Source organism: Notolepis coatsorum (genome assembly GCF_963971535.1).
Source record: "Notolepis coatsorum genome assembly, chromosome: 1".
Classification (NCBI taxonomy): domain Eukaryota; kingdom Metazoa; phylum Chordata; class Actinopteri; order Aulopiformes; family Paralepididae; genus Notolepis; species Notolepis coatsorum.
In genome coordinates this window covers 63,784,052-63,856,140 of record NC_140165.1, presented here as the reverse complement: position 1 = coordinate 63,856,140, position 72,089 = coordinate 63,784,052, and positions in this window count along the sequence as shown.

The following is a 72,089-nucleotide window of genomic DNA, read 5'->3' as shown; positions in this document are numbered from 1 at the left end:
AGAACTTTCTACTGCACCCGGTCTGACTCTGCACGATACCAATGTAAAATTATTGATGTATGCAGATGATCTGGTTCTGCTGTCAGCCACTAAAGAGGGTCTACAACAGAACCTAGACATCCTCCACCAGTTCTGCCAGACATGGTCTCTGAACGTAAACATGAAGAAGACTAAAGTCATGATCTTTCAAAGGAGACACGAGTCTCAGAGTTCACATAATACATTTAAATTAGGCACACACATATTAGAAAACACAAAAAACTACCCATATTTGGGATTGAAAATAAATCATAATGGTAACTTCAATATGGCTGTGAATGAACTGAAGGAGAAGGAAAGAAGGGCTTTTTATGCCATCAAAAGGAAAATTCCAATTGACATCCCAATTAGGACCTGGCTCAAAATTCTAAATTCTGTAATAAATCCAATAATATTATATGGCAGTGAAGTGTGGCGTCCATTAACTAACCAAGATTTCCCAAAATGGGAAAAACACCCATTAGAAGTACTGCATGCAGAATTGTGCAAAAACCTACTTACCACAGACACACTGCCAATAATGCATGCAGGGCAGAACTTGGCCAATACCCCCTAATCATTCAAATTCAAAAGCGAGCCATCAAATTTGACACACACCTCCAATCAAGTGACCCCCACTCCTACCACTACAAAGCCCTTCAGAGCCAAGAGATGAACCCAGATAAGAGTCCCCTCTGCCAGCTAGTCAGAAATCTCTGCCCACAAACGCTTCAGGACAGATACCAAGAAATCTGGCCCAACCAAATAATCTCAAAACAAAAAGAAAATTATATAGAATATTGGAACAAATCAACCAAATCTCAAAGTAAATTAGAATTCTATTTGACCCTAAACAGAGAGTACACGGTGGCAGAATACCTGACTACTGTGAATGAGATAAAAATTAAGAAAAACATTGACACGGTACAGACTGAGTGGACATAGTCTAGCCATAGAAACAGGCTGTCACAGGCAAAACTGGCTGCCCAGAGAGGCCAGGCTGTGTTCACTTTGCCATCAGGGGGACATTGAGACAGAACCTCACTTCCTGCTATACTGTGAGAAATACAAGGATCTAAGAGAAGTCTTCTTTGATAAAATAAACAAAATTGATGCACAGTTTATCCATCTCCCTGATCACCAAAAGCTGCTATACATGTGTGGGGAGAAAAGTCAGTGTACAGCATTAGCTGCAAAATATGTAGACGGTTGTAACAAAATAAGAGAACAAGCCCTGTAAATGTATCTGAGTGGCCACACTTGAAAAATGACTACCCGATCGAGTGACTATTTTGTAAATTAATATGTTTCTAGTTGATTGTCCTTACTGTTATTACTAATATTATGATATTTTATTGCTTAATATATGTTATTGTTTGTATGTTGAACTTGCTTTGGCAATAAGTATGTTAATATTTCATGCCAATAAAGCCTATTTGAATTGAATTGAATTGAATTGACAGAGACACACAGAGAGACAGAGACAGAGACACACAGAGACACAGAGACACACAGAGAGACAGAGACACACAGAGAGACAGAGACACACAGAGAGAGAGACACACAGAGACAGAGACACACAGAGACACAGAGAGACAGAGACACACAGAGAGACAGAGACACACAGAGACACAGAGACACACAGAGACACAGAGAGACACACAGAGACACACAGAGACACACAGAGAGACAGAGACACACAGAGACACACAGAGAGACAGAGACACACAGAGACACACAGAGAGACAGAGACACACAGCGACACACAGAGAGACAGAGACACACAGAGACACACAGAGACACACAGAGACACACAGAGAGACAGAGACACACAGAGACACACAGAGACACAGAGAGACAGAGACACACAGAGACACACAGAGACACACAGAGACACACAGAGAGACAGAGACACACAGAGACACACAGAGACACACAGAGAGACACACAGAGAGACACACAGAGACACACAGAGAGACAGAGACACACAGAGACACACAGAGAGACAGAGACACACAGAGAGACAGAGACACACAGAGAGACACAGAGAGACAGAGACACACAACCACAGCAAGGAGGACACGTCACTGCAGGTCATGCAGGTAGAGTCTTTCAGGTCAGGCCAGGTCAAACAGCAACCTCTAGGACTTGCACTTTGTTTAATTCTTTAGTTTTGGTCTGATGTGTGGGTTAGGGTTGTGGGATAGGGGGGGGGGACTACTGCTGGCCACACCTCAGACAAGAGAGGTCTGGAGACATTCACACTCTCATAACTTATTATATAGCTATGCTATGTATATAGTTAATAATAATAATAATAATAATAATAATAATAATAATAATAATAATAATAATAATAATAATAATAATAATAATAATAATCTTTATTTATATAGCACCTTTCATACATAGAATGCAGCTCAAAGTGCTTAACAGAGCAAATAAATAAAAACACAAAATTTGACAATAAAGCAAAAAAAAGTAAAGAAAAGAAAAGCAGGAGTTTAAAACCACAATTGTTTTTGAAAATAGCTAAAAAGCATAATAATGACAACAGGGATTTAAAAGTTATATATATATAAAGGATCATAGACTAAAAGAAAATATATTTATTATATTATAAATAGACATATTATTGTCAGAGACAAACTGACCTCTACACACAGAGAGACAAACTGACCTCTACACACAGAGAGACAAACTGACCTCTACACAGAGAGATAAACTGACCTCTACAGAGAGACAAACTGACCTCTACACAGAGAGAGAGACAAACTGACCTCTACAGAGAGACAAACTGACCTCTACACAGAGAGACAAACTGACCTCTACACAGAGAGACAAACTGACCTCTACACAGAGAGACAAACTGACCTCTACACAGAGAGACAAACTGACCTCTACACACAGAGAGACAAACTGACCTCTACACAGAGAGACAAACTGACCTCTACACACAGAGAGACAAACTGACCTCTACAGAGAGACAAACTGACCTCTACACAGAGAGACAAACTGACCTCTACACAGAGAGACAAACTGACCTCTACACAGAGAGACAAACTGACCTCTACACACAGAGAGACAAACTGACCTCTACACAGAGAGACAAACTGACCTCTACACACAGAGACAAACTGACCTCTACACACAGAGAGACAAACTGACCTCTACACACAGAGAGACAAACTGACCTCTACACACAGAGACAAACTGACCTCTACACAGAGAGACAAACTGACCTCTACACACAGAGAGACAAACTGACCTCTACACACAGAGAGACAAACTGACCTCTACACACAGAGACAAACTGACCTCTACACAGAGACAAACTGACCTCTACACACAGAGAGACAAACTGACCTCTACACACAGAGAGACAAACTGACCTCTACACAGAGAGACAAACTGACCGCTACACAGAGAGACAAACTGACCTCTACACAGAGAGACAAACTGACCTCTACACACAGAGAGACAAACTGACCTCTACACACAGAGACAAACTGACCTCTACACAGAGAGACAAACTGACCTCTACACAGAGAGACAAACTGACCTCTACACACAGAGACAAACTGACCTCTACACACAGAGAGACAAACTGACCTCTACACAGAGAGACAAACTGACCTCTACACAGAGAGACAAACTGACCTCTACACACAGAGAGACAAACTGACCTCTACACACAGAGACAAACTGACCTCTACACAGAGAGACAAACTGACCTCTACACACAGAGAGACAAACTGACCTCTACACAGAGAGACAAACTGACCTCTACACAGAGACAAACTGACCTCTACACACAGAGAGACAAACTGACCTCTACACAGAGAGACAAACTGACCTCTACACAGAGAGACAAACTGACCTCTACACACAGAGAGACAAACTGACCTCTACACAGAGAGACAAACTGACCTCTACACAGAGAGAGACAAACTGACATCTACACACAGAGACAAACTGACCTCTACACACAGAGAGACAAACTGACCTCTACACACAGAGAGACAAACTGACCTCTACACACAGAGAGACAAACTGACCTCTACACACAGAGACAAACTGACCTCTACACAGAGAGACAAACTGACCTCTACACACAGAGAGACAAACTGACCTCTACACACAGAGAGACAAACTGACCTCTACACACAGAGACAAACTGACCTCTACACAGAGACAAACTGACCTCTACACACAGAGAGACAAACTGACCTCTACACACAGAGAGACAAACTGACCTCTACACAGAGAGACAAACTGACCGCTACACAGAGAGACAAACTGACCTCTACACAGAGAGACAAACTGACCTCTACACACAGAGAGACAAACTGACCTCTACACACAGAGACAAACTGACCTCTACACAGAGAGACAAACTGACCTCTACACAGAGAGACAAACTGACCTCTACACACAGAGACAAACTGACCTCTACACACAGAGAGACAAACTGACCTCTACACAGAGAGACAAACTGACCTCTACACAGAGAGACAAACTGACCTCTACACACAGAGAGACAAACTGACCTCTACACACAGAGACAAACTGACCTCTACACAGAGAGACAAACTGACCTCTACACACAGAGAGACAAACTGACCTCTACACAGAGAGACAAACTGACCTCTACACAGAGACAAACTGACCTCTACACACAGAGAGACAAACTGACCTCTACACAGAGAGACAAACTGACCTCTACACAGAGAGACAAACTGACCTCTACACACAGAGAGACAAACTGACCTCTACACAGAGAGACAAACTGACCTCTACACAGAGAGAGACAAACTGACATCTACACACAGAGACAAACTGACCTCTACACACAGAGAGACAAACTGACCTCTACACACAGAGAGACAAACTGACCTCTACACACAGAGAGAAACTGACCTCTACACAGAGAGACAAACTGACCTCTACACACAGAGAGACAAACTGACCTCTACACACAGAGAGACAAACTGACCTCTACACAGAGAGACATACTGACCTCTACACAGAGAGACAAACTGACCTCTACACACAGAGACAAACTGACCTCTACACACACAGAGAGACAAACTGACCTCTACACAGAGAGACAAACTGACCTCTACACAGAGAGACAAACTGACCTCTACACAGAGAGACAAACTGACCTCTACACAGAGAGACAAACTGACCTCTACACAGAGAGACAAACTGACCTCTACACACACAGAGACAAACTGACCTCTACACAGAGAGACAAACTGACCTCTACACAGAGACAAACTGACCTCTACACAGAGAGACAAACTGACCTCTACACAGAGAGACAAACTGACCTCTACACACAGAGAGACAAACTGACCTCTACACACAGAGAGACAAACTGACCTCTACACACAGAGAGACAAACTGACCTCTACACACAGAGAGACAAACTGACCTCTACACACAGAGAGACAAACTGACCTCTACACACAGAGAGACAAACTGACCTCTACACAGAGAGAGACAAACTGACCTCTACACACAGAGACAAACTGACCTCTACACACAGAGACAAACTGACCTCTACAAAGAGAGACAAACTGACCTCTACACACAGAGAGACAAACTGACCTCTACACAGAGAGACAAACTGACCTCTACACAGAGAGAGACAAACTGACCTCTACACAGAGAGACAAACTGACCTCTACACAGAGAGACAAACTGACCTCTACACACAGAGAGACAAACTGACCTCTACACACAGAGATACAAACTGACCTCTACACACAGAGACAAACTGACCTCTACACAGAGAGAGACAAACTGACCTCTACACAGAGAGACAAACTGACCTCTACACAGAGAGAGACAAACTGACCTCTACACAGAGACAAACTGACCTCTACACACAGAGAGACAAACTGACCTCTACAGAGAGACAAACTGACCTCTACACAGAGAGACAAACTGACCTCTACACAGAGAGACAAACTGACCTCTACACACAGAGAGACAAACTGACCTCTACACAGAGAGACAAACTGACCTCTACACAGAGACAAACTGACCTCTACACAGAGAGACAAACTGACCTCTACACACAGAGACAAACTGACCTCTACACACAGAGAGACAAACTGACCTCTACACACACAGAGACAAACTGACCTCTACACACAGAGAGACAAACTGACCTCTACACAGAGAGACAAACTGACCTCTACACAGAGACAAACTGACCTCTACACACAGAGAGACAAACTGACCTCTACACACAGAGAGACAAACTGACCTCTACACACAGAGACAAACTGACCTCTACACAGAGAGACAAACTGACCTCTACACAGAGAGACAAACTGACCTCTACACACAGAGACAAACTGACCTCTACACACAGAGAGACAAACTGACCTCTACACAGAGAGACAAACTGACCTCTACACAGAGAGACAAACTGACCTCTACACACAGAGAGACAAACTGACCTCTACACACAGAGACAAACTGACCTCTACACAGAGAGACAAACTGACCTCTACACACAGAGACAAACTGACCTCTACACAGAGACAAACTGACCTCTACACAGAGAGACAAACTGACCTCTACACACAGAGAGACAAACTGACCTCTACACAGAGAGACAAACTGACCTCTACACACAGAGACAAACTGACCTCTACACAGAGAGAGACAAACTGACCTCTACACAGAGAGACAAACTGACCTCTACACACAGAGAGACAAACTGACCTCTACACACAGAGAGACAAACTGACCTCTACACACAGAGAGACAAACTGACCTCTACACAGAGAGAGACAAACTGACCTCTACACACAGAGACAAACTGACCTCTACACACAGAGACAAACTGACCTCTACAAAGAGAGACAAACTGACCCCTACACACAGAGAGACAAACTGACCTCTACACAGAGAGACAAACTGACCTCTACACAGAGAGAGACAAACTGACCTCTACACACAGAGAGACAAACTGACCTCTACACAGAGAGACAAACTGACCTCTACACAGAGAGACAAACTGACCTCTACACACAGAGAGACAAACTGACCTCTACACACAGAGACAAACTGACCTCTACACAGAGAGAGACAAACTGACCTCTACACAGAGAGACAAACTGACCTCTACACAGAGAGAGACAAACTGACCTCTACACAGAGACAAACTGACCTCTACACACAGAGAGACAAACTGACCTCTACAGAGAGACAAACTGACCTCTACACAGAGAGACAAACTGACCTCTACACAGAGAGACAAACTGACCTCTACACACAGAGAGACAAACTGACCTCTACACAGAGAGACAAACTGACCTCTACACACAGAGAGACAAACTGACCTCTACACAAAGAGACAAACTGACCTCTACACAGAGACAAACTGACCTCTACACAGAGAGACAAACTGACCTCTTCACACAGAGACAAACTGACCTCTACACACAGAGAGACAAACTGACCTCTACACACACAGAGACAAACTGACCTCTACACACAGAGAGACAAACTGACCTCTACACACACAGAGACAAACTGACCTCTACACAGAGAGACAAACTGACCTCTACACAGAGACAAACTGACCTCTACACACAGAGAGACAAACTGACCTCTACACACAGAGACAAACTGACCTCTACACAGAGAGACAAACTGACCTCTACACAGAGAGACAAACTGACCTCTACACACAGAGACAAACTGACCTCTACACACAGAGAGACAAACTGACCTCTACACAGAGAGACAAACTGACCTCTACACAGAGAGACAAACTGACCTCTACACACAGAGAGACAAACTGACCTCTACACACAGAGACAAACTGACCTCTACACAGAGAGACAAACTGACCTCTACACACAGAGACAAACTGACCTCTACACAGAGAGACAAACTGACCTCTACACACAGAGAGACAAACTGACCTCTACACAGAGAGACAAACTGACCTCTACACACAGAGACAAACTGACCTCTACACAGAGAGAGACAAACTGACCTCTACACAGAGAGACAAACTGACCTCTACACAGAGAGAGACAAACTGACCTCTACACAGAGACAAACTGACCTCTACACACAGAGAGACAAACTGACCTCTACACAGAGAGACAAACTGACCTCTACACAGAGAGACAAACTGACCTCTACACAGAGAGACAAACTGACCTCTACACACAGAGAGACAAACTGACCTCTACACAGAGAGACAAACTGACCTCTACACACAGAGAGACAAACTGACCTCTACACAGAGAGACAAACTGACCTCTACACAGAGACAAACTGACCTCTACACAGAGAGACAAACTGACCTCTACACACAGAGACAAACTGACCTCTACACACAGAGAGACAAGCTGACCTCTACACACACAGAGACAAACTGACCTCTACACACAGAGAGACAAACTGACCTCTACACACACAGAGACAAACTGACCTCTACACAGAGAGACAAACTGACCTCTACACAGAGACAAACTGACCTCTACACACAGAGAGACAAACTGACCTCTACACACAGAGAGACAAACTGACCTCTACACACAGATACAAACTGACCTCTACACAGAGAGACAAACTGACCTCTACACAGAGAGACAAACTGACCTCTACACACAGAGACAAACTGACCTCTACACACAGAGAGACAAACTGACCTCTACACAGAGAGACAAACTGACGTCTACACAGAGAGACAAACTGACCTCTACACACAGAGAGACAAACTGACCTCTACACACAGAGACAAACTGACCTCTACACAGAGAGACAAACTGACCTCTACACACAGAGACAAACTGACCTCTACACAGAGAGACAAACTGACCTCTACACACAGAGAGACAAACTGACCTCTACACAGAGAGACAAACTGACCTCTACACACAGAGACAAACTGACCTCTACACACAGAGAGACAAACTGACCTCTACACACAGAGAGACAAACTGACCTCTACACACAGAGACAAACTGACCTCTACACAGAGACAAACTGACCTCTACACACAGAGAGACAAACTGACCTCTACACACAGAGAGACAAACTGACCTCTACACACAGAGAGACAAACTGACCTCTACACAGAGAGACAAACTGACCTCTACACACAGAGAGACAAACTGACCTCTACACACAGAAAGACAAACTGACCTCTACACACAGAGAGACAAACTGACCTCTACACAGAGAGACAAACTGACCTCTACACACAGAGAGACAAACTGACCTCTACACACAGAGAGACAAACTGACCTCTACACAGAGAGACAAACTGACCTCTACACACAGAGAGACAAACTGACCTCTACACAGAGAGACAAACTGACCTCTACACACAGAGAGACAAACTGACCTCTACACACAGAGAGACAAACTGACCTCTACACAGAGAGAGACAAACTGACCTCTACACAGAGAGACAAACTGACCTCTACACACAGAGAGAGACAAACACCTCTACACAGAGACAAACTGACCTCTACACACAGAGAGACAAACTGACCTCTACACACAGAGAGACAAACTGACCTCTACACAGAGAGACAAACTGACCTCTACACAGAGAGACAAACTGACCTCTACACACAGAGAGACAAACTGACCTCTACACACAGAGAGACAAACTGACCTCTACACACAGAGAGACAAACTGACCTCTACACACAGAGAGACAAACTGACCTCTACACACAGAGAGACAAACTGACCTCTACACACAGAGAGACAAACTGACCTCTACACACAGAGAGACAAACTGACCTCTACACACAGAGAGACAAACTGACCTCTGAATAGAGAGACAAACTGACCTCTACACACAGAGACAAACTGACCTCTACACAGAGAGACAAACTGACCTCTAGACACAGAGAGACAAACTGACCTCTACACACAGAGAGACAAACTGACCTCTACACACAGAGAGACAAACTGACCTCTACACACAGAGAGACAAACTGACCTCTACACAGAGAGACAAACTGACCTCTACACAGAGAGACAAACTGACCTCTACACAGAGAGAGACAAACTGACCTCTACACAGAGAGAGACAAACTGACCTCTACACAGAGAGACAAACTGACCTCTACACAGAGAGAGACAAACTGACCTCTACACAGATAGACAAACTGACCTCTACACAGAGAGACAAACTGACCTCTACACAGAGAGACAAACTGACCTCTACACAGAGAGACAAACTGACCTCTACACACAGAGAGACAAACTGACCTCTACACAGAGAGACAAACTGACCTCTACACAAAGAGACAAACTGACCTCTACACACAGAGACAAACTGACCTCTACACAGAGAGAGACAAACTGACCTTTACACAGAGAGAGACAAACTGACCTCTACACAGAGAGACAAACTGACCTCTACACAGAGAGACAAACTGACCTCTACACACAGAGAGACAAACTGACCTCTACACAGAGAGACAAACTGACCTCTACACACAGAGAGACAAACTGACCTCTACACAGAGAGAGACAAACTGACCTCTACACAGAGAGACAAACTGACCTCTACACAGAGAGACAAACTGACCTCTACACAGAGAGACAAACTGACCTCTACACAGAGAGACAAACTGACCTCTACACAGAGAGACAAACTGACCTCTACACAGAGACAAACTGACCTCTACACAGAGAGACAAACTGACCTCTACACACAGAGAGACAAACTGACCTCTACACAGAGAGACAAACTGACCTCTACACACAGAGAGACAAACTGACCTCTACACACAGAGAGACAAACTGACCTCTACACAGAGAGAGACAAACTGACCTCTACACACAGAGAGACAAACTGACCTCTACACACAGAGAGACAAACTGACCTCTACACACAGAGAGACAAACTGACCTCTACACAGAGAGACAAACTGACCTCTACACAAAGAGACAAACTGACCTCTACACACAGAGAGACAAACTGACCTCTACACACAGAGAGACAAACTGACCTCTACACAGAGAGACAAACTGACCTCTAAACAGAGAGACAAACTGACCTCTACACACAGAGAGACAAACTGACCTCTACACAGAGAGACAAACTGACCTCTACACACAGAGAGACAAACTGACCTCTACACACAGAGAGACAAACTGACCTCTACACACAGAGAGACAAACTGACCTCTACACACAGAGAGACAAACTGACCTCTACACACAGAGACAAACTGACCTCTACACAGAGAGAGACAAACTGACCTCTACACAGAGAGACAAACTGACCTCTACACAGAGACAAACTGACCTCTACACACAGAGAGACAAACTGACCTCTACACAGAGAGACAAACTGACCTCTACACACAGAGAGACAAACTGACCTCTACACAGAGAGACAAACTGACCTCTACACACAGAGAGACAAACTGACCTCTACACACAGAGAGACAAACTGACCTCTACACAGAGAGAGACAAACTGACCTCTACACACAGAGAGACAAACTGACCTCTACACAGAGAGACAAACTGACCTCTACACAGAGACAAACTGACCTCTACACACAGAGAGACAAACTGACCTCTACACACAGAGAGACAAACTGACCTCTACACACAGAGAGACAAACTGACCTCTACACACAGAGAGACAAACTGACCTCTACACACAGAGAGACAAACTGACCTCTACACAGAGAGACAAACTGACCTCTACACACAGAGAGACAAGCTGACCTCTACACACAGAGAGACAAACTGACCTCTACACAGAGAGACAAACTGACCTCTACACACAGAGAGACAAACTGACCTCTACACACAGAGAGACAAACTGCCCTCTACACAGAGAGACAAACTGACCTCTACACAGAGAGACAAACTGACCTCTACACACAGAGACAAACTGACCTTTACACAGAGAGAGACAAACTGACCTCTACACACAGAGAGACAAACTGACCTCTACACACAGAGAGACAAACTGACCTCTACACACAGAGAGACAAACTGACCTCTACACACAGAGAGACAAACTGACCTCTACACAGAGAGACACACTGACCTCTACACCCAGAGAGACAAACTGACCTCTACACAGAGAGACAAACTGACCTCTACACAGAGAGACAAACTGACCTCTACACACAGAGAGACAAACTGACCTCTACACAGAGAGACAAACTGACCTCTACACACAGATACAAACTGACCTCTACACACAGAGAGACAAACTGACCTCTACACACAGAGAGACAAACTGACCTCTACACAGAGAGAGACAAACTGATCTCTACACACAGAGAGACAAACTGACCTCTACACACAGAGAGACAAACTGACCTCTACACAGAGAGACAAACTGACCTCTACACACAGAGAGACAAACTGACCTCTACACACAGAGAGACAAACTGACCTCTACACAGAGAGACAAACTGACCTCTACACACAGAGAGACAAACTGACCTCTACACACAGAGAGACAAACTGACCTCTACACACAGAGAGACAAACTGACCTCTACACACAGAGACAAACTGACCTCTACAGAGAGAGACAAACTGACCTCTACACACAGAGAGACAAACTGACCTCTACAGAGCAGTGCATGTGAGCGGATCGGAGCGTGAGCGGCGCGGGGAGCGGAGCGGCCGGTTTTGACGTGAGCGAGGAGTGGGTTTTAAAATGAGTCGGCGCGACGTCCGGAGCGAGAGTTCTCCTCCGCTCCAATCCACTCCAGGCCGCTCACAGTGGTTTAACACTGATGTAATATATACATGCAGTACAATGCCAAAGCAACAGATGGCGATGTACAAACATGAAGGCCATTTTCAACCAATGAGAAGGGTGAACCTGTGATAGGCTGTTCGTTCAGGCTTTGTCACTGTAGAGACGCCCACACTCACTCCAGTTAGAAAAAGTATATCGACGCCATTGTTGTTGACGTTAGCTTACATGCTAACGTTAATGGCAGCGACCATAGCATTGTGGCTCGGCTAGCCTATCATCGCTTAATAGAGATAGTGAATGGATAAACAACGTTATTTAACATTGCAGAATGGCTACAATTACAATGCGGCTCAATACAAACAATTGTTAAGGGGCCCAGGGGGTGTAGACTGTTGTAGTTTGAGCTCATTTACACCATGCTCCAAAAAAAGAAGAAAAAAAACTGCCGAGCGATCTGGCGCGGGGAGCGGGGAGCGCTCGATTCAAGGTGAGCGGGGAGCGAGCGGAGAGCGACTTGGGGGCGGGGTCAACATGAGTGATTAGCGGAGCGGACCAAGCTTTAAAGAGCGAAGAGCGGATTTCTCGGCCGCGCCGATCCGCTCACGTGGACTGCTACAGAGAGACAAACTGACCTCTACACACAGAGACAAACTGACCTCTACACAGAGACAAACTGACCTCTACACACAGAGAGACAAACTGACCTCTACACACAGAGAGAAAAACTGACCTCTACACACAGAGAGACAAACTGACCTCTACACACAGAGAGACAAACTGACCTCTACAGAGAGAGACAAACTGACCTCTACACACAGAGAGACAAACTGACCTCTACACACAGAGAGACAAACTGACCTCTACACAGAGAGACAAACTGACCTCTACACACAGAGACAAACTGACCTCTACACACAGAGAGACAAACTGACCTCTACACAGAGACAAACTGACCTCTACACAGAGAGACAAACTGACCTCTACACAGAGAGACAAACTGACCTCTACACACAGAGAGACAAACTGACCTCTACACAGAGAGACAAACTGACCTCTACACAGAGAGACAAACTGACCTCTACACACAGAGAGACAAACTGACCTCTACACACAGAGACAAACTGACCTCTACACAGAGAGACAAACTGACCTCTACACACAGCGAGACAAACTGACCTCTACACAGAGAGACAAACTGACCTCTACACAGAGACAAACTGACCTCTACACACAGAGAGACAAACTGACCTCTACACAGAGAGACAAACTGACCTCTACACAGAGAGACAAACTGACCTCTACACACAGAGAGACAAACTGACCTCTACACAGAGAGACAAACTGACCTCTACACAGAGAGAGACAAACTGACATCTACACACAGAGACAAACTGACCTCTACACACAGAGAGACAAACTGACCTCTACACACAGAGAGACAAACTGACCTCTACACACAGAGAGAAACTGACCTCTACACAGAGAGACAAACTGACCTCTACACACAGAGAGACAAACTGACCTCTACACACAGAGAGACAAACTGACCTCTACACAGAGAGACATACTGACCTCTACACAGAGAGACAAACTGACCTCTACACACAGAGACAAACTGACCTCTACACACACAGAGAGACAAACTGACCTCTACACAGAGAGACAAACTGACCTCTACACAGAGAGACAAACTGACCTCTACACAGAGAGACAAACTGACCTCTACACAGAGAGACAAACTGACCTCTACACAGAGAGACAAACTGACCTCTACACACACAGAGACAAACTGACCTCTACACAGAGAGACAAACTGACCTCTACACAGAGACAAACTGACCTCTACACAGAGAGACAAACTGACCTCTACACAGAGAGACAAACTGACCTCTACACACAGAGAGACAAACTGACCTCTACACACAGAGAGACAAACTGACCTCTACACACAGAGAGACAAACTGACCTCTACACACAGAGAGACAAACTGACCTCTACACACAGAGAGACAAACTGACCTCTACACACAGAGAGACAAACTGACCTCTACACAGAGAGAGACAAACTGACCTCTACACACAGAGACAAACTGACCTCTACACACAGAGACAAACTGACCTCTACAAAGAGAGACAAACTGACCTCTACACACAGAGAGACAAACTGACCTCTACACAGAGAGACAAACTGACCTCTACACAGAGAGAGACAAACTGACCTCTACACAGAGAGACAAACTGACCTCTACACAGAGAGACAAACTGACCTCTACACACAGAGAGACAAACTGACCTCTACACACAGAGATACAAACTGACCTCTACACACAGAGACAAACTGACCTCTACACAGAGAGAGACAAACTGACCTCTACACAGAGAGACAAACTGACCTCTACACAGAGAGAGACAAACTGACCTCTACACAGAGACAAACTGACCTCTACACACAGAGAGACAAACTGACCTCTACAGAGAGACAAACTGACCTCTACACAGAGAGACAAACTGACCTCTACACAGAGAGACAAACTGACCTCTACACACAGAGAGACAAACTGACCTCTACACAGAGAGACAAACTGACCTCTACACAGAGACAAACTGACCTCTACACAGAGAGACAAACTGACCTCTACACACAGAGACAAACTGACCTCTACACACAGAGAGACAAACTGACCTCTACACACACAGAGACAAACTGACCTCTACACACAGAGAGACAAACTGACCTCTACACAGAGAGACAAACTGACCTCTACACAGAGACAAACTGACCTCTACACACAGAGAGACAAACTGACCTCTACACACAGAGAGACAAACTGACCTCTACACACAGAGACAAACTGACCTCTACACAGAGAGACAAACTGACCTCTACACAGAGAGACAAACTGACCTCTACACACAGAGACAAACTGACCTCTACACACAGAGAGACAAACTGACCTCTACACAGAGAGACAAACTGACCTCTACACAGAGAGACAAACTGACCTCTACACACAGAGAGACAAACTGACCTCTACACACAGAGACAAACTGACCTCTACACAGAGAGACAAACTGACCTCTACACACAGAGACAAACTGACCTCTACACAGAGACAAACTGACCTCTACACAGAGAGACAAACTGACCTCTACACACAGAGAGACAAACTGACCTCTACACAGAGAGAGACAAACTGACCTCTACACACAGAGACAAACTGACCTCTACACAGAGAGAGACAAACTGACCTCTACACAGAGAGACAAACTGACCTCTACACACAGAGAGACAAACTGACCTCTACACACAGAGACAAACTGACCTCTACACAGAGAGAGACAAACTGACCTCTACACAGAGAGACAAACTGACCTCTACACACAGAGAGACAAACTGACCTCTACACACAGAGAGACAAACTGACCTCTACACACAGAGAGACAAACTGACCTCTACACAGAGAGAGACAAACTGACCTCTACACACAGAGACAAACTGACCTCTACACACAGAGACAAACTGACCTCTACAAAGAGAGACAAACTGACCCCTACACACAGAGAGACAAACTGACCTCTACACAGAGAGACAAACTGACCTCTACACAGAGAGAGACAAACTGACCTCTACACACAGAGAGACAAACTGACCTCTACACAGAGAGACAAACTGACCTCTACACAGAGAGACAAACTGACCTCTACACACAGAGACACAAACTGACCTCTACACACAGAGACAAACTGACCTCTACACAGAGAGAGACAAACTGACCTCTACACAGAGAGACAAACTGACCTCTACACAGAGAGAGACAAACTGACCTCTACACAGAGACAAACTGACCTCTACACACAGAGAGACAAACTGACCTCTACAGAGAGACAAACTGACCTCTACACAGAGAGACAAACTGACCTCTACACAGAGAGACAACCTGACCTCTACACACAGAGAGACAAACTGACCTCTACACAGAGAGACAAACTGACCTCTACACACAGAGAGACAAACTGACCTCTACACAAAGAGAAAAACTGACCTCTACACAGAGACAAACTGACCTCTACACAGAGAGACAAACTGACCTCTTCACACAGAGACAAACTGACCTCTACACACAGAGAGACAAACTGACCTCTACACACAGAGAGACAAGCTGACCTCTACACACAGAGACAAACTGACCTCTACACAGAGACAAACTGACCTCTACACACAGAGAGACAAACTGACCTCTACACACAGAGAGAAAAACTGACCTCTACACACAGAGAGACAAACTGACCTCTACACACAGAGAGACAAACTGACCTCTACAGAGAGAGACAAACTGACCTCTACACACAGAGAGACAAACTGACCTCTACACACAGAGAGACAAACTGACCTCTACACAGAGAGACAAACTGACCTCTACGCACAGAGACAAACTGACCTCTACACACAGAGAGACAAACTGACCTCTACACAGAGACAAACTGACCTCTACACAGAGAGACAAACTGACCTCTACACAGAGAGACAAACTGACCTCTACACACAGAGAGACAAACTGACCTCTACACAGAGAGACAAACTGACCTCTACACACAGAGAGACAAACTGACCTCTACACAGAGAGAGACAAACTGACCTCTACACAGAGAGACAAACTGACCTCTACACACAGAGACAAACTGACCTCTACACAGAGAGACAAACTGACCTCTACACACAGAGAGACAAACTGACCTCTACACAGAGAGAGACAAACTGACCTCTACACACAGAGACAAACTGACCTCTACACACAGAGAGACAAACTGACCTCTACACAGAGAGAGACAAACTGACCTCTACGCACAGAGACAAACTGACCTCTACACACAGAGAGACAAACTGACCTCTACACACAGAGAGACAAGCTGACCTCTACACACAGAGAGACAAACTGACCTCTACACAGAGAGACAAACTGACCTCTACACACAGAGAGACAAGCTGACCTCTACACACAGAGAGACAAACTGACCTCTACACACAGAGAGACAAACTGACCTCTACACAGAGAGACAAACTGACCTCTACACAGAGAGAGACAAACTGACCTCTACACAGAGAGACAAACTGACCTCTACACAGAGAGAGACAAACTGACCTCTACACAGAGAGACAAACTGACCTCTACACAGAGAGACAAACTGACCTCTACACAGAGAGACAAACTGACCTCTACACAGAGAGACAAACTGACCTCTACACAGAGAGACAAACTGACCTCTACACACAGAGAGACAAACTGACCTCTACACAGAGAGACAAACTGACCTCTACACACAGAGAGACAAACTGACCTCTACACACAGATACAAACTGACCTCTACACAGAGAGACAAACTGACCTCTACACACAGAGAGACAAACTGACCTCTACACACAGAGACAAACTGACCTCTACACACAGAGACAAACTAACCTCTACACAGAGAGACAAACTCTCTCTACACACAGAGAGACAAACTGACCTCTACACAGAGAGACAAACTGACCTCTACACAGAGAGACAAACTGACCTCTACACACAGAGAGACAAACTGACCTCTACACACAGAGAGACAAACTGACCTCTACACAGAGAGACAAACTGACCTCTACACAGAGAGTCAAACTGACCTCTACACAGAGAGACAAACTGACCTCTACACACAGAGAGACAAACTGACCTCTACACAGAGAGAGACAAACTGACCTCTACACACAGAGAGACAAACTGACCTCTACACAGAGAGACAAACTGACCTCTACACACAGAGAGACAAACTGACCTCTACACAGAGAGACAAACTGACCTCTACACAGAGAGACAAACTGACCTCTACACACAGAGAGACAAACTGACCTCTACACACAGAGACAAACTGACCTCTACACACAGAGACAAACTGACCTCTACACACAGAGAGACAAACTGACCTCTACAGAGAGACAAACTGACCTCTACACACAGAGAGACAAGCTGACCTCTACACACAGAGAGACAAACTGACCTCTACACAGAGAGACAAACTGACCTCTACACACAGAGAGACAAACTGACCTCTACACACAGAGAGACAAACTGACCTCTACACAGAGAGACAAACTGACCTCTACACAGAGAGACAAACTGACCTCTACACACAGAGACAAACTGACCTCTACACAGAGAGAGACAAACTGACCTCTACACACAGAGAGACAAACTGACCTCTACACACAGAGAGACAAACTGACCTCTACACACAGAGAGACAAACTGACCTCTACACACAGAGAGACAAACTGACCTCTACACAGAGAGACACACTGACCTCTACACCCAGAGAGACAAACTGACCTCTACACAGAGAGACAAACTGACCTCTACACAGAGAGACAAACTGACCTCTACACACAGAGAGACAAACTGACCTCTACACAGAGAGACAAACTGACCTCTACACACAGATACAAACTGACCTCTACACACAGAGAGACAAACTGACCTCTACACACAGAGCGACAAACTGACCTCTACACAGAGAGAGACAAACTGATCTCTACACACAGAGAGACAAACTGACCTCTACACACAGAGAGACAAACTGACCTCTACACACAGAGTGACAAACTGACCTCTACACAGAGAGACAAACTGACCTCTACACACAGAGAGACAAACTGACCTCTACACACAGAGAGACAAACTGACCTCTACACAGAGAGACAAACTGACCTCTACACACATAGAGACAAACTGACCTCTACACACAGAGAGACAAACTGACCTCTACACACAGAGAGACAAACTGACCTCTACACACAGAGACAAACTGACCTCTACAGAGAGAGACAAACTGACCTCTACACACAGAGAGACAAACTGACCTCTACAGAGAGACAAACTGACCTCTACACACAGAGACAAACTGACCTCTACACAGAGACAAACTGACCTCTACACACAGAGAGACAAACTGACCTCTACACACAGAGAGAAAAACTGACCTCTACACACAGAGAGACAAACTGACCTCTACACACAGAGAGACAAACTGACCTCTACAGAGAGAGACAAACTGACCTCTACACACAGAGAGACAAACTGACCTCTACACACAGAGAGACAAACTGACCTCTACACAGAGAGACAAACTGACCTCTACACACAGAGACAAACTGACCTCTACACACAGAGAGACAAACTGACCTCTACACAGAGAGACAAACTGACCTCTACACAGAGAGAGACAAACTGACCTCTACACAGAGAGACAAACTGACCTCTACACAGAGAGAGACAAACTGACCTCTACACAGAGAGACAAACTGACCTCTACACAGAGAGACAAACTGACCTCTACACAGAGAGACAAACTGACCTCTACACAGAGAGACAAACTGACCTCTACACAGAGAGACAAACTGACCTCTACACACAGAGAGACAAACTGACCTCTACACAGAGAGACAAACTGACCTCTACACACAGAGAGACAAACTGACCTCTACACACAGATACAAACTGACCTCTACACAGAGAGACAAACTGACCTCTACACACAGAGAGACAAACTGACCTCTACACACAGAGAGACAAACTGACCTCTACACAGAGAGACAAACTGACCTCTACACAGAGAGACAAACTGACCTCTACACACAGAGAGACAAACTGACCTCTACACACAGAGAGACAAACTGACCTCTACACAGAGAGACAAACTGACCTCTACACAGAGAGTCAAACTGACCTCTACACAGAGAGACAAACTGACCTCTACACACAGAGAGACAAACTGACCTCTACACAGAGAGAGACAAACTGACCTCTACACACAGAGAGACAAACTGACCTCTACACAGAGAGACAAACTGACCTCTACACACAGAGAGACAAACTGACCTCTACACAGAGAGACAAACTGACCTCTACACAGAGAGACAAACTGACCTCTACACACAGAGAGACAAACTGACCTCTACACACAGAGACAAACTGACCTCTACACACAGAGACAAACTGACCTCTACACACAGAGAGACAAACTGACCTCTACAGAGAGACAAACTGACCTCTACACACAGAGAGACAAGCTGACCTCTACACACAGAGAGACAAACTGACCTCTACACAGAGAGACAAACTGACCTCTACACACAGAGAGACAAACTGACCTCTACACACAGAGAGACAAACTGACCTCTACACAGAGAGACAAACTGACCTCTACACAGAGAGACAAACTGACCTCTACACACAGAGACAAACTGACCTCTACACAGAGAGAGACAAACTGACCTCTACACACAGAGAGACAAACTGACCTCTACACACAGAGAGACAAACTGACCTCTACACACAGAGAGACAAACTGACCTCTACACACAGAGAGACAAACTGACCTCTACACAGAGAGACACACTGACCTCTACACCCAGAGAGACAAACTGACCTCTACACAGAGAGACAAACTGACCTCTACACAGAGAGACAAACTGACCTCTACACACAGAGAGACAAACTGACCTCTACACAGAGAGACAAACTGACCTCTACACACAGATACAAACTGACCTCTACACACAGAGAGACAAACTGACCTCTACACACAGAGAGACAAACTGACCTCTACACAGAGAGAGACAAACTGATCTCTACACACAGAGAGACAAACTGACCTCTACACACAGAGAGACAAACTGACCTCTACACACAGAGAGACAAACTGACCTCTACACAGAGAGACAAACTGACCTCTACACACAGAGAGACAAACTGACCTCTACACACAGAGAGACAAACTGACCTCTACACAGAGAGACAAACTGACCTCTACACACAGAGAGACAAACTGACCTCTACACACAGAGAGACAAACTGACCTCTACACACAGAGAGACAAACTGACCTCTACACACAGAGACAAACTGACCTCTACAGAGAGAGACAAACTGACCTCTACACACAGAGAGACAAACTGACCTCTACAGAGAGACAAACTGACCTCTACACACAGAGACAAACTGACCTCTACACAGAGACAAACTGACCTCTACACACAGAGAGACAAACTGACCTCTACACACAGAGAGAAAAACTGACCTCTACACACAGAGAGACAAACTGACCTCTACACACAGAGAGACAAACTGACCTCTACAGAGAGAGACAAACTGACGTCTACACACAGAGAGACAAACTGACCTCTACACACAGAGAGACAAACTGACCTCTACACAGAGAGACAAACTGACCTCTACACACAGAGACAAACTGACCTCTACACACAGAGAGACAAACTGACCTCTACACACAGAGAGACAAACTGACCTCTACACAGAGAGACACACTGACCTCTACACCCAGAGAGACAAACTGACCTCTACACAGAGAGACAAACTGACCTCTACACAGAGAGACAAACTGACCTCTACACACAGAGACAAACTGACCTCTACACAGAGAGACAAACTGACCTCTACACACAGAGAGACAAACTGACCTCTACACAGAGAGAGACAAACTGACCTCTACACACAGAGACAAACTGACCTCTACACACAGAGAGACAAACTGACCTCTACACAGAGAGAGACAAACTGACCTCTACGCACAGAGACAAACTGACCTCTACACACAGAGAGACAAACTGACCTCTACACAGAGAGACAAACTGACCTCTACACACAGAGAGACAAGCTGACCTCTACACACAGAGAGACAAACTGACCTCTACACAGAGAGACAAACTGACCTCTACACACAGAGAGACAAGCTGACCTCTACACACAGAGAGACAAACTGACCTCTACACACAGAGAGACAAACTGACCTCTACACAGAGAGACAAACTGACCTCTACACAGAGAGAGACAAACTGACCTCTACACAGAGAGACAAACTGACCTCTACACAGAGAGAGACAAACTGACCTCTACACAGAGAGACAAACTGACCTCTACACAGAGAGACAAACTGACCTCTACACAGAGAGACAAACTGACCTCTACACAGAGAGACAAACTGACCTCTACACAGAGAGACAAACTGACCTCTACACACAGAGAGACAAACTGACCTCTACACAGAGAGACAAACTGACCTCTACACACAGAGAGACAAACTGACCTCTACACACAGATACAAACTGACCTCTACACAGAGAGACAAACTGACCTCTACACACAGAGAGACAAACTGACCTCTACACACAGAGAGACAAACTGACCTCTACACACAGAGACAAACTGACCTCTACACACAGAGACAAACTAACCTCTACACAGAGAGACAAACTGACCTCTACACACAGAGAGACAAACTGACCTCTACACACAGAGAGACAAACTGACCTCTACACAGAGAGACAAACTGACCTCTACACAGAGAGTCAAACTGACCTCTACACAGAGAGACAAACTGACCTCTACACACAGAGAGACAAACTGACCTCTACACAGAGAGAGACAAACTGACCTCTACACACAGAGAGACAAACTGACCTCTACACAGAGAGACAAACTGACCTCTACACACAGAGAGACAAACTGACCTCTACACAGAGAGACAAACTGACCTCTACACAGAGAGACAAACTGACCTCTACACACAGAGAGACAAACTGACCTCTACACACAGAGACAAACTGACCTCTACACACAGAGACAAACTGACCTCTACACACAGAGAGACAAACTGACCTCTACAGAGAGACAAACTGACCTCTACACACAGAGAGACAAGCTGACCTCTACACACAGAGAGACAAACTGACCTCTACACAGAGAGACAAACTGACCTCTACACACAGAGAGACAAACTGACCTCTACACACAGAGAGACAAACTGACCTCTACACAGAGAGACAAACTGACCTCTACACAGAGAGACAAACTGACCTCTACACACAGAGACAAACTGACCTCTACACAGAGAGAGACAAACTGACCTCTACACACAGAGAGACAAACTGACCTCTACACACAGAGAGACAAACTGACCTCTACACACAGAGAGACAAACTGACCTCTACACACAGAGAGACAAACTGACCTCTACACAGAGAGACACACTGACCTCTACACCCAGAGAGACAAACTGACCTCTACACAGAGAGACAAACTGACCTCTACACAGAGAGACAAACTGACCTCTACACACAGAGAGACAAACTGACCTCTACACAGAGAGACAAACTGACCTCTACACACAGATACAAACTGACCTCTACACACAGAGAGACAAACTGACCTCTACACACAGAGAGACAAACTGACCTCTACACAGAGAGAGACAAACTGATCTCTACACACAGAGAGACAAACTGACCTCTACACACAGAGAGACAAACTGACCTCTACACACAGAGAGACAAACTGACCTCTACACAGAGAGACAAACTGACCTCTACACACAGAGAGACAAACTGACCTCTACACACAGAGAGACAAACTGACCTCTACACAGAGAGACAAACTGACCTCTACACACAGAGAGACAAACTGACCTCTACACACAGAGAGACAAACTGACCTCTACACACAGAGAGACAAACTGACCTCTACACACAGAGACAAACTGACCTCTACAGAGAGAGACAAACTGACCTCTACACACAGAGAGACAAACTGACCTCTACAGAGAGACAAACTGACCTCTACACACAGAGACAAACTGACCTCTACACAGAGACAAACTGACCTCTACACACAGAGAGACAAACTGACCTCTACACACAGAGACAAACTGACCTCTACACAGAGACAAACTGACCTCTACACACAGAGAGACAAACTGACCTCTACACACAGAGAGAAAAACTGACCTCTACACACAGAGAGACAAACTGACCTCTACACACAGAGAGACAAACTGACCTCTACAGAGAGAGACAAACTGACCTCTACACACAGAGAGACAAACTGACCTCTACACACAGAGAGACAAACTGACCTCTACACAGAGAGACAAACTGACCTGTACACACAGAGACAAACTGACCTCTACACACAGAGAGACAAACTGACCTCTACACAGAGACAAACTGACCTCTACACAGAGAGACAAACTGACCTCTACACAGAGAGACAAACTGACCTCTACACACAGAGAGACAAACTGACCTCTACACAGAGAGACAAACTGACCTCTACACACAGAGAGACAAACTGACCTCTACACAGAGAGAGACAAACTGACCTCTACACAGAGAGACAAACTGACCTCTACACACAGAGACAAACTGACCTCTACACAGAGAGACAAACTGACCTCTACACACAGAGAGACAAACTGACCTCTACACAGAGAGAGACAAACTGACCTCTACACACAGAGACAAACTGACCTCTACACACAGAGAGACAAACTGACCTCTACACAGAGAGAGACAAACTGACCTCTACGCACAGAGACAAACTGACCTCTACACACAGAGAGACAAACTGACCTCTACACAGAGAGACAAACTGACCTCTACACACAGAGAGACAAGCTGACCTCTACACACAGAGAGACAAACTGACCTCTACACAGAGAGACAAACTGACCTCTACACACAGAGAGACAAGCTGACCTCTACACACAGAGAGACAAACTGACCTCTACACACAGAGAGACAAACTGACCTCTACACAGAGAGACAAACTGACCTCTACACAGAGAGAGACAAACTGACCTCTACACAGAGAGACAAACTGACCTCTACACAGAGAGAGACAAACTGACCTCTACACAGAGAGACAAACTGACCTCTACACAGAGAGACAAACTGACCTCTACACAGAGAGACAAACTGACCTCTACACAGAGAGACAAACTGACCTCTACACAGAGAGACAAACTGACCTCTACACACAGAGAGACAAACTGACCTCTACACAGAGAGACAAACTGACCTCTACACACAGAGAGACAAACTGACCTCTACACACAGATACAAACTGACCTCTACACAGAGAGACAAACTGACCTCTACACACAGAGAGACAAACTGACCTCTACACACAGAGAGACAAACTGACCTCTACACACAGAGACAAACTGACCTCTACACACAGAGACAAACTAACCTCTACACAGAGAGACAAACTGACCTCTACACACAGAGAGACAAACTGACCTCTACACAGAGAGACAAACTGACCTCTACACAGAGAGACAAACTGACCTCTACACACAGAGAGACAAACTGACCTCTACACACAGAGAGACAAACTGACCTCTACACAGAGAGACAAACTGACCTCTACACAGAGAGTCAAACTGACCTCTACACAGAGAGACAAACTGACCTCTACACACAGAGAGACAAACTGACCTCTACACAGAGAGAGACAAACTGACCTCTACACACAGAGAGACAAACTGACCTCTACACAGAGACAAACTGACCTCTACACACAGAGAGACAAACTGACCTCTACACAGAGAGACAAACTGACCTCTACACAGAGAGACAAACTGACCTCTACACACAGAGAGACAAACTGACCTCTACACACAGAGAGACAAACTGACCTCTACAGAGAGACAAACTGACCTCTACACACAGAGACAAACTGACCTCTACACAGAGACAAACTGACCTCTACACACAGAGAGACAAACTGACCTCTACACACAGAGAGAAAAACTGACCTCTACACACAGAGAGACAAACTGACCTCTACACACAGAGAGACAAACTGACCTCTACACAGAGAGACAAACTGACCTCTACACACAGAGACAAACTGACCTCTACACACAGAGAGACAAACTGACCTCTACACAGAGACAAACTGACCTCTACACAGAGAGACAAACTGACCTCTACACAGAGAGACAAACTGACCTCTACACACAGAGACAAACTGACCTCTACACAGAGAGACAAACTGACCTCTACACACAGAGAGACAAACTGACCTCTACACAGAGAGAGACAAACTGACCTCTACACACAGAGACAAACTGACCTCTACACACAGAGAGACAAACTGACCTCTACACAGAGAGAGACAAACTGACCTCTACGCACAGAGACAAACTGACCTCTACACACAGAGAGACAAACTGACCTCTACACAGAGAGACAAACTGACCTCTACACACAGAGAGACAAGCTGACCTCTACACACAGAGAGACAAACTGACCTCTACACAGAGAGACAAACTGACCTCTACACACAGAGAGACAAGCTGACCTCTACACACAGAGAGACAAACTGACCTCTACACACAGAGAGACAAACTGACCTCTACACAGAGAGACAAACTGACCTCTACACAGAGAGAGACAAACTGACCTCTACACAGAGAGACAAACTGACCTCTACACAGAGAGAGACAAACTGACCTCTACACAGAGAGACAAACTGACCTCTACACAGAGAGACAAACTGACCTCTACACAGCGAGACAAACTGACCTCTACACAGAGAGACAAACTGACCTCTACACAGAGAGACAAACTGACCTCTACACACAGAGAGACAAACTGACCTCTACACAGAGAGACAAACTGACCTCTACACACAGAGAGACAAACTGACCTCTACACACAGATACAAACTGACCTCTACACAGAGAGACAAACTGACCTCTACACACAGAGAGACAAACTGACCTCTACACACAGAGAGACAAACTGACCTCTACACACAGAGACAAACTGACCTCTACACACAGAGACAAACTAACCTCTACACAGAGAGACAAACTGACCTCTACACACAGAGAGACAAACTGACCTCTACACAGAGAGACAAACTGACCTCTACACAGAGAGACAAACTGACCTCTACACACAGAGAGACAAACTGACCTCTACACACAGAGAGACAAACTGACCTCTACACAGAGAGACAAACTGACCTCTACACAGAGAGTCAAACTGACCTCTACACAGAGAGACAAACTGACCTCTACACACAGAGAGACAAACTGACCTCTACACAGAGAGAGACAAACTGACCTCTACACACAGAGAGACAAACTGACCTCTACACAGAGAGACAAACTGACCTCTACACACAGAGAGACAAACTGACCTCTACACAGAGAGACAAACTGACCTCTACACAGAGAGACAAACTGACCTCTACACACAGAGAGACAAACTGACCTCTACACACAGAGACAAACTGACCTCTACACACAGAGACAAACTGACCTCTACACACAGAGAGACAAACTGACCTCTACAGAGAGACAAACTGACCTCTACACACAGAGAGACAAGCTGACCTCTACACACAGAGAGACAAACTGACCTCTACACAGAGAGACAAACTGACCTCTACACACAGAGAGACAAACTGACCTCTACACACAGAGAGACAAACTGACCTCTACACAGAGAGACAAACTGACCTCTACACAGAGAGACAAACTGACCTCTACACACAGAGACAAACTGACCTCTACACAGAGAGAGACAAACTGACCTCTACACACAGAGAGACAAACTGACCTCTACACACAGAGAGACAAACTGACCTCTACACACAGAGAGACAAACTGACCTCTACACACAGAGAGACAAACTGACCTCTACACAGAGAGACACACTGACCTCTACACCCAGAGAGACAAACTGACCTCTACACAGAGAGACAAACTGACCTCTACACAGAGAGACAAACTGACCTCTACACACAGAGAGACAAACTGACCTCTACACAGAGAGACAAACTGACCTCTACACACAGATACAAACTGACCTCTACACACAGAGAGACAAACTGACCTCTACACACAGAGAGACAAACTGACCTCTACACAGAGAGACAAACTGACCTCTACACACAGAGAGACAAACTGACCTCTACACAGAGAGAGACAAACTGACCTCTACACAGAGAGACAAACTGACCTCTACACACAGAGACAAACTGACCTCTACACAGAGAGACAAACTGACCTCTACACACAGAGAGACAAACTGACCTCTACACAGAGAGAGACAAACTGACCTCTACACACAGAGACAAACTGACCTCTACACACAGAGAGACAAACTGACCTCTACACAGAGAGAGACAAACTGACCTCTACGCACAGAGACAAACTGACCTCTACACACAGAGAGACAAACTGACCTCTACACAGAGAGACAAACTGACCTCTACACACAGAGAGACAAGCTGACCTCTACACACAGAGAGACAAACTGACCTCTACACAGAGAGACAAACTGACCTCTACACACAGAGAGACAAGCTGACCTCTACACACAGAGAGACAAACTGACCTCTACACACAGAGAGACAAACTGACCTCTACACAGAGATACAAACTGACCTCTACACAGAGAGAGACAAACTGACCTCTACACAGAGAGACAAACTGACCTCTACACAGAGAGAGACAAACTGACCTCTACACAGAGAGACAAACTGACCTCTACACAGAGAGACAAACTGACCTCTACACAGAGAGACAAACTGACCTCTACACAGAGAGACAAACTGACCTCTACACAGAGAGACAAACTGACCTCTACACACAGAGAGACAAACTGACCTCTACACAGAGAGACAAACTGACCTCTACACACAGAGAGACAAACTGACCTCTACACACAGATACAAACTGACCTCTACACAGAGAGACAAACTGACCTCTACACACAGAGAGACAAACTGACCTCTACACACAGAGAGACAAACTGACCTCTACACACAGAGACAAACTGACCTCTACACACAGAGACAAACTAACCTCTACACAGAGAGACAAACTGACCTCTACACACAGAGAGACAAACTGACCTCTACACAGAGAGACAAACTGACCTCTACACAGAGAGACAAACTGACCTCTACACACAGAGAGACAAACTGACCTCTACACACAGAGAGACAAACTGACCTCTACACAGAGAGACAAACTGACCTCTACACAGAGAGTCAAACTGACCTCTACACAGAGAGACAAACTGACCTCTACACACAGAGAGACAAACTGACCTCTACACAGAGAGAGACAAACTGACCTCTACACACAGAGAGACAAACTGACCTCTACACAGAGACAAACTGACCTCTACACACAGAGAGACAAACTGACCTCTACACAGAGAGACAAACTGACCTCTACACAGAGAGACAAACTGACCTCTACACACAGAGAGACAAACTGACCTCTACACAGAGAGAGACAAACTGACCTCTACACACAGAGACAAACTGACCTCTACACAGAGAGACAAACTGACCTCTACACACAGAGACAAACTGACCTCTACACAGAGAGACAAACTGACCTCTACACAGAGAGACAAACTGACCTCTACACACAGAGAGACAAACTGACCTCTACACAGAGAGACAAACTGACCTCTACACAGAGAGACAAACTGACCTCTACACAGAGAGACAAACTGACCTCTACACACAGAGAGACAAACTGACCTCTACACACAGAGAGACAAACTGACCTCTACACACAGAGAGACAAACTGACCTCTACACACAGAGAGACAAACTGACCTCTACACACACAGAGACAAACTGACCTCTACACAGAGAGACAAACTGACCTCTACACAGAGAGAGACAAACTGACCTCTATACACAGAGAGACAAACTGACCTCTACACAGAGACAAACTGACCTCTACACAGAGACAAACTGACCTCTACACAGAGAGACAAACTGACCTCTACACACAGAGAGACAAACTGACCTCTACACACAGAGAGACAAACTGACCTCTACACAGAGACAAACTGACCTCTACACACAGAGAGAAAAACTGACCTCTACACACAGAGAGACAAACTGACCTCTACACACACAGAGACAAACTGACCTCTACACTGAGAGACAAACTGACCTCTACACACAGAGAGACAAACTGACCTCTACACACAGAGAGACAAACTGACCTCTACACAGAGAGACACACTGACCTCTACACAGAGAGACAAACTGACCTCTACACAGAGAGACAAACTGACCTCTACACACAGAGAGACAAACTGACCTCTACACAGAGAGACAAACTGACCTCTACACAGAGACTCTAGTCTGTATCTCTAGACCAGGGGTAGGCAACCCTAGGCACGCGTGCCTGCATAGGCACGCAGGGGCATTTGCATAGGCACAGGGGGCAGCAGTAAAAAAAAAAAAAAAAAAAAAGGATTTTTTTTTGCTCTGAAATATTATAGTGAAATATTTTGCACTGTTGTCGCATTTATCTTGTTGAAATCCTCCCACAGGTTCTTCTTACTACCACATATTTAATTGAGACCCTTTATTTGTTTATTATTTCAATTTAGCTGGAAATACATTGCTACATCATTCAGTAACATTTGCAGAGCCTTATAACAAAAACATTATTACGGTCACCATTGTGACCAGTGGGATTAATCAACAATTTTTATTACTTATTTTTCTATTTCATTGAACATTGCACATGTTAAAAGCCATTTTTTTTACTCAAAATGTGAGTATTACCAAGTCAACTTGTGTTCTTAAAACAATGACAATAAACATAGTTTTATTAGGTTGAAATAATGTGGTTGTGTACTTATTTTTCTGTTAACTTATTATGGATTGAAAACTGAAAACTGAACTCAATATTTTTAAGTTCTGGTAACTTATTATTATAATTTTTTTTACAGTGTAGTCTTGCGATCAATCAAAACGTATTTACACGATATACCTCACATTCACCCTCCATTCACATCCTGGTGTTCTCCTGGTGTTCTCCATTAGGCCTGTAGGTGGAGCTATGACAGCACACGTACAGTACACACACCGATGGTGTGTGATGTGTCCAAAAATGAATGGGCAAATGTGAGTGAAATGGTCGCACTGTATGCAGCTGTTTGTCTGCATTGCATTCCCCCCCCCCCCAACTCAGATTTAGGGTTGATACAACCACCATAATAATATTGTTAATAATAACAATAACAATAATGATGTAATAATGTAAAAATTATCATTAAAAATACCTGATTATCAGAAAAAAAAATTACGATGCATGGAATATTGTTGAGGCACACTAGTTACAACTATATTTCAAACAGGCACTCCATGTCAAAAAGGTTGCTGACCCCTGCTCTAGACGATATACAACTCACTACAGACTAACGCCAGCCCTGCACTGTCCTCAGCAAAACATCAAGCCAGAGAGAGAAAGATAGATTGAAGAGAGAGAGGGAGAGAGGGAGAGGGAGAGAGGGAGAGAGATGGATAGAGAGAGAGAAAGAGAATGAGAAAGAAGAGGGAGAGTTTGGAGACTGAGAGAAAGAGAGAGAGAGAGAAAGAGAATGAGAGAGAGAGGGAGAGTTTGGAGATTGAGAGAAAAAGAGACAGAGAGAGAGAGCGTATGGAGAATGAGTGATAGAGAGAGAGAGAGAGAAATAGAGCATTATGTTAGGGATTAGTAAAGTTGATCTTATCAGTTCATTCAACCCAACAGACCTTTTAACCCTTAACACTCACCTTAAGGGACCCTGATGTAAACAAGATGAAAGTCTTTCTCTGGTCTGCATCCCCTTAACAATTGTGTGTATTGAGCCGTACTGTATTGTAACCATTCTGCAATCTGTTAATTAAAGTTTTCAATCAATCAATCAATTAGCCCTCAGTCTCATCGTGGATCACCTGTTCCCAGGTCAGTTAACCAGAACAATGTGAGACAGTCTCACCACGTATCACCTGTTCCCAGGTCAGTTAACCAGAACAATGTGAGACAGTCTCACAACGTACAGTATCACCTGTTCCCAGGTCAGTTAACCAGAACAATGTGAGACAGTCTCACCACGGATCACCTGTTCCCAGGTCAGTTAACCAGAACAATGTGAGACAGTCTCACCGTGGATCACCTGTTCCCAGGTCAGTTAACCAGAACAATGTGAGACAGTCTCACCACGGATCACCTGTTCCCAGGTCAGTTAACCAGAACAATGTGAGACAATCTCACCGTGGATCACCTGTTCCCAGGTCAGTTAACCAGAACAATGTGAGACAGTCTCACCGTGGATCACCTGTTCCCAGGTCAGTTAACCAGAACAATGTGAGACAGTCTCACCGTGGATCACCTGTTCCCAGGTCAGTTAACCAGAACTATATAAGATTCTTTCCAATCTAGGAAATTATTTATTAATTTCATGGTAGGTAGGATGGAGGAGGGTGGTTGAATGTTAATTTTACAAGCAGCCTGTCAACCACACAGACCGCAAGGGATCACAATTGCGTAAAAATTAAATAAATTAAAGTTCCTTTGAATAAAAAAGTTCCCTTGAATAAAACATCAGAACACATCAACAGAAAAACACGTGACTGACGCAGTCGTATGTAAATAAAAAAGAATAAAAGTTCCAATTTCAGGGTTATTCGACTTTAACAACTTTCAAATAAAAAAGTGCATCTTTTACCCCGAGCCCTTGTAAATGTGAGACCCCCGTCCTGAACCCAAAAACGGGTCACGCGCTTCTAATGCGACTGCCATGTCGGGGTGTGAGAGCAGCTCTCACGAGGCCGCGTCTCCTCAGGGGTAGGGCTTAAATATCTCCTCTAGGAGGCTGTCCCCGAAGCCTCTTTTTGGGATTCGAACTTCGTTAGGGTTTTTGGAACGGACGTTCGAACCTTCGTTTTTAATAAAAAAATATATATATTTAAAAAACTATTATCAAAATAACGTTTATTTTTTAAAATGTATTATAAATATCTTCAAACTAAATCCTCAATTTGAATAAAGTGATTAATCTGATTAAACTTCTTTAATTTAGTCTTTATTTTTTTTATTAAATCAACTTTCTTTAATGAATATAACTCATCAGTTTTAATACTATAATATTAGTGTAGCCTAATCTTTATCTGCAACTATGAAGAAAAACCCCATTGGTTTAAACAGAATGAATAGACACATAAAAAAATATAAAAAAAATACAAAATACAAAATAAAAACATCGAACCTTCGGACCTTCGTTCGTTACGTTGGCATTCGAATTCTAAATCAACATTTTATTTTTTTATTTTTAGTAAAAGAATTAAATGTTTTATTTTTATTTTTAATGTCTATTCATTCTGTTTAAACCAATGGGGTTTTTCTTCACAGTTGCAGATAAAGATTAAGCTACACTAATATTATAGTATTAAAAACTGATGAGTTATATTCATTAAAGAAAGTTTATTTAACTTCGAAAAACCCTGACGAAGTTTGAAGCCCAAAAACAGGCTTCGGGGAAACAGCTCTAGTCTGAGGACAGACCTCCTCCACACTGAGCTGCTCCATGAAGCCTCGTCTCTCTCAGGAGCCACTGAGTTGCTCCATGAAGCCTCGTCTCTCTCAGGAGCCACACTGAGCTGCTTCATGAAGCCTCGTCTCTCTCAGGAGCCACTGAGTTGCTCCATGAAGCCTCGTCTCTCTCAGGAGCCACACTGAGTTGCTTCATGAAGCCTCGTCTCTCTCAGGAGCCACACTGAGCTGCTTCATGAAGCCTTGTCTCTCTCAGGAGCCACTGAGTTGCTCCATGAAGCCTCGTCTCTCTCAGGAGCCACACTGAGCTGCTCCATGAAGCCTCGTCTCTCTCAGGAGCCACACTGAGCTGCTTCATGAAGCCTTGTCTCTCTCCGGAGCCACACTGAGCTGCTCCATGAAGCCTCGTCTCTCTCAGGAGCCACTGAGTTGCTCCATGAAGCCTCGTCTCTCTCAGGAGCCACACTGAGCTGCTCCATGAAGCCTCGTCTCTCTCAGGAGCCACACTGAGCTGCTCCATGAAGCCTCGTCTCTCTCAGGAGCCACACTGAGCTGCTCCATGAAGCCTCGTCTCTCTCAGGAGCCACACTGAGCTGCTTCATGAAGCCTCGTCTCTCTCAGGAGCCACTGAGTTGCTCCATGAAGCCTTGTCTCTCTCAGGAGCCACACTGAGCTGCTCCATGAAGCCTCGTCTCTCTCAGGAGCCACACTGAGCTGCTTCATGAAGCCTTGTCTCTCTCCGGAGCCACACTGAGCTGCTACATGAAGCCTCGTCTCTCTCAGGAGCCACACTGAGCTGCTTCATGAAGCCTTGTCTCTCTCAGGAGCCACACTGAGCTGCTCCATGAAGCCTCGTCTCTCTCAGGAGCCACACTGAGCTGCTTCATGAAGCCTCGTCTCTCTCAGGAGCCACTGAGCTGCTCCATGAAGCCTTGTCTCTCTCAGGAGCCACACTGAGCTGCTTCATGAAGCCTCGTCTCTCTCAGGAGCCACACTGAGTTGCTTCATGAAGCCTCGTCTCTCTCAGGAGCCACACTGAGCTGCTCCATGAAGCCTTGTCTCTCTCAGGAGCCACTGAGTTGCTCCAAGAAGCTTCGTCTCTCTCAGGAGCCACACTGAGCTGCTTCATGAAGCCTCGTCTCTCTCAGGAGCCACACTGAGCTGCTCCATGAAGCCTTGTCTCTCTCAGGAGCCACACTGAGTTGCTTCATGAAGCCTCGTCTCTCTCAGGAGCCACACTGAGCTGCTTCATGAAGCCTCGTCTCTCTCAGGAGCCACTGAGCTGCTTCATGAAGCCTCATCTCTCTCAGGAGCCACTGAGCTGCTTCATGAAGCAATGTCTCTCTCAGGAGCCACACTGAGCTGCTTCATGAAGCCTCGTCTCTCTCAGGAGCCACACTGAGCTGCTTCATGAAGCCTTGTCTCTCTCAGGAGCCACTGAGCTGCTTCATGAAGCAATGTCTCTCTCAGGAGCCACACTGAGCTGCTTCATGAAGCCTTGTCTTTCTCAGGAGCCACACTGAGCTGCTTCATGAAGCCTTGTCTCTCTCAGGAGCCACTGAGCTGCTTCATGAAGCAATGTCTCTCTCAGGAGCCACTGAGCTGCTCCATGAAGCCTCGTCTCTCTCAGGAGCCACTGAGCTGCTTCATGAAGCCTCGTCTCTCTCAGGAGCCACTGAGCTGCTCCATGAAGCCTCGTCTCTCTCAGGAGCCACACTGAGCTGCTTCATGAAGCCTCATCTCTCTCAGGAGCCACTGAGCTGCTTCATGAAGCAATGTCTCTCTCAGGAGCCACACTGAGCTGCTTCATGAAGCCTCGTCTCTCTCAGGAGCCACACTGAGCTGCTTCATGAAGCCTTGTCTCTCTCAGGAGCCACTGAGCTGCTTCATGAAGCAATGTCTCTCTCAGGAGCCACACTGAGCTGCTTCATGAAGCCTTGTCTCTCTCAGGAGCCACACTGAGCTGCTTCATGAAGCCTTGTCTCTCTCAGGAGCCACTGAGCTGCTTCATGAAGCAATGTCTCTCTCAGGAGCCACTGAGCTGCTCCATGAAGCCTCGTCTCTCTCAGGAGCCACTGAGCTGCTTCATGAAGCCTCGTCTCTCTCAGGAGCCACACTGAGCTGCTTCATGAAGCCTTGTCTCTCTCAGGAGCCACTGAGTTGCTCCATGAAGCCTTGTCTCTCTCAGGAGCCACACTGAGCTGCTCCATGAAGCCTCGTCTCTCTCAGGAGCCACTGAGCTGCTTCATGAAGCCTTGTCTCTCTCAGGAGCCACTGAGCTGCTCCATGAAGCCTCGTCTCTCTCAGGAGCCACACTGAGCTGCTTCATGAAGCCTTGTCTCTCTCAGAAGCCACACTGAGCTGCTTCATGAAGCCTCGTCTCTCTCAGGAGCCACACTGAGCTGCTTCATGAAGCCTCGTCTCTCTCAGGAGCCACACTGAGCTGCTTCTAAGGCTGAGCCCAAGCGTTCGGACCTTCGTTCATTATGTTGGCATTCGAATTCTAAATCAACATTCGAATTTAAAAAATGTAATTTATTTATTTTTATTTTTTTATGTGTCTATTCATTCTGTATAAAACCAATGGGGTTTTACTTCACAGTTGCAGATAAAGATTAGGCTACGCTACACTAATATTATAGTATTAAAACTGATGAGTTATATTCATTAAAGAAAGTTTATTTAATAAAATAAAAAATACTCATTTGGGGCGGCTAAGTGGCGCAGTGGGCAAGGCGCTCGCCACTAACGCAGGAGATGCTGGGTTCGAGCCCAGCTCTCGGCGTTGCTTCCGGCTTGGCTGGTTGTTCATACTAATACAATTGGCAGTATTAGGGGGTGGGAAAGCCGATGGGTGGGGATCGGACGTTGTGGACAGCGACTCCTACAGGTCGGTTGGTGCGCCTGTACAGCAGAATCAGGAAGCAACGGGGGCAGCATGAGCCTCCCACGCGTTACTCCTCACCGCTGAGAGATCGTGCTGTACAGGTGAAAAGATGCGACGGCTGCCTCCTCGTGTACCGGAGGGGACACGTGATGCAAGGCTTCGTCCACATTGCAGCCGACCAGTGGGAGGCATGGTCTAACAACGTTCGAGACAGGGGAGGGTGGAATTGTATATACGAAATTGGGATGGGAGAAAAATAGAAAATGGGGAGAAAAAGTAGAAAAAAAAAGAAAAAAGACTAATTTAATCAGATTAATGACTATTCATTAAAGTAGAGTGTCAGTGTTCAGTCAGTGATGGTAGAAGTCCAGTCGGTAGAACGCCCTACGTTCTAGACCTCCAGCATGTAGCATATGAGTGATTATATTATTATGAAAATCATCGTCCAATGACGGGTGTAGCCTAAAATAAACAGAAACATCTTCAAGGCATTGTATTTCGGTCTGATATCAGGATATAACAGGATATCTGTATCTGAGAATCTCTCCAACACTAAAACACGATACAGATACGTGTACCATGCTAGAAATCTAAACAAAATGTCTCCATTTGCTGTGTTTTTTTATACACAGTAAATGGTAAATGGTGCATTTATATAGTACTTTTATCCAAAGCGATTTACAAACTTGTGCCTCACATTCACACATTCATTCATTCATTCATTCATTCATTCATTCATTCATTCACACACCGACGGCAGAGGCAACCGTGCGAGGTGCTATCCTGCTCACCGGGAGCAGTTCGGGGTTAAGTGTCTTGCTCAAGGACACTAGAGTAGACACACTTCGACACACTGCCGGAAAGAGCTGGAATCGAACCAGGAACCTTCTGATTACCGGACGACCACCTCTCTACCTCCTGATACACTGTCACCCCAATACAGAACTGTTAGATCTGCATGTCTAATGGAAACATGTATCATAACTCAATCATTATTGTACAATGACTTCAAACTGATGGTTTCCTATTGTAGCAGGGTGGATTATCCCTGCTTCGTGGGAACTGTGGTGTGCGGTCAATAGGTAGCGAGACACAGTAGCACTCTGGCCAGCTGCACCTCCGTCTTTGGGGTCCGGAGCGTCAACTGGAGGCTGGCAGTGGGGATGTATGAGGCCCAGGATTTACAAACCTGGTCCGGTACTCTGGTCTTCCTCCCTCTCTCTGGAGCAGTCAGCAGTACTCCCCAACACACCCTCACCCTCCACGATTGTCTCTTTTGCCCTCCCACACCTAATGACCGGATGGTAGAGAAATAACTTGGTTCCCCCCGCAAGCAGTACCCTCCCTTAGTGACACCAGAAACCTTACAATAGAAATGGAAGGTAGAATAGGAAGGGGTTAAGGTTAAATATATTACCCGCATCAAAGGGTTAAGGTTAGGGTTAGGAATAATAAAAGACACGCACACAGTGCTCCCGTTCTGGATGAATGTATTGTAACTCAGCCTAGTTACAACAATGCTACGTCTGGTGATTACTGCACCATGGGTATCCATACAATAATTACACTGGCATGAATCAATGGCATGAATCAATGGCATGAATCAATTATCGTATTACACCCAGGCACCAAGTGCTCTCAGGTACCCAGACTAAACGCTGCCCACGTCTGGGCGGAACACAGTATTTACCTTCTCTAAGGAATTACACTCATACTGTCCCCGGTTGAGAATATGGGGAAGGAAGGGGGAGCATAGGGAAGAGAATAAAGGGATTCACTGAACGGGAATTTTTTATGAAATACACGCCTTATCACGCTCAAAGAAAAGGAATGAAATAAAAGAGTGAGCCCACAAAATACCTATAAAGTCCTATCTTAATGCCGGCATATATTGTTCGGGGTACCCCTATGAACTGGTAGTAGCAACGTTACTTTCGCCCGCGGGCTGCACCACACTGTGTACTGTATATGGAATCGGGAGCATCAATGCTCATTTGTACTCATCCGAAATGGCCGCCTCGCCACTCCACTGTTGTCCGGGAGGCAAGATGGCATCGAACGCTCTCGCGAGGATGTCAGCAGGCGGAGCTAGGCAGAGAGGCAGCGCCGGCTGAGAGCATGTACTGAGTGATGGCGACCCCTGTTGGATGGGCGGAACTCCCGTCGGCCGCAGGCAGCCTGGTGCAGATCTGAGTGAAGTCCTCCGGGGCAGGCTGAACGCAGGCAGCCGGTCGCAGGTCTGGTCGAAGTCAGCCGGAGCAGACTGGTTGTTGGCCCACGTTCGTCCTGGGGCGCGTGCTCTATACCGCACACTGTAGCTACTATAACTCGGTACTTAAAGACTTGGATAATTGTTTAATCGCACGTTACCTATACCGCACACTGTAACTGCTATAACTCGATTGCTAGTGCCTGGCTCTGCACTCATTGTTCATATAATACCGCTGGTACTGCTAGGATATCGTGTCCACTAGCCAGTACTCGTTATCACCCGTTGTCCTCTTACGGGGCCCCTTGGCATAACGTCAGCAACAGGGCTATCCAGAGCCCCGTTAGCTGCGACTACTCGTTGTCAAGTTCACTGACGAAGAGAGCGACTTCCGCTGGACTCCTCCCTTTATCATCCCTCCCTTTAGGTCCCGCCTGCCAGTCACAAGGGGAGACGCATTGTAGAATATGAATCAGTACTGTCATTTATAATCCGTATTCCAATGCTCTTCGGAAGGGGACGTTTGTGTCATTGCTCGTGTGAATCAATGACACTAGTTAGAATGTCTTTGTGTACAAAAAGGGATATAAACACAGTCAGCAGTTCTGAATAATATACCATATTTTCCAGACTGCTAAATTTCCCCCCACTTTGAACTTGCTAAGTCCTCTGCAAGTTAACAACAAAACACACGCATGCATGACAACGGCCAACAGTTTTACACACTCCTTCAGGAGTTGGACACACTGTTCCGCGAACACGCTCTTGAGCACATAGTCCTGACGATACCGAGCGGGTAGCCGACCTCTGGTGCTCCTCTGGGGCCGAGCGGGCTCCACTCTGGGGGGTTCCACCTCCCCCGCCTCCGACTCCGTGTCGGATTCTTCCTCCGGGGCCATCGGTGGACCGCCCGCGGCCTCCTCTGCAACTCCGTCTCCGCCTTCCTCCCCGTCTCCTCCCGACGGGGTCGACTCCGCGTCGGACCCAGCGTTCGCTGCCTCTTCCGGGGCGTCCCGCACGGGCCTGGGGTGGTTACACGCCCTAGGATGCGGTTCTCGGCGACACCCGAAAGCATCTCCACTGTCTGACTCGGACGAGCTCTGCAGCGCCACAGGAGTCTGTCGAGGGGCCCTCACCCTTGCTTCTGGGTCGGAGGCTGGAAACGGACAGGTCTTGAGCTGGTCTCGATGCACGGTCCTCTCAGGGCCCCCTGCTTCGGGCCTGACCGTGAACACGGGCGTCCCTTCGTGGCTCTGCTTAACCACCACATATGACGTAGGCTCCCACTTGTCTTGTATCTTATTACGTCCCGGATTCGGTGGTCGCGTATCAGGACCCGGTCTCCGGCCCGCAGGAGTGCACCTCTGCTCTTCCTGTCGTAAATCCTCTTGCGTCGATGGGACGCCTGCTTCGCCGTGGCCTCAGCGGCCTCCGCGGCGGCCTTTAGTCGCTCATGGTGACTCTGCACCCACTCGTCTAGGTCCGCCGCCCCCTCCTCAATGACGTCTCTGCCCCCCAGGACATCCCGGGGCATCCTAGCGTCCCTCCCGAAGAGCAGGTAGAAGGGGGAGTACCCCGTGGACGAGTGCACATGGCAATTGTACGTGAGTACCAACTCGGGTAGGTGCTCTTTCCAGTCTCGCTTCTTCTCTGCGGGCAGACTCCGCAGCATGTTGTGCATCGTCCGATTGAACCTCTCGCATTGCCCATTCCCCTGGGGATGGTACGCCGTGGTGCGGCTCTTGGAGATCCCGTACAGTCGGCAGAGTTCCTTGATGACGCTCGACTCGAAATTGCGCCCTTGGTCGGCATGGAGTCGGGCAGGGCAACCATAGTACACGAACCAATGCTTGATGATGGCGGCGGCGGTGGTCTTCGCCGTCTGATCTTTGGTCGGTACGGCAATAGTGAATCTGGTGAACATGTCGGTCAGCACCAGTACGTTCTCATAGCCACCCACTGATCTCTCCAACACGGTAAAGTCCATAGCAAGGACCTCCATGGGGGCTGTCACGTTGGTGCAGGTCATCAGGGCCTGAGCTTTAGGAAACACGTCCCGGGCTAATGCGCATCGCTTGCATTGCTGCACCCATTTCTTCACCTCTTCTGCCATCCCGATCCAGTAATAACTTCGCCTCATCAGGTCCACTGTCCCTTGCCCTCCGTAGTGTTCTCCATCTTCGTGTTGGGTCTCGTAGATCCTCCGTCGCAGGGCCGTGGGCACCACCAGCTGCAGAACCTCCTCCCCGTCCCGGGGGTCACTGACTCGTCGAAACAGTACTTGTTGGTGCAGACGGAACCGCTCCCACTGCCCGTATAACTTGCGGAGTCTCGGGTCTCCCTCCTTTAACTGTACATTGGTGGGGGGAACTCCCCGGGTCACTGCCCGCCACACCGGGCCCAACTCGGGATCGTCCGCCTGTAGCTGCCGCATTTCCGCCCAGTCATACCCGCTGTTCCCTTTCTGTGTTGCTATCCGACAAGCACTGGCGCTCGGGACTTCCCATGTCTCGGTCGGTCTCTCGGGGCCTAGCAGGGCCCGTACCTCTTCCGCTGGGACCAGGACGTAGCCATCGCGGGCGACTGAGGCGGGGGCGCACAAGGAGGCGGTCCGTTCCGGTAGACCCTGACGGGTGTGAGTGCCGGTCGCGGGTATGGTTAGGAAGTCTTTTTCGGTATCTTCTACCTCAGGTTCGGTCCGCATCGGCATGCGAGACAGGGCGTCTGCGTTCTGGTTGAGTCGACCAGGCTTGTATTGGACCACGAAGTCGTACTCTGCGAGCTGAGCGTTCCAACGCTGCTCCACTGCTCCCAGGTTGGCCGTACCTAGGTGTTTCAGTGGGTTATGGTCGGTGATCACGGTGAACTAGGCGTACATCAAGAGGTCTCGGAACTTCTCAGTGACTGCCCACTTCAGGGCGAGGAGTTCCAGCTTGAACGCGCTATAGTTCTGGTCATTCCTTTCGGACCCCCGTAGACCTCGGCTCGCAAAGGCGATGACTCGCTCCACGCCCTCTTGCTTCTGGCTTAGTACTGCTCCCAGTCCCAAATAGCTCCCGTCGGTGGTCACTATGAAGGGGAGTTGGAGATCGGGGTAGGCCAGCACCGGAGGCGTCAAGAGGCACTCTCGCAGATGATCGAAGGCCGTCTGACACTGCAGAGTCCACTTGAAGGCCTCGGGCCGGCCTTTAGCGAACCCCTTCTTTTCTTTTCCCATCAGGGCATGCAGGGGCTGGGCCACTTGGGCGAAGCGGGGCATGAACCGCCGATAATAGGACAGGAACCCGATAACCTGCCTCACCTCCTTCGCAGAGCGTGGCGCTGGCCAGTCCTCCAACGCCTTCACCTTGTCGGTGTCGACCTGTACGCCGGCCGCGGAGACAATGTGCCCCAGGAATTTGACCTCGGTCTTCAGAAGGAAGCACTTTCGGGGCTTGAGTTTGAGCCCATGTTCCCGCAGTCGTCCAAACACCAGGTCTAACTTCTGGCAATGGCTCTCGAAGTCCCGGGCGAACACCAAGACGTCGTCCAAGTAGACGAGTAGGACGTCGAAGGCCAGGTCTCCCAGCACGGCGGTCATCAACCGCTGGAAGGTTGCGGGTGCGTTACACAAGCCGAAGGGCATGCGGGTCCACTGATAGAGGCCGAAGGGCGTCGTGACGGCTGTTTTCTCTTGATCCTCTTCTTTCACCGCCACTTGGAAGTAGCCAGCGGTGAGGTCGAGTGAGGAGAAGATCTTGGCCTGCCCCAAGGCGTCTAGGGACTCCTCAATGCGAGGTAGGGGGTAGGCATCCCGGTGCGTCACGTTATTGAGGCGGCGGTAGTCACAGCAGAACCGCACAGAGCCGTCTTTCTTTATGACGATCACGGCCGGTGACGCCCACAGGCTGCAGCTCTCTACTAGCACCCCCTGGTCCACCAGGTCTTGTACGTGCCGCTTCACCTCCTGAAACACGTGAGGTGGTATTCGGCAATGCCGTTGCTTGACCGGGGACGCGTTGCCGGTGGGGACGTAGTGAGTGACCGTGGTAGTGTAACCGTAGTCTCCGTCGTCCACGGAGAACACCGCCTTGTGTTTCTCCAGCACTTGATTTAGTCGGCTCACTTGGGCCGGCGTGAGATCTTGCAGATTCGCCTGCACGGGCACGGCCAGTCCTCGGACTCTCCCGTACAGCTCTACTTCGGGTGGGCTGTCTCGAGCCTCAATCGCCGTCACTCGGACGCCTCCGTCTACTTCCTCCACGGTCACCCTCTCCTTAGGTCGCACTTGACCTTAGGGGCAGTGGAGCTCCGCCAGCCTGGACCTGGGTCTGAGCACCATCTCAACGTTGGTCGGGTTCAACACCCGCACCGGCACTCTTCCCTGTCGAGCGTAGGTCACCACGTTTGCCACCAGCATTCCGGGGGGCAGGTTCGCACTTGGCGTGTTCTCTAGAATCACGGGGCGTCGCGTCCCCACTGTCGTCTCGCAGCGGCCTGAGACGATCACTTCGCTGTGTGGGGGAATAACCACCGGCTCTCGGCCGGCCACTTTGACGTATCCCATACTTCCCGGGGTGGCACACTCTTGGGCCTCTTGGGCCATGGCGGTGACAATACGGCGGATAGCGATGCTCCTAGCGTCGACCCGTCTTCGGCTCGCCAGGCGCATCCCCTTGATTCCTCGGAACAGGCCGTCTACCCCACCGAGCACGTTCATGCCCAGAAGTCCCTGGACGGCGTCTCCTGGTGCCATTCGGGCGGGGTCGTCCTTGAGGATGAATATACATTTCCCCGCAAACGTCATCTCTAGGCACTGCACTTCGGCGTACAGACACCCCACCACTGGGATCTCCAACCCGTTGGCGGCGATGAGGGTGATCCAGTTGGAGGGGGTCAACCTCGACCGCGGGAAGTGTCTTCTGAAGTGACTCTCGTTCATGGTAGTGACTTCGGCGCCTGTATCGAAGAGGCAGCGGGTCTCGACCCCGTCGATCTGGACGTCTAGGCTGAGGCACTCCCCGTGCATGTCCTGCATCCCCCTGCCTTCTGTAGCAGAGTCGGTGACTCCGGCTGTGACGGCGTCCACTGTTTTTCGTGACCCGGGTCGGTATCCTGTCGGGCCCGGAGCTTCGGGGGCGGGGTTAGTGGCTATGCCTGGCCCGCGGGCTGAGCAGGGACACTCCCTGCTGATGTGGCCCGGCTGATTGCAGGCGTAGCAGATCAGCCTGCCCTCTTCATCTCGGCGGGGTGGTTCCCGTGTGGCGGCGGTCGCGTCGTCTCGGCGGTCACGTCGTCCCGGCGGCGCCGCCCAGTGGCACCTCTCCAGGGCGCGTCACGTTCCTGTTGGAAGGCCCGGAATAGTTGCTCTTGGCGCGCACCTAGCTGTTCCTGTCCGGCCTTGAGCTGCTGAATAGCTTCTTGCAGTACGTCGACGTTCGGTGGGGCCTCTCGTCTCTCCGCGGCTGCGGCGTGTACTAAGCCCCGGGAGGAGCTCTTGTCGGAGGGGAGGACCAGCTCAAGCCTTCAGGACTTGAGGGAACGGCCGCGTCCCGTCCTCTCTCATGTACTTCCGCATTTCTCTCCTCAGGGCCTCGTGAGGCCGACTACAAACCGTTCTTGTAGCAGGGCAGCGGCGTCAGCAACCTGCGTAGGCGCCCGACGTCGTAGGCGACGGATCCTCTCTTGCAGGTCATAGGCGAATTGGCGTACGGTCTCGCCGGCGGCCTGTCTTCGGTCGAAGAACTCCCCCAGTCGAACGCTGACCGGGACCTTGTCCCCATAGGTTTCTTCGAGGAGTGCGAACAAGCCTTCCGTGTCTGGGATGGTTCCCTCTGTCCGGAAGCGTACCATCTGCTTCGCTTCGCCTTTGAGGTGAAGCTGTACGACCTCCGCTTGTTCTTCCGCGGGCACTCGACTGGCACGGAGATGGGTCTTCATGGCCTGGATCCAGTCTTCCACAGGCAGTTCCTCTCTCTCCTTTTCACCCCCGAATTCGCTGCACTTCCGCTCTCGTTGGACGTACACCACCGGGAGGGGCGCTGGAGGGAGCTGGAGGATCATGGCTTGCGCCGCTGCAAGCGACTCCTGGCGCCGGGCCCTTTCCAATTGTTCGTGTTGGCGATCCAGGACGCCCGCCTGGTCTTGGAGTTGACCCTTTAGGGACTCCACTTCGGCGGTCAAGGTCCGCACCGTCTCGGCTTCCCTCTCTTCCTCTTTGAGCGGGGCCGGCGAGTCATCTCTTTGCTGCACCCGGGACGGCCCGGCTTTGACCTCCGGCTTCGGGGCGTCGTTGTCCGACATCTCAGGCCTCTGGGTCGTCACTTACAAGGGAGTGGAGTAGGATGTTGATCCTGTTCGTGACGCCAAATGTAGCAGGGTGGATTATCCCTGCTTCGTGGGAACTGTGGTGTGCGGTCAATAGGTAGCGAGACACAATAGCACTCTGGCCAGCTGCACCTCCGTCTTTGGGGTCCGGAGCATCAACTCGAGGCTGGCAGTGGGGATGTATGAGGCCCAGGATTTACAAACCTGGTCCGGTACTCTGGTCTTCCTCCCTCTCTCTGGAGCAGTCAGCAGTACTCCCCAACACACCATCACCCTCCACGATTGTCTCTTTTGCCCTCCCACACCTAATGACCGGATGGTAGAGAAATAACTTGGTTCCCCCCGCAAGCAGTACCCTCCCTTAGTGACACCAGAAACCTTACAATAGAAATGGAAGGTAGAATAGGAAGGGGTTAAGGTTAAATATATTACCCACATCAAAGGGTTAAGGTTAGGGTTAGGAATAATAAAAGACACGCACACAGTGCTCCCGTTCTGGATGAATGTATTGTAACTCAGCCTAGTTACAACAATGCTACGTCTGGTGATTACTGCACCATGGGTATCCATACAATAATTACACTGGCATGAATCAATGGCATGAATCAATGGCATGAATCAATTATCGTATTACACCCAGGCACCAAGTGCTCTCAGGTACCCAGACTAAACGCTGCCCACGTCTGGGCGGAACACAGTATTTACCTTCTCTAAGGAATTACACTCATACTGTCACTCATACCGGTTGAGAATATGGGGAAGGAAGGGGGAGCATAGGGAAGAGAATAAAGGGATTCACTGAACGGGAATTATTTATGAAATACATGCCTTATCACGCTCAAAGAAAAGGAATGAAATAAAAGAGTGAGCCCACAAAATACCTATAAAGTCCTATCTTAATGCCGGCATATATTGTTCGGGGTACCCCTATGAACTGGTAGTAGCAACGTTACTTTCGCCCGCGGGCTGCACCACACTGTGTACTGTATATGGAATCGGGAGCATCAATGCTCATTTGTACTCATCCGAAATGGCCGCCTCGCCACTCCACTGTTGTCCGGGAGGCAAGATGGCGTTGAACGCTCTCGCGAGGATGTCAGCCGGCTGAGAGCATGTACTGAGTGATGGCGACCCCTGTTGGATGGGCGGAACTCCCGTCGGCCGCAGGCAGCCTGGTGCAGATCTGAGTGAAGTCCTCCGGGGCAGGCTGAACGCAGGCAGCCGGTCGCAGGTCTGGTCGAAGTCAGCCGGAGCAGACTGGTTGTTGGCCCACGTTCGTCCTGGGGCGCGCGCTCTATACCGCACACTGTAGCTACTATAACTCGGTACTTAAAGACTTGGATAATTGTTTAACCGCACGTTACCTATACCGCACACTGTAACTGCTATAACTCGATTGCTAGTGCCTGGCTCTGCACTCATTGTTCATATAATACCGCTGGTACTGCTAGGATATCGTGTCCACTAGCCAGTACTCGTTATCACCCGTTGTCCTCTTACGGGGCCCCCTGGCATAACGTCAGCAACAGGGCTATCCAGAGCCCCGTTAGCTGCGACTACTCGTTGTCAAGTTCACTGCCGAAGAGAGCGACTTCCGCTGGACTCCTCCCTTTATCATCTCCCAGCTCTCTCCGCCACTCTCTGCCTGCTACTGCCCCCTGCAGGTCCCGCCTGCCAGTCACAAGGGGAGACGCATTGTAGAATATGAATCAGTACTGTCATTTATAATCCGTATTCCAATGCTCTTCGGAAGGGGACGTTTGTGTCATTGCTCGTGTGAATCAATGACACTAGTTAGAATGTCTTTGTGTACAAAAAGGGATATAAACACAGTCAGCAGTTCTGAATAATATACCATATTTTCCAGACTGCTACACTATAATGCGATGGGCCATATTCATAATGTGTCCTATACTGTATCAGAAGTGGAATCGGACCATGTCCCTATTTTATTTGATTCTCTATGCAACACGGTATTAATCTAGGCAGATTATAAAACACAGTAGGCTATAATATTCCCAAATAAATATGCCTGCAGCCTAGATATGTAATTCGGTGTACTTGTGTTGATAACGATAGCAATAAAACTAAACCAAGGGTCAGAACGTTTTGTCAATAGTTAACTTATCAGAGTGGTTGAGCTGCTTCATAAACAAATAGACCAGACAGCCACAGGGAACGTGGAATATAGAAACAAATACACCAGAGAGACAGACACAGACAGACAGACACACAGACAGACACAGACAGACAGACAGACAGACAGACAGACAGACAGACAGACAGACAGACAGACAGACAGACAGACAGACAGACAGACAGACAGACAGACAGACAGAGAGACAGCCACAGACAGACAGACAGACACAGACAGACAGACAGACAGACAGACAGACAGACAGACAGACAGACAGACAGACAGACAGACAGACAGACAGACAGACAGCCACAGGCGACCAGGAATAGAAGCAACCTGCAGTCTAGAAAAACAAACACACACAAGTATATTTTCCATGTGCCAATATATCTATTTCGGCTGTTTTGGAGGTTCTCCTTACCTTCCGATACTTTTTGTGTTTTTCTTTCCTCCTGGTCTTCTTCTCCTCTTTCCTCGTCCTCCTCTCCTCCCCCGTCTCTTCCTCCGTGTCCTCGCTGAGGGGCTCGTACTTGTCGGGGAGGATGGCGAAGTACACCTCCCTGGAGGACTTGCTCTTCTTTGGAGGCGCGTCGGGCGCAGAGCCCGCGGTGGGACGCGCGCTGGTCCCGGCGGCGCCTTCCTCCCTCTCTGCCCCCCTCCTCCTCCTCGTCTCCCCGCGGTCCGAGTTCTTCACCTCCTCCATTATCCCCGAGAGCTCGTCCTGTCCGCGGCTTGATTTATTTTTACTTTTTGAACGTTTCTTTGTTGTTGTTCTTTCTTTCCCTCGGCGAGCAGAAGTCGCGCAGGTGTGGTTTTGGAGTTGGACCTTTGGACGCGGCGACGCGACGCGTGAGCGCGCAGCAGAAATGCCCCATCTCAGTATAGTCTCGGAGTCGGCTCTGAAGACAATTAAAACATCTCAGTATAGTCTCGGAGTCGGCTCTGAAGACAATTAAAACATCTCAGTATAGTCTCGGCTCTGAAGACAATTAAAACATCTCAGTATAGTCTCGGCTCTGAAGACAATTAAAACATCTCAGTATAGTCTCGGCTCTGAAGACAATTAAAACATCTCAGTATAGTCTTGGCTCTGAAGACAATTAAAACATCTCAGTATAGTCTCGGCTCTGAAGACAATTACATCAGGGTCCCCCATTTTCAATTCATATTGACATTTATGACATACAGGTATTTAGTACTGATACATTTGTGACATAAACGGTATTTAAATATACAGTAGGCTACTGTTACCCATAGATCCTGACAGAGTATATACATATGATGGGGAGGGGACTGTACATTAGGAGGGGGTGGGTGGGAGAGAAATATACATACGGTGGGGAGGAGACTGTAAATTTGGAGGGGGTGGGTGGGTGGGCGAGAAATATACATATGGCGGGGAGAGAATATATGCGGTGGGGAGGAGACTGTCTATTGCTCTTGTTCTACGTCAAATGTATATACTCCCTTTTCTTGACTCCTTCTGTATCACAAACAGTACTGTATTTGCAAATCTGGTATGTCATAAATGTATAGATGTAGCAGTACTGACTATCTGTATGTCATGTATGTCATATATGTCTATATGAATTGAAAATGGGGGACCCTGATGGAAACAAGACAAACGTCTTTCTCAGGTCTGCATCCCCTTAACAATTGTATGTATTGAGCCGTACTGTATTGTACCCATTCTGCAATCTGTTAAATAAAGTTTTCATTCATTCATTCATTCATTCATTCATTCATTCATTTATTAGGAGGGGGTGGGGGGTTTGGACATTTACGGTGGCCAGTTTCGAATTGCAGCCTCCCATAGGTGCTCTTTAAGAGCGGTTTTGAATGTGGGTAGGGATTCACATTCCTTTACAGCTTTGGGTAGGGCGTTCCACATTGATGTAGCATAATTGCGAAACGTGTTTAGTCCCTTGTTTGAGCCGAATCTGGGTTTAACATGATTTGTTTAGCTTCCTCTGGTGTTGTGGTCGTGGTATTCACTGACCTTTGGGAAGTATTTTGACATGTACATGGGTACCTAACGGGAAGACTCTGTGAGTCAATATTTGCATTGCTTTTATGCCATTTTACTTATTCTCTGCACTGCTTTTATTCTGTATATTTTATGCTCATTTTATGTTTATTTTACTGCTGTGAAGCACTTCGGGCTGCATCTTGTATGAAAGGTGCTATACAAATAGTTTATTATTATTATTATTATATATGTATCATACATCAACACACACAGCAACCTTTGATTTGCACGATACGCAGCTGTGATGTCTTCCAACATGGAGGGAAAAGGCATCTAAACACTCTGCAAGAGCCCTCTGTCTCTGTTGGACAATGACAATAAGTATTTAGGCCTGTATTCAGATGATGCCTGATTGATTATCATATAGATAAATATCTATGGATCTATGCAGTCTGCCAACACGGCTCAGGGAGTATGAAAGATACCTTTCATTTAAATATAACTTAAAATCATGGTTGAGAGATGGTCAAGTGTGCGACCATTTTCAGTGTATTGTCATGTGATTTATCAGCGGGCTTGTAACCTACTGATTCATACTGTGTTTTAATTATTGTACTGTACTTTAATTATTGTAGTGCTCATGACACCTGCCCCAGAGACTATACGGTTGAAAATTTGCTAACCTGGCATATTTACAGTAATGTTCCTAATATGCACCGTCTCTGTATTTTAAACCAAAAAAAAAAAAAAAACATATATAGGCTGTGTCACACACGCTTGGTGGATGTTCTAGCAGGGCTGTTTAAAGGAGCTTTGGGAAAAGGTGGTTTGTGATTGGATCACTGAAGGAAACGTTACATTCAAGTGAAGATATGACGGCCTACAAAAAAGCATTGTCCCCTCCAATGTACAGCCCCCCCCCCCCCCCCTCCAATGTACAGTTTCTTCCCCCTCAAATGTATATACTCTTTTTGTACTCATAAACAGTAGGGGAGAACGGGGATGGTTGTCACATTCATTATATTTAGCTACCAAAAGGCGCTTTCTCCAATATTTTGATATGGAAATGTCCAGAATTGGGATCAGAGCTCACCTACATAGTCTTCTTTGGAGTAAGACAGCTGAACTTTAGGTGAGAGGACTTTTTGTGGTTTTCATGTGGAATTGTAAATATTCAGCTCCTCAGTATTTTTCTTCTAGGCTTTTACACAATTGGTTTATAATGAAACAATACCCTTAAAAAGTGTGAAGGGAAAGCTATAGTTTAGATTGTTGTTAGCTAACTAACACATAGATGGTTGTTAGCCTTACTAGTCGTCACATTTTCTTTGGGGTTGGTTGTCACATGTGACAAGCACATGACAGTGCTTTAATGAGCACAACGTGGACCGTTTCTTCACCAACTTGGAGGTGATGGATGAGCTGAGGACAGACCGAGCAGAGCCCAATGCACCCCAGCCCACCTAAGCCTAGTACATCCCAGCCTAGACTACCTACCAAGCCTATACATCCCAGCCTACCTACCAAGCCTACCTACCAAGCCTAGTACATGTGATGTATGTCATATTATGTTATGATGAATTGAAAATGGGGGACCCTGATGTAAACAAGATGAAAGTCTTTCTCTGGTCTGCATCCCCTTAACAATTGTGTGTATTGAGCCGTACTGTATTGTACCCATTCTGCAATCTGTTAAATAAAGTTTTCAATCAATCAGTCTCTTAAGTTTTCTATGATGGAGAAGAACAACAACCTGGCTGCCCTACATTCCTGTGCCGCGGCCATGCTGCCGTCTGTCTGCCCCGTGGTGATCCTCTCAAGACATGTCTCCAAAAACTCATTTCCAGGAATAATAACAGCAGCTTATAGGTCTGAAGGAAGCGGCTTCTCCTTCAAATAATGACATTTTGAGACTAAAGCGGTTTTTAGATTAAAGGGGAACGAAGAGAGAGGACAGAGAACACAGCCTCCTCCTAGACCCCCCTGTGAAGACGGCACTGACACACAGGGTTCCCACATGCATTGCAAAATGAAATTCAAGGACTTTCAAGTACTTTTCCAAGCACTATTTCTTCATTTTAAAAGGGCATTTAAAAGGATCAAATTCACTTTTAAATGCAGCAGCAAAAAAAAAAAAAAAAATCTGATCCAATATTTATGGATAAAAAAAAACTATTTCCAACACTTTAAATAAAAGTATTATATTTCTTGATTCAGAACTATTTTATCATGGATGAACAAAACTTGCAATGCAAATGGTTGATTTGAATTCCAATGACTTTTTAAGCACTGTGTTAATTCTTTTTGCTGTTTTCAAGATATTCTAGGCCTTGACTTTTTTTGGTAAAAAATCAAGCACTTTAAGGACCTTGTGCGAACCCTGCTGACGGCACATTACAGAACACAGCCTTCTCCTCGACCGCCCTGTGGAGACGACACTGACAACACATTACAGAACACAGCCTCCTCCTCGACCGATGGCACATCAACAGCTTCTGGTGTCCTGTGTTTGATCAAGACTCAAACCAATTCCCTCCAAGAGGACAATACATACTCTGTATAGATCTGTATAGTATGTATCTGTCTATCTATCCATCCATCTATCTACCTATCTGTCAATCTATCTACCTGTCTATCAACCTGCATATCGATCTATCTATCCATCTACCTGTCTATCTATCTAACTGCCTATCTATCTATCTGTCCTTATGTCTGTATATTTATCTATCTATCTAAAACATGGCTAGATGGACAAATAGATTATAGGCATAGTGCACTCTTCTAGTTGCAGCTGTTTAATAAACATTTAGACGTATGTTACAGTTAGTCATACAAGTTTTACAAGTTCAAACACCATTTTCTGTGAACAGTTTTTAACTCTAAAGTGCAGCGTAAACACACTTAAAAATGTCTTAGAACATTTTAAAATGGTGAACAATTCAACGTTAAAATAAACTTCAAAACACAATATGAAATAAATGTGCAGTTTAAGAAACATACTGTAACGCGTAGGACTGTGAAACTGTCCGGAAAACACACTTAATAAACACACAGTAAATGAAAACCGAACAGATCAGGTCAAAATCTTTCAAAAAAAGCTTCCGGAGTCAAAATACAGTTGAAGGTAGAACCTGGAATGCCGTCAAACAGTGACCTCTATAGGCAGAAGAGCCCCGCTTGGTACTGTGCTTTGTTTACGTTTCTTTGTTTTGGTCTGATGTGTGTGTTGGAGTTGTGTGGGGATAGAGGGGGGAGGGGCTGCTACTGCTGACCACACCTCAGGCTCAGACACACTATAATATGTTAATATATATTCATATATATATATATATAAACCATATTATAACTTATAGCAGGGCTCTTTGCCTAGAATGAACACCGGAGCAAAGCAAAAAAGATAACATTTATTGTACGAACAGATAAAACGATTAGTGATTATTTAATTATTTCCCTGTGAGAACGCATACATGTGTGTATAATGTATAATGTATGTCTGTGTACATTGTGATTGTACGTGTTATCCAGTGTGATTGTACGTGTTCCAGTTAATGGTGTCTCTTCACGTCACGACTCCTCTCTCTCTTAATGGTGTCTCTTCACGTCAAGACTCCTCTCTCTTAATGGTGTCACTCTTCACGGCACGACTCCTCTCTCTTAATGGTGTCACTCTTCACGTCAAGACTCCTCTCTCTTAATGGTAGGTGTCTCTTCACGTCACGACTCCTCTCTCTCTTAATGGTGTCTCTTCATGTCAAGACTCCTCTCTCTCTTAATGGTGTCACTCTTCACGTCAAGACTCCTCTCTCTTAATGGTGTCACTCTTCACGTCAAGACTCCTCTCTCTTAATGGTGTCTCTTCACGTCACGACTCCTCTCTCTCTTAATGGTGTCTCTTCATGTCAAGACTCCTCTCTCTCTTAATGGTGTCACTCTTCACGTCAAGACTCCTCTCTCTTAATGGTGTCACTCTTCACGTCAAGACTCCTCTCTCTTAATGGTGTCTCTTCACATCACGACTCCTCTCTCTCTTAATGGTGTCACTCTTCACGGCATGACTCCTCTCTCTTAACACATTCCCTGCCATAACTTATATCCATCAATATAGCCAGTCTGCCACCACTGTAAGCCTATGGAGATGTTCACCTTCTTTGCAGGGCTATAACTTTTTAAATTGTATTGCTAAATTGACATTACTATGGCAACATCGATTATCTATCGTTCAGGATGTACTTTTTCATTCAAACATTCATACAAAAATACCTTCTAGAATATAAGTATGTTTTTATCGTTTTCTGCAGTAATTCCTAGAACGTGAGTTATAGGCCTAAACGCATATATAGATTATCGATTGCCGTTTATTCCCGATACACGATATATTAAAAAATTCAACTGTATATGATCCTATACGTTATGCGTCATCATGCGCGGAGGAAAGGGGGGGGGGGTCGTTTATAATTCCGTGATCGTCAGTAAATGCTTTATGTAGTATGGGTGATATATTGATCAGATCGGTTTGCAGTGAAATGAATAAACAAATGGGCTGAAAATAACGTTAACGATTTTTTTTTATATTTATCTCAATATCGCTGTACAGCGTGGTCTGGCAGACAACGCATGGCGGGCAATAACGCTGTACAGCGTGGATGGCGGGGAATGTGTTAATGGTATCTCTTCACGTCACAACTCCTCTCTCTCTTAATGGTGTCACTCTTCACGTGAGTCACGACTCCTCTCTCTTAATGGTGTCACTCTTCACGTCAAGACTCCTCTCTCTTAATGGTGTCTCTTCACGTCAAGACTCCTCTCTCTTAATGGTGTCACTCTTCACGTCACGACTCCTCTCTCTCTTAATGGTGTCACTCTTCACGTCACGACTCCTCTCTCTCTTAATGGTGTCACTCTTCACGTGAGTCACGACTCCTCTCTCTTAATGGTGTCACTCTTCACGTCAAGACTCCTCTCTCTCTTAATGGTGTCACTCTTCACGTCACGACTCCTCTCTCTCTTAATGGTGTCACTCTTCACGTCACGACTCCTCTCTCTCTTAATGGTGTCACTCTTCACGTCACGACTCCTCTCTCTTAATGGTGTCACTCTTCACATCACGACTCCTCTCTTAATGGTGTCTCTTCACATCACGACTCCTCTCTCTCTTAATGGTGTCACTCTTCATGTGAGTCACGACTCCTCTCTCTTAATGGTGTCACTCTTCACGTCAAGACTCCTCTCTCTTAATGGTGTCACTCTTCACGTGAGTCACGACTCCTCTCTCTTAATGGTGTCTCTTCACATCACGGCTCCTCTCTCTTAATGGTGTCACTCTTCACGTCAAGACTCCTCTCTCTTAATGGTGTCTCTTCACGTCACGACTCCTCTCTCTTAATGGTGTCACTCTTCACGTCAAGACTCCTCTCTCTTAATGGTGTCTCTTCACGTCACGACTCCTCTCTCTTAATGGTGTCTCTTCACGTCAAGACTCCTCTCTCTTAATGGTGTCACTCTTCACGTCAAGACTCCTCTCTCTTAATGGTGTCACTCTTCACGTCACGACTCCTCTCTCTTAATGGTGTCTCTTCACGTCAAGACTCCTCTCTCTTAATGGTGTCACTCTTCACGTCAAGACTCCTCTCTCTTAATGGTGTCACTCTTCACGTGAGTCATGACTCCTCGCCTTCAGAAACACCCTGAAAATGGAGGGAGGGATGGATGGAGAGATGGGAGGAGGTGAAGATGAAAAAGGTAGATGGGGAAGGAGAGGAGAAGAGAGAGGATGAGAAAATGACGATATATATATATTTTATCCCCCAGTGTGATCTGGCATAGTCTTTTTTAATATTTAACCCTTTCACTACCACACTACAGAAGGTTAACCTTTCACTACCACACTACAGACGGTTACCCACCCACCCCCTCCTAATGTACAGTCTCCTCCCCATCATATGTATATACTCTCTGTCAGGATCTATGGGTAACAGTACTGTATAATTTGTATATCATATATGTCACAAATGTAACAGTACTATATACCTGTATGTCATGTACGTCCCTATGCCATAAATGTCATGATGTCATGTATGTTGTGTATGTCATACATGTCACTATGAATAAAAAATGGGGGACCCTGATGTAAACAAGACAAACGTCTTTCTCTGGTCTGCATCCCCTTAAAAATTGTGTGTATTGAGCCGTACTGTATTGTATCCATTCTGCAATCTGTTAAATAAAGTTTTCATTCATTCATTCATTCAACCTTCTGTAGTAGTGAAAGGGTTAACCCGTTGTCGTGTGGCAGTGAAAGGGTTCACCTTCTGTATTGTCGCAGTGAAAGGGTTAACCATTTGGTAGTGAAAATCATATTTTAAACAACTTTATAATAGTAATAGTGCTATAGATAAATGTTTTATGTAGAGTAATCATTAAAAAAAAAATACAGCCACAGAGCTTTTAGAATTTTTTTTTATTCATGAATGTATCATGTAAAACAAAATTGCGGGTCCAAATTAATGTTGTTTACATGTTGCATGTATCACCTCCCTACTTCCCATTTCCCCGTGAGGAATGCACCTGATTGGATAAATGACATGCTGGTGCTCTAGTGCGACATCTAGTGCTTGAATGTTCCAGCTTCAGGAGAGAGTGGCACATGTTCAAATACTGACTGAACTGTCCTGGGATGGATACAGGAAGAACATACTGACTGAACTGTCCTGGGGCACAGGAAGAACATACTGACTGAACTGTCCTGGAGCACAGGAAGAACATACTGACTGAACTGTCCTGGGGCACAGGAAGAACATACTGACTGAACTGTCCTGGGGCACAGGAAGAACATACTGACTGAACTGTCCTGGAGCACAGGAAGAACATACTGACTGAACTGTCCTGGGGCACAGGAAGAACATACTGACTGAACTGTCCTGGAGCACAGGAAAAACATACTGACTGAACTGTCCTGGGACACAGGAAGAACATACTGACTGAACTGTCCTGGGGCACAGGAAGAACATACTGACTGAACTGTCCTGGAGCACAGGAAGAACATACTGACTGAACTGTCCTGGGGCACAGGAAGAACTATACTGACTGCACTGTCCTGGGGCACAGGAAGAACATACTGACTGAACTGTCCTGGGGCACAGGGAGAACATACTGACTGAACTGTCCTGGGGCACAGGAAGAACATACTGACTGAACTGTCCTGGGGCACTGGAAGAACATACTGACTCAACTGTCCTGGGGCACAGGAAGAACATACTGACTGAACTGTCCTGGGGCACAGGAAGAACATACTGACTGAACTGTCCTGATCCAGGCTACAAATCTCCAACCACCAGTCTTACTTGCTGCAGCCTTTGCCGGGGTAGCTGGGCGACTGGGCTGGGGCTGGGGCTGGAGGGAGGGGGTGGTCTGCTCAGTGACGCTAGCCCAGAATGGTGAGTCCAGCTGGGTGTCAGGAGATTCACTCCCCACCGGCTCCTGGGGGGTCCAACCACAGCTGGAGTCGGAAGCACCATTCTGGGTTGGCTGGTTGATGGAGAGGGAAGGAGAGGCGAAGAGAGGAATGGAAAGGAGAGGAGAGGAGAGAGGAGAGGAGGAGACAGGAGAGGAGTGTAGACACACATGCACACATACTCATTCTTTCTCATAAATAAAAACGCAGGATGTGGTTGTTCTTCAAAGTGTTAAGTCATAGCGTTTCAAAAACATGACAGGAAGCAAGCCCCCCCCCTTCAGAACAGGAAATAGGTTTTCAGTGGCGCTGTTATTGTTACTAAAGGCTGATGAGTCATCTAGACTTGATTGCTTATCAAACGTTTAGTACAGCTGTGTGTACAATAATTTCAGTTTGAAATTAAATAATTTCAGTTTGAAATTAAATAATTTCAGTTTGAAATAAAATCATTTCAGTTTGAAATAAAATCATTTCAGTTTCAAATAGTCATTTCAGTTTCAAATAAGTCATTTTTAAAAAACGAAAAACTATTTAAATGTCTTTCCGTCTTTCTTGTTGTCGACAGGTTGCGATACAGACTGGAACTGTGAGAGGCGGCACTTACCGCTCCACCACTGGACAACTCAGTGTGATTGGTGGTTGCCTTGGTGACGACGTCAGTTGAGCTGCTGGGTGATAATGCCGTCCGATTGGTGAAATGGTCTATCTCCTCTGGAACCCTCTGGAAGAAAGTTTGACTTCAGGTTCGTGTTGCCTCCGTGTTGCGTTTAAATGGTCTAAGATAACAAAATGGCTAGATATAAAATATTTCCCCATCTTAATTAATTAATTCGAGCTAGTAAGATTTATTAAAAATAATTTGAATAAAAAAATTAAACACAACATTTGGGGAAATACACTTATTTGTCACTCTTCACCAGTGTCACGAGACGCGAAGATTGATATCAGTTTAACTTCTTCTGTCAGTTTGAGTTGTTGGAAGTTGTGTTTCTTCACTTTTGATGGAGCTAATCTAGCTGCCCCCTACTGCTTCGACGGGGTATTGCAGGCTTATACAAGTTACATTTAAGACCTTTTTAACAATTTGGGTGCCGGCGATTTTAGCATATCTCATGATCTTAGCGGAGCTATTTCTATATTTTATATTATAACTATGGGGAAATGGTTTGTCTCATTTGACGACGACAAGTTGATGTACACAATGAAAAAAACCGTTTGTTTCTGCATGTCTTCATTCGTTCACAATTACAAGTCAAAAAACGTCAACAAAGGGTAAAAATCCAGGTATATTCTTTAGAACAGGAGTTATGGGCTCTTTTATGAAAGGTGCGCCGCCGGCGACGCCGGGGTGATAATAGGTACTGAACGTGTTATAAAGCAATTTGGATGGATGGATGGTTTGATTGATAGATTGTTTGATAGATTGTTTTATTGGTTTGATTGATAGATTGTTTTATTGGTTGTTTGATTGATTGTTTTGTTTGATTGTTTTATTGGTTGTTTGATTGATAGATTGTTTGATAGATTGTTTTATTGGTTTGATTGATAGATTGTTTTATTGTTTTATTGGTTGTTTGATTGATTGTTTGATTGTTTTATTGGTTGTTTGATTGATAGATTGTTTGATAGATTGTTTTATTGGTTTGATTGATAGATTGTTTTATTGGTTGTTTGATTGATTGTTTGTTTGATTGATTGTTTTGTTGGTTGTTTGATTGTTTTATTGATTGTTTGATAGATTGTTTGATTGGTTTGATTGATAGATTGTTTTGTTGGTTGTTTGATTGATTGTTTTGTTTGATTGTTTTGTTGGTTGTTTGATTGATTGTTTGATTGTATTATTGGTTGTTTGATTGATATATTGTTTGATAGATTGTTTTATTGGTTTGATTGATAGATTGTTTTATTGGTTGTTTGATTGATTGTTTTGTTGATTGTTTGATTGATTGTTTGATAGATTGTTTTATTGGTTTGATTGATAGATTGTTTTATTGGTTGTTTGATTGATTGTTTTGTTTGATTGATTGTTTTGTTGGTTGTTTGATTGTTTTATTGGTTGTTTGATTGATAGATTGTTTTATTGGTTTGATTGATATATTGTTTTATTGGTTGTTTGATTGATTGATTGTTTTGTTGGTTGTTTGATTGATTGTTTTATTGGTTGTTTGATTGATTGATTGTTTTGTTGGTTGTTTGATTGTTTGATTGATTGATTGACAGTCCGACTGACTGACTGACAAACTTGAAATGCAGTAATACTATTATATCGATCAGGTGGGAATATATTGTATTGATCAGGTTAGTAGATATTGTACCGATCAGGTATTATAGATCATGTGCATGCAATAAACTAAAAAAAAAACATTTCGACTGTTTCTCATTCATGTACTGTGCATAATCTGCTCCTGTGTTGTAGACACTGTGTTGCTCTGTACCTACCTGTTTTCCAATTTATTCGTCCATACATGATAAACACATTCATAAAGTAATAATATCTTGTATTGATAATATATCAATTAGTTTCACCTGGAAATACTACTACCTTATCAACCACCATGCCTGGCGCTAATGAACAAGTAAGTTATAACTACTGGTGTAGGTCCAGAAAACATTATTATAAAATACAGAATACTTTACCATGCAGAAAACTTGAAACTTTGATGAAATGAAAATTTTTATTGCAAAATATGTTCAATAAACTGGGTGACAAGTCATCAGTACCAACCATTGTTGCTGTGCATTAGACACATTATGCTGGTAACATTCACAGTATAAAATTATGGTAATTTACCAAGACAATACCTTATAAAAAGTGAACACTGGCTGATGATAACCAACCATTGTTTCAGTGCATTTAGGAGTTTGCTGGTAACATTCACAGTATAGGATTATGGTAATTTACCAAGACAATACCTTATAAAAAGTGAACACTGGAGGATAATCAACCATTGTTTCAGTGCATTTAGAAGTTTGCTGGTAACATTCACAGTATAGGATTATGGTAATTTACCAAGACAATACCTTATAAAAAGTGAACACTGGCTGATGATAACCAACCATTGTTTCAGTGCATTTAGGAGTTTGCTGGTAACATTCACAGTATAGGATTATGGTAATTTACCAAGACAATACCTTATAAAAAGTGAACACTGGAGGATAATCAACCATTGTTTCAGTGCATTTAGAAGTTTGCTGGTAACATTCACAGTATAGGATTATGGTAATTTACCAAGACAATACCTTATAAAAAGTGAACACTGGCTGATGATAACCAACCATTGTTTCAGTGCATTTTGAAGTTTGCTGGTAACATTCACAGTATAGGATTATGGTAATTTACCAAGACAATACCTTATAAAAAGTGAACACTGGCTGATGATAACCAACCATTGTTTCAGTGCATTTAGGAGTTTGCTGGTTACATTCACAGTATAGGATTATGGTAATTTACCAAGACAATACCTTATAAAAAGTGAACACTGGAGGATAACCAACCATTGTTTCAGTGCATTTAGAAGTTTGCTGGTAACATTCACAGTATAGGATTATGGTAATTTACCAAGACAATACCTTATAAAAAGTGAACACTGGAGGATAACCAACCATTGTTTCAGTGCATTTAGAAGTTTGCTGGTAACATTCACAGTACAGGCACGTCACATGAACTACAGGGCGTATCTTACTTGGTCTCTCGCATCGATGACTGCATTGACCATTGATAAATGGATGAAGCGCCAGATGATCTGTGGACCAAAAAATATCCAATACATGCTTCCAAAGTATATAAATAAGAGGCCAATGGACTGCATTAGAAAAGTGTAGTATGTTACCTACAGTATATACTTTTATAAACTGGGTGACTGTCAGCAACCATTGGTTCTGTGCAAACGGTAAAAATGAGGGGGGAAAAAGATAAATAAAAAAATAAACTATATACACACACAATGCAAATTATGAATGGAGTCGATACAGCTAGATCGCTAACATAACGTCTCATCTGCAAGTGGTCCAAACATGCCTATGCAATATCGACAACCGTGGCCCAAATACATGTGTTCAACGCATTTGTCTTGTACAGAAAACAGTGCAACTACCCATACACTATACTATACTTCAAGATTCAAGATTCAAGATTCAAGAGTTTTAATTGTCACGGCATACAGGTATACAATGAAATGCGGCTGGTCTTGCCCGCGACGATGTGCAATACAGTGGTACAACATATAATAGAATCCAATAAAATACAGTGGTACAACATATTAATAGAATCCAATAAAACAGTGCAATAAACAGGTACATGGTGTGCCATCTCGGTATCTGTACATTAGTATTTACAGAGCATATAGGACATGCTAGTTAGCTTTAGTAGTGCAATACACTGTTCCTGATGTTATACTATTTTAAGTGGCCTTTCCTCTGGCCATAAGTGTGCGTGTGTGCGGCATGAGTGTTAAAGTGGCTGCTAGTGTGTGAGCGTGCTCAGCGTGCGTGTCGTGTATGTACTTGTGTGTGGATAGTTCAGTTTCTGTGTCTCTCGATGTTCATTGTTCAAGGCTCTGATGGCCTGGGGGAAGAAGCTTAGCCTAAGCCTCTCCGTCTTAGTCTCTAGAATTCGCAGGCGTCTGCCTGACCTCAGCAGCTGGAACAGGCTGTTATTGGGGTGGTGGGGGTCTTTCATTATCCTGCAGGCTCTGGATTTGCACCTCTTGTTGTATAGAGCCTGCAGGGGAGGTAGCGCAATACCCGTGGTACGCTCGGCTGAGCGCACCACACTCTGTAGGGCCTTCTTGTCCTGTGCCGTGCTGTTCCCATACCAGGCAGTGATGTTTCCGGTCAAGATGCTCTCTACAGCTCCTGAGTAGAAGGACTGAAGTATCTTCCCCGATACTCTGAACTTCCTTAACTGTCTCAGGTGGTAGAGGCGCTGCTTCGCTTTCTTTACTACTGTGCCTATGTGTGTTGACCATGTCAGGTCCTCTGAGATGTGGACCCCCAGGTACTTGAAGCTGCTCACCCTGTCCACGGTAGCCCCGTTAATCCTCAGTGGTGTGTGTGTCTCCCGCTGTCCTCTCCTATAATCCACGATCAGCTCCTTGGTTTTACCAATGTTCAGGAGCAGGCTGTTGTCCTGGCACCAACGTTCCAGTACCTCAACCTCCTCCCGGTAGGCCTTCTCGTCGTTGTCCGAGATCAGCCCCACCACCACCGTGTCGTCGGCGAACTTCACAATGGAGTTGGAGCTGAACTTGGCCACACAGTCGTGTGTGTAGAGTGAGTACAGCAGGGGGCTTAGAACACAGCCCTGGGGGGACCCGATGCTCAGGGTGATGGTGTTGGAGGTCTGACCCCCCACCCTGACCGCCTGGGGTCTTTCACTCAGAAAGTCCAGTACCCAGGCGCTCAGGGCGGAGCTCAGGCCTAGCTCGATCAGCTTGTCCACCAGTCTGGTGGGGACTATGGTGTTGAACGCTGAGCTGTAGTCAATGAACAACAGTCTCACATAGCCCCCCTTCTGACGGTCAAGGTGGGAGAGAGTGCTGTGCAGTACCTGGGAGACAGCGTCATCAGTGGACCTGTTTGTCCTGTATGCAAATTGCATAGGGTCCATATCGCTGGGGAGAGAGGCACAAATGTGGTCCTTGACCAGCCTCTCGAAACATTTCATGACCACAGAGGTGAGTGCCACCGGTCTGTAATCATTTGGACATGTTGGGGAGGGTTTCTTCGGTACAGGGATGATGGTAGACATCTTGAAGCAGGCAGGGACTACTGACTCCGCCAGGGATTGATTAAATATGGCGGTGAACACCGGGGCAAGCTGGTTTGCACAGGACTTAAGTATGCGTCCTGTTATACCATCTGGGCCTGCAGCCTTCCTGGTGTTCACCTGCATAAATGCTCTTCTCACACTGTGTTCCGACAACGAGAGAGCGCCCCCGCCCCCCCGCGGTTGCCCCCCCCCCTCCACAACAGCCGGTGCGCCAGTGACGTCACTAGCCAGAGGGCTAGCGGCGACACTGTCTACACCGAACCGAGCGTAGAAGGAGTTGAGTTTGTCCGCTAGAGAGGCGTCGTCGCTCCCCATTGCGGGGGCGCTGACTTTGTAGTCAGTTATTGTCTTCAGTCCCCTCCACAAGCCTCTTGTGTCGTTTTGTGCCATTTGTGTCTCCAGTTTCTCAGCATATGTCCTCTTAGCAAGTTTAACAGCCTTGCGCAGAGTGTAGACTGAAGCCTTGTATTCTTCCATATTTCCTGACTCTCTGCCCAGGTTATAAGCCGTGGTGCGTGAGTTTAGGGCTGTTCTTATAGTGCTGTCCACCCAAGGTTTCTGGTTTGGGAAAACCCGCGCCGTCTTTGTGGGGACAATGCCGTCTGCCACTGTTGTTATGTAGCTTACAACGGTATCAGCATACTCGCTGACGTCACTGGCGCTTTCTTCAAACATGTCCCAGTCTGTATCCTTGAACGCGTCACGGAGCTCGGCCTCTGATTCGTCAGCCCACTTTTTTGTCTCACGTGACACGACGGCTTCGCGTGATCGCTGTTTGTATGCTGGGATTAAAAAGATGGAGTCGTGATCGCTCGCGCTTACAGAGCCCATCAGTGGCGGAGCCGCTACAGCCTTGTAGGCAGCTCTGAACGGGGTGTAGCAGTGGTCGAGTGTGTTTCCCCCTCTTGTGGAGCAGGCAATGTGCTGAAAAAAAGTCGGCATCACTTTTTTCAGGTTTGCCTGGTTGAAATCACCAGTCACTATCGTCGCGGCTTCCGGGTGCTTGATCTGCTGTTTGTTGATGTGGTCGTGTAATTCCCCCAGCGCTTTGCCGGTATTTGCCTGTGGATGAATATACACGACGGATAAAATGACCGCGGTAAACTCACGGGGTAGGTGATACGGGCGACACAGGATCTGGAGATGTTCCATATCTGGGGAGCATGAACTTGAGAGGACATGTACTTCCTTGGGATTAACCCAGAGATTGTTCGTGAGGATGCAGACCCCACCTCCGACGCTCTTCCCAGAGGCTGCCGTGCGATCTGCTCTCAGGACGGTGAAATTGTCCGATGGAGAGACGCTGTTATCCGGCGTTGCTGGCTTGAGCCATGTCTCAGTGAAACACATGATATTAACGTCTCTCATCTCCCGTTGGAATCGTACCCTCGCTCTCAAGTCGTCCATCCTTCCCTCCAACGAACGTGCATTCGCCAGAAAGATGGATGGAATTGCTGGACGGTAAGCAGATCTTTTTAATCTAAGTCTGATACCGCCTCGTCTACCTCTATGTTTCTTTCTGCCGTTTCCTTTGTTGCCGTTCTCCCGCTTGATTTCTGTTAGCCCTTCTGGGCATAAAGTGTCTCCCAACTCCAATTTGAGTCCGGAGTTTAGGTCCATAAGTGTCTGGCGGTCGTATGACATACCCGCCAGTGATGATTTAATAAAAAAAGTCGAAAAAACAAACATAATAGCTAAAAATGAGCACAATCGTCGCGGAGCTAAACCAAAGGCGACTGACCGGGGTCGCGCCATAGTGTACACTATACTATACTACACTATACTATACTACTCTCAGCTAGCTATACTATGTACCGGTACACATGGTTCTGTCTGTATCACACAATGATGGATTATTTAGAAGTAATCTGTACTTCTGTGTGCCGGATTATTTAGAAGTAGTCTGTACTTCTGTATGACAACTAATAAAGAAACTATTTAGAGAAATCCCTCTTTGTGTGGTAAAGAGCGAAGCATTTGTCACGATGCAGGGGGACTTTGCACGATGTGCAAAAATATCTGGTCTCACTCCTGATGCCACGCCTACTGCAGACCCAACATTTCCTACACGGTAGCTTTCGCTTGGGGGTGGCTTTGTATGCAACCATTACATGCTTCACAAAGCCACCCACTAATCTGCTCTGCGGGTCCCCCAGTGGGGCCCTAGGGTCGTCACGCCCCACCTGCTCAGCCCCTGCCTCCTCCTCATCCCCACCCCCTGCCTCCTCCCCTGCCTCCGCCTCCGCCTCCATCTCCGCTGTCACCCCAGGAATCTTCTTCTCCAGACCATCTGTGTAGGTCCGCGCCACAGCCCTGGTGAACCGGAAGAGGTTGTAGTAATGCCCTTGTGGGTGCTTTTTTTTGTACAAGACAAAAGCTTTGAACATACATATTTGGATCAGATACATCACAAACTTTTTGGTCCACTTTCCAGTCTTACGTGTAACCGGATAGTACGAGATGTTCTGATCCAGCTGATCGACGCCGTTCATGAATTTATTGTACGACATGATTGATGACGGCTTGAGCATCTCCACCCTCAGCGCTTTGCCCTTCTTCTGCTTCTTCCACACCATCGCCATTTCCATGGTGTCCTCGTGGTAGCTGCTGATGGTCTTCACGATCCTCTTATCGCGCCATGCCACGATCAGGACCTCCTTGTTGTTGACCGCAATGCGCTCCCCCACACCGATGTCACGTTTGGTCACGTTCTTGATGATGGCTGGCTCCCCCCGGTGCTTCCTGAGGGTACCACAGACGTCGGTCCTCAACTGTCGGAGCCTGGCGGACATACGTACCGAGTTGTAGAAATTGTCCATGTACAACGTATATCCGGCCCCAGACAGACGTCCAAGCAGACCGACGACCGTGTCCCCCAGGAGCGAGCCTTCCCGACAATATGGCTTAAATGCAAAACAATATCCTGTGCGTAATTCGCACAGGAAGTACGACTTGATGCCATAGCGGGTGGGCTTGTTGGGGTTGTAGACCCGGAAGGTCAGGCGGCCTCGCCATGCCATCACCCCCTCATCAATGGCAAGCTCACGTTCAGGCTGGTACAGGTCCTTGCACCTCGCGTTTACATGGTCGACTACAGGGCGTACTTTACACAATTTGTCTCTAACTTCCAGGGATGTATTGTCCGCAAAGTGGAGGAATCGCCAGATCAATTGAAACCGGTTGCGTGGCATGGTCTGCGAGTAATATGGTGTGTACATCATGTCGTCAGTGGTCCACATCTGGTCCACGCGAGGCTTCCGCAGGACACTGCTAAGGAAATTGAGTCCAAGGAACTTCTTCAGCTCCTTCAATGTGAGGGGCTTCCAAAGCAGTGCCCTGCTACTGGTTAGCGTGGGGTCCAGCCGGGCAATGGACTGATCAGCGTAGAGGTTGGTCTGGGCAACAATGGAATTCAGAAAAGCATCCGTCAGGAACAGATCCATCCATTTTGCAGGCCGGTACGATTTGAGTGCCGCGGCGTCCTGGAGCAACCCCGGTTGGGCTGTGAAGGGGATCCTGTGAGGCACCCAGCCCTCACGAGACCAGGCATTCTCCTCTTCCTGACGGATCGCAGCCCTGCTCTTCGCTCCTCCGCGTCGCATGCCACGACCTGTCAATTATACAAATATACTATAACACCCCTACTGTAGACAAACATTCATATGCCACGTAGTTACAAACTGTGTGTGAGTGAATGAGTGAGTGTGTGTGGGGTTCAGATGTCAGAGCTGGACGTGGTGTGGGGGTCAGAGGTCAGAGCTGGAAGTGGTGTGCAGAGTGAGGCCAACTTACCGCTCTTAGATGTGCGTTTCCGCCCTGCAACGGGTTCCGGCATGTCCAGACTAGCATCCAGTTCTAGAATCACATGATGTAATACATTACACTAGGGCAACGTATTGTCATTGTATTTACATGATATATATATATATATAGCATTATGTGTTATATTTTATGTACAATTACCTGCAGGAGTAGAATGTGATCCTATGTCGTTGCCAGTCTCTGCGTCACTCTCTGCTGGGTCTGCGCCAGAATCTGAATTGGATTAAATTCATTCAGTAAGTAAGTCTCATAAAACACAATAGTAATACATTTACATACATAAATGTAGTTAGTACATACCCAAGCATGTTGGTGTATCAGCCCCGGACTCGGTGTCAGATCCTGTAATGAACACAAAATAAATCAGCGGCCATTGTACATCAAAGCATGGAGTAGGGCCTCTTTTTTTTTTACAAGGGCTTGTGTGTGTGTGTGTGTGTGTGTGTGGTGTGTGATATGCAGGCCTCGCCATAGTTCAAAGGTGTTTGAGAGGGTTCATGCCTTTGATGTGGTGTGTGTGTGTGTGTGTGTGTGTGTGTGTGTGTGCTGTAATCAATGATATTGGGACTATGCTAAATGAAATAGCATTGATTACAACACACACACACACACACCACATCAAAGGCATGAACCCTCTCAAACACCTTTGAACTATGGCGAGGCCTGCATATCACACACCACACACACACACACAAGCCCTTGTAAAAAAAAAAAGAGGCCCTACTCCATCTCACTTCAAACAGGCCTACAGGCCATGCACCCCAACTTAGCACATGGTGGCATGCACAGCATGCAACTATATCACTTACATTGATAGCTACACAGATCAAAGGGCGTGCACCTACACACACACACACACAACAAAGGCTGTGCACCCCAACTTAGCACATGGTGTCCTGCACAGCATGCAACTATATCACTTACATTGATAGCTACACACATCAAAGGGCGTGCACCTACACACACACACACAACAAAGGCTGTGCACCCCAACTTAGCACATGGTGTCCTGCACAGCATGCAACTATATCACTTACATTGATAGCTACACACATCAAAGGGCGTGTACCTACACACACACACACACAAGGCCATGCAACCTAACGTGTAGCACATGGTCATCAACTATCGATTTGAACATGCACGTAAAACAATATTCACATTGCATTAGTAAACATGACGTACCATTGCCCCCTCGACCACCACCGCGTCCCACGTCTGACTCGTGCGATGAATCAGACCCATAACACCTCCGACCCAAATCGAGATCATCGTCAGATGACTCCGGAGCTATAATATAATAAATGCATATCGGCGTTGGTTTGGCGAACTAACGTTACATATTCACAGTATACAATGAATCAATTAGCGTTAGGTAAATCATCAAATACACGTTTCACACACACACACAATCACATATAATAAATGCATATCGGCGTTGGTTTGGCGAACTAACGTTACATATTCACAGTATACAATGAATCAATTAGCGTTAGGTAAATCATCAAATACACGTTTCACACACACACAATCACATATATATAAGACCGTGTAATTACCTGGTGGTTCCCAATCGGCGCTCCCATCAGATTCATGGGTGGTCGAATCGCTGTCCGCTGACTCGGATGAAGAAGCTATGACCACAGCGGCAGCCTTCCTCTTCCTCGAACTGCGTCGGGGAGAGCCGCTCCCGGTCCCGGGGCGAGACGCGTTGCTGGGCCCAGCAACGGTCTCACGGCTCTCTCCGATCGGCGATACCAAAGGACCGGTCGGAGTTGTTGGTGCTGCTGCTGCTGCTGCTACTACTGGTGACGGCGGGTCCAAATGCCAGCTTAGTTTGAACAAACCGATCCGCCGCCGGTCTGTCGCCTGGCCCTCTCTTACCGGCTACACTACGTCTCCTCATACTGATTCTAAATGTAACTACTAACACTACAAACTACTATTACTACTACTGAAATATACTAACTAATCCCTCACAATAGTACTACTACTTAGCACGACTAAGTACTTCTAAAGCACAGCTGAAACCTTACAATTATTCTGATACTAACACTATACTGTATAACACTATAAATATAGACTATAGGCTGATCTCAATTCAAATATATCTCTCTCAATCTCTCTCTCTCTATCGCTCTATCTATCTCTCTCTCTCTCTCTCCCTCCAAAACCTTGTGGATTCTGGGATCGCGCAAACTTTTTATACCTGTGGTCACATTGGCCAGGTATGCTGGCCAATCAAATGCCAGATTCATTGTGGGGTAGAATATTCACCCTCATGTGATAGTGTTAGAAAATAGGGGGACACTGCCACCTAGTGTAATTTGAGAGGAAATGCAGTTTCCTGTTCAAACTTTCTGCCAAAAGCTCCGCGGTGAAGTTCAGACGGGGAGAATCGAAAAAAGATGTAAACAGATCAAAGACGCTGTAAAGCGTCTTCGGCAACTTGAGCATGACCGGGAATGACGCTGTAAAGCGTTTCCCGGCACCCAAAGTGTTAATACACACTAATTAATACACAAAATGTAATAGCAATTTCACAACCATACTAGCAAAAAAAAACATAACGACACTGAACTAGAAGCTGCACTTGTGCGCCAATTTAAATGGTCCCACGTTCCACACAAGCTCTCACCAGGGCCCTATTCCCCGTACCTGGTTCAACTAAGTCGATCAAGAGTCCCATTATCCAGATTCAGTTAACCCGATGTTTGAAGCCGGGATTTTCCTGTTCCTCGAAGGTGGATTCAGTCTCGTTAACTCGAACCAGACTTGAGACCCAGGATAAGTGCGCGCGGCCGCTTCAGTTGAAAAGCCAGCACTTATCGATAGCAGAGATCCTGATTTTCTAACGGCATTGATTGATTAATTGATTTAAAACTTTATTAACAGATTGCAGTACGGCTCAATCGCCTCGCCGACAAGTTAAATGCGTTATCTATAGGCTAATTTTAAGTCCCTCATTACCTCAATCAATCAGATTATATTTCTTTAAACTTGCCTGCTGGCAGTAGGTTTATGGATTGAATAATCAAATGAGATCTTGCTAGCGAAAATAATTAGTTAAACTGTTATACAGAATAAGGATACGGCTCTCTTACCCATTGATTGATGTATGGTGGATGTTTTACTTATCTGCACTGTGGTGTAACGGTTTCTGCTTTTGACTTTCATGCAGACGGCCCGGGTTCGAATCCTAGTCTTTTCCTTCTTTTTGCAATGTAGGAATAATTCAATTTGGTGCACGTTGAGAGCTATATAAAGAATGACATCCTCAATGCATGTAGATTTATAATATTTTAACTTAAAACTAGGCTACTTTTGCGTATAATCATTAATATTATATTCCAAAAAATTATATTGGAAACGCGGGGTTTCGAACACCGGTCGCCCGGTTGCCAGGATTGAGCACTACCGCTGCACCACTGTGCCAGACGAGATAGATTCATTGTTTATCCAAGACCATCAATGGACAAGAGACCCGTGTTTAGAATATTTTTTCTTTTGAATGAAGTTTTATCTCTTTATTCTCAAATGCATTAATGTGACGTCAACGGCTCATTCAATTTCTCAAATCCGTCAAACAGCGCATCTCATCAGACATTTTAATCCCAGTTACAATATCACACAAAATCCACAATCCATGCATAGACACTTCAATTTTATGCTTGAATGAAACACAATCCGGGCGCTCCGTTAAGCAAATCTACAGCGGAGGATATATGAAACTAATCAGAGCCAAACGGCCGATAGGTTTCATTCATTAAAAATATCCCCGCGGGATTCACATTTGCAATGCGCCGTTATTAAAATAACCACATGCAGCGTGTATCGCGACTCCGAGCGCCGTATATGACGTGCATTATTTTATTTAGGACAAAGTAAATCTATAGGCTCAATATGATTTATTATCAGCATTTAGTTTTATTATTATACATTTCAAAAGCCCCCTCTAGGAAAACGAAGCACAGAAACATAATTCAGAATGGTATAATGGGATCTAGACTGTGAGAATCATTTCAGGAAGCGAGCTGTCATTTTTTTTTGTGGGGGCGTGGCCATGGTTCATCCGGCTAACTGAAGTTAACCCTGCTCTCGACCAGGCTCAAACTTTTTGATCTGTTGTCATGGTGATTTGGACAATCGCGCGTCGGGGAATGGAAAGGTCCGGCTTAAGTCCGACTAGACTGGAAATTATCCGGCTAACTCAGTTATCCAGGTACGGGGAACGGGGCCCAGAGGCACCAAGCACAAAACAACAACTTGAACACAAAAACATTTAATATATTTAATATTATTTAATCTCCCAGGCTGCCCCCCCCCCCCCCCCAAATGTAATACCTGTACAGATCAAATTTAAGACTTTTTAATACCTTTTAAGGCCTTAAATTGAGAATTAGGAATTTAATAGGACTTTTTGATACCCTGCAGATACCCCGTTCCAGGCATTGTGCTAAGCTAGCTGCTCCCTACTGCTTCCAGGCATTGTGCTAAGCTAGCTGCTCCCTACTGCTTCCAGGCATTGTGCTAAGCTAGCTGCTCCTACTGCTTCCAGTCATTGTGCTAAGCTAGGCTAGCTGCTCCCTACTGCTGCCAGTCATTGTGCTAAGCTAGGCTAGCTGCTCCCTACTGCTTCCAGTCATTGTGCTAAGCTAGGCTAGCGTGCACCTAGACCTCTCTCGGGGGCCACTGGGCACATCTTCTCATCTCACTCTGGGGAAGATGGCAAATAAGTGCGTTTCCCAAAATGTTGGAGTGTTCCTTTAATACATTTTACTAGCTCAAATTAACTACATACTAAGTACTATTTTTATTATTATTAGCTATTAGATGTACCCCAGAATCATAATATAATTGTGTTCATTTAACTTTGACTATCTTCTTAAAACACTATTAATAGTCTGCGGTTAAACCATATCACATTTTATCATCTCGAGACTCAAACTCGAGACTCGAACTAGAGACTCATATCCATGTGCACTCATTGTACTATCTTGTATTTTGTACTTTTTATATTGTATCTATAGTATATATCGGGCTGTGAAGCTCTGTATCCCCCCTCCTGTATCCTCCCCCATGCTGCTTTGACACCTTAATTTCCCCAAGTGGATTAATAAAGGATCATCTTATCTTTTTTTTTTCTTTTTTTTTCTTTCCCCCCCCTCCATTTTCCTCCGATTTTCTCCCATCCCAATGTTAGTCGTTATGCCAATTCCCAATCCCCTTCCTGGTCGCTGCGCACTTACCCCCCACAGTCGGTCTGGGAGAGTGGAGGCTATCACGTGCTTCCTCCGATACACATCCAGCCAATCAACCGCTTCTTTTCACCTGGCAGCGCGGATTCTCATTGAGAGGGCGTAGCGTGTGGAAGGATCACACTATCCCACTCAAGTCCTATCCGCGCTTAGCAGGCGCCCCGACCGAACTGTAGGAGTCGCTGTTTACAACGACCCGGACACACCCCGCCAGCTTCTCCCACCCTCTAATACTGCCAATTGTATTAGTGTGAACGGCCAGCCAAGCTGGTGACAACCCCGGAGCTGTGATCTGGATTCGAACAGGCGAATCTAGCCGCTCCG